Here is a 70,792-nt window from a genome sequence, read left to right on the forward strand (position 1 = left end):
CCCTGAGCCAACATGGCTGACTCACGAGTTCTGCACATCGTCTTGACGAGATGATCAACTGACCAAAGTTGCATGAAAATCCTTCAAGGGGTTTAGGAGATACAGAGCAGACACAAAATGGAAAGCTCAATCATTTGACACAGAGTTGTGACCTTCACCTTAAGCTGACACGGCTGACTCGTGAGTTCTGCACATCATCTTGATGAGGTGATCATTTGACAAAAGTTTCTTGAAATTCCTTCAAGGGGTTTAGGAGATACAGAGCGGACACAAAATGGAAAGCTCAAACATTTGAACCAGAGTTGTGACCTTCACCTTAAGCTGACACGGCTGACTCGTGAGTTCTGCACATCATCTTGATGAGGTGATCATTTGACCAAAGTTTCTTGAAATTCCTTCAAGGGCTTTAGGAGATACAGAGCAGACACAAAATGGAAGGCTCAAACATTTGAACCAGAGTTGTGACCTTGATCTTAAGCTGACACGGCTGACTCGTGAGTTCTGCACATCATCTTGATGAGGTGATCATTTGACCAGTTTCTTGAAATTCCTTCATGGGGTTTAGGAGATACAGAGCGGACACAAAATGGAAGGCTCAATCATTTGACACAGGGATGTGACCTTGACCTTGAGCATGTGGCTGATTGATGGGTTCTGCATATCGTCTTGACGAGGTGATCATTTGACCCAAGTTTCATGATTATCCTTCAAGGGTTTTAGGAGATACAGAGCAGACACAAAATGGAAGGCTCAATCCTTTGACCGTGAGACGACATGGCTGACTCATGAATTATGCACATTGTCTTGATGTGGTGATCATTTGACCCAAGTTTCATGATTATCCTTCAAGGATTTTAGGAGATACAGAGCAGACACGAAATGGAAGGCTCAAACCTTAGACCTGGAGTTGTGACCTTGACCTTGGGCCAACATGGCTGACTCATGGGTTCTGCACATCGTCTTCATGAGGTATTTATTTGACCAAAGTTTCATGATCATCAGTCAAGGAGTTTAGGAGATACAGAGCAGACACAAAATGGAAGGCTCAAACATTTCACCGCGAGTTGTGACCTTGACCTTGAGCTGACATGGCTAACTCATGGGTTCTGCACATTGTCTTGATGAGGTAATCATTTGACCAGTTTCATGAAAATCCTTCAAGAGGTTTAGACGATACAGAGCGGACATGAAATGTTACATAAGGACGGACGGAGACCATTCCAATAACCCCGCCCCCATCACTCATGGTGGGGGATTAAAAACTGTTTGACTTAGACAGCAGACAGGCTTTGGACGCCGCCCGGAGTTTTTCGAGTAATTCAAGGGCCATAATTCACGAGTGCCTGGTTATCGCACTTGTCCGAGATATTAGGCCCACAAACAATGTCAGCAAATTTGGTTAAGTTAGGATGAAAACTGTTCTACTTAGAGAGCAGACATGCTTTGGACGCTGACCACCACGGGTGTTCACATAATACGCCCCGCTCTTTCAGAGACGGACATATAAAAATGGTTTATCTACTCACCAAATACAGTCATCTTATGAAGTCTGACCAGTGTAGGCAAATTCTCTTTCTTATAGATTAGGAACCACATTCACTACTGAAGGACAACATACTGACCAATCAACATGGACAAAATAGAATACTTATTTCTTTAACCGGGCAGGTGGTATGTGGAGCATAAATATCAACAAACATGCATTTTATGATTTTTTATTGCAGAGATCACCAAATAACATGATTCAACTATCATTTGCTGTCTATAAAATCCACAAGTGTAACTGAAAAGACAACTTTAAAAATCTTTTTACAGTATGCACTATGCACTAAATATAACATTATCCTAAAGTAACTTTTTAAGTTTACTTTGAAATCCTGTCACTGTATTCTATTCAAAAACAAAAGCAGGCCTAAGTCGCTCATGAGTCTTACTTTCTAATCTGTAGATTTGTTGACAGTCAGACCTGTGTGCATTTGAGCATGACCTTTGGGCTTTCCAGAGAATGGTAAACTGACCAAGTTCGATGAATATTCATAAAGTAGTTGTTGAAGAGTCACCATTAGAAAAATAAAGAAAATGTCACAGCAACCACCTCTAGTTCAACCAGAGACTTCGGCTCTGGTAAGCTTAAATTTGAAAACTGCATATGTACAATAAATGTGTATTCCAAGCTGTGCATGAATAATTCTGGCATATACATCTGTATGTTTATACACTTACCATGATCAATTTGGAACATACTCAGCTGATCAATCCAAATAGTAAATCAACAAAATATGCATACAGCAAGTTCATAACCTAAATAAGTTGGATATTGCAACCCTGTATTAGACACAGCACTAGTAGCAGAATTTATCTGTGCCGACTTTCAGTATGTACATGTTACGGAGAAAACAATGCCAACAGATGTACTAGAAATTTCGCCATTTACAATAAATAATGCCCAGATATTTATAAGAACCTTTAACACTGCATCTCAAAGATTCAGTAAAAGAAAAAGCTAGTGGTCACAAAACCTGCAAGCAGTCAACTAGCATAGTGAACTGAAGCCATGAAAACTGTCCCCACTAATGAATGTAAAATAAATAGGTTTAAATTAAACAATGATATTGCTAAAACAAACAGATTCTGTGCTTATCCACATGCAGCATTCCCTTATAAAGCAAATGTTTAAGGTCATTTTGACCAATAGACACACAACGTTTTATGTATACTCTTAAAGGTAGATGTATCTATAAATAAATACCAAGGCCCAGAATCATTTCCAAGACTCCCTTTCATATTTGTAATAATAATACTCACATTTCAAATGTCTCACATTTTAAATGTTCTCTATTGTGCTATATATTTACATTTACCAGCACAGTCTGAATCAGACAAGCACTTTCAATTAGTGACAGTTTTCTATCATTTCACAAAACTGATACATTCAATTTAATTAAAAAACAAACTTTACACACTTGACAATTGAGTAATTTACAGTCACCTTTACACAAATATCTTAGAATATATACATGATTTTCTAGTTTCTGCATAAATTATATTTCTAAGCATATCAAATCTTTACACATAAAAAAAAAGATGGAAAAAATTTATAATGATAACATATTGATCAGGCACTGTCTTCCCACCCAAACTATTTACATGAATGCATGGAAATTTTAGCTTAAACTGAAACTTAACAACAACATTATTATCCTTTCATACTTGGTGCTAAGAAAAATTTCCCTCAGCCTGAATAAAATCACTAGGGCTTTTATTTCAGGTAAAGAGGCTCCTAAAACGGACATCTCAGAAAAGTCCTTGTGACAACAAAATATAATGTACTACATAATGTCTTGCTGCTTTTCTGCACAGTGTCTCTATATAAAAACTGTTCCATCACAAACTTACATAGAACTAGAAAATGCTTTTGTAAAAAAGCGCATGTCTCCCCCAATGCAAAGTCCTATAGGCACGAAGTTAATAGGGGTCAAAAAAGTCAAAGAGACACTGATGGTTGGCTGCAATAGGGATCATCTACTTGGCATGTCCAGTCATCCCGCTAAATTTCAACACTAGTGGCCTAGTGGTTCTCAAGTCACTGTCCAGGCTCCTGTGACCTTGACCTTTGATCAAGTGACCTCAAAATAAATAGGGGTCATCTACTCTGCATGTCCAATCATCCTATTAAGTTTCAACATTGTAGGTCAAGTGGTTCTCAAGTTATTTCCAAAAAATGATTTTACATGAACAGGCCACTGTGACCTTGACCTTTATTAAACTGACTCCAAAATCAATAGGGGTCATCTACTCTGCATGTTCAATCATCCTATGAAGTTTCAACATTCTGGGTCAAGTGGTTCTCAAGTTATTGATCGGAACTGGTTATCAATGTTCAGGCCCCTGTGACCTTGACCTTTAACGGAGTCACCCCAAAAACAATAAGGGTCATTTACTCTGCATGAACAATTATACTATGAAGTTTCAACATTCTGGGTCGAGAGGTTCTCAAGTTATTGATTGGAAATGGTTTTCCATGTTCAGGCCCCTGTGGCCTTGACCTTTAACAGAGTGACCCTAAAATTGTTAGGGTTCATCTACTCTGCATGACCAATAATCCTACGAAGTTTCATCATTCTGGGTCAAGTGGTTCTCAAGTTACTGACCGGAAATGGTTTTCAATGTTTGGGCCCCTGTGACCTTGACCTTTCACAGAGTGACCCCAAAATCGTTAGGGTTCATCTACTCTTTATGATCAATCATCCTATTAAGTTTCAACATTCTGGGTCAAGTGGTTCTCAAGTTACTGACCGGAAAATGTTTTCAATGTTCAGGCCCCTGTGACCTTGACCTTTAATGGAGTGACCCCAAAATCGATAGGGGTCATCTACTTTGCATGTACAATCATCCTATGAAGTTTCAACATTCTGGGTCAAGTGGTTCTCTAGTTATTGATCGGAAATGGTTTTCAATGTTCAGGCCCCTGTGACCTTGACCTTTGACGGAGTGACCCCAAAATCAATAGGGGTCATCTACTTTTCATGACCAATCATCCTATGAAGTTTCAACATTCTGGGTCAAGTGGTTCTCTAGTTGTTATTGATCGGAAATGGTTTTCAATGTTCAGGCCCCTGTGACCTTGACCTTTGATGGAGTGACCCCAAAAACAATAGGGGTCGTCTACTCCAGCAGCCCTACAACCCTATGAAGTTTGAAGGTTCTAAGTCAAATGGTTCTCCAGTTATTGCTCGGAAATGAAGTGTGACGTACGGACGGACGGACAGGGCAAAAACAATATGTCTCCTGGGGGAGACATAAGTAACACCACAGACCCCACATAATTCACTGTCTTCATTTATAAAACACTTCCGCTAGATCTATTTACATAATATTTTCCATCTTTAACTTCTGTCAAAACCATAATTAATTATGCAATACCTTAATATTATGACTTTTCAACAAACACTGAATTAATTCCTCATTTCCCAACAGAAGATTTCATTTTCTTTTCCTTCTCTCCTTTATGTTTTTTCTTTTTCTTTTCTTTTTTCTTCTTTTGTTTCTTATCCTTTTTGTGCTTGTTCTTCTTATGTTTGTGTTTCTTATGCACAACTTCCTCATCAGAGGAACTGTCAGTACTACTGTCTTCGGAATTCTCATCTTCTGAATAACTTTCATCATCATAATCAGGAACAAACCTAGAATCGTCTATCACAGAATCTTTACGCGATATAGACCTCCCTGCGGCTCTACCTCTATCTAAATCACCTTTAGCACCCCTACTATCTTGCCTATCATAGTCTCTACTGCTTCTTCTGTCTTTAAAACCATGGCTATCTTTCCGTCTCACTCTCTCAGGACTTCTATCACGATCCCTTTCTCTAGATCTATCATAGTCTCTAGAATGTTCACTTTCACGCCTCTTTTCCCTGAGTTTATTTCTAAGATCATTTTCTGTGGCAACTTTCCTTTTTTCATCACTAGTGACAGTTATTTTAACATTATGCTGTTGCTTAGATCCTATTCTCCTTTCATCTTTTTTCTTCTCTGGTTCCATAAAGACTCGGCGTTTTGGTTCAACTACTGGAGATTTCTCCCTTTTAACATGTACAGGTTCAACTTCCTTAGTTTCTGACTTCATTTCTTTCTTAGCTGGCTGTATGACTGAAACTGCTGAACTGACAGTTGTAGGCTTCATCACCTTCTGGGCGAGAGCATGTTCTGCTTTCTCTATCACTGACCTAAAATAAATTTCTTGTCAATAAATTTACTGTTATCTATCTATCTATTTGGTTGTATGTTGCAGCAATAATTTAGGTCTTTAAGCAACTTTCGAGGTTTTATGAGAGTAGGAGTCCAAGGGCACATATTCAACAAACGTTTAAGTCTGAAACTTTTAAACTTTTAAAGTGCTTACTTTTTCATTGAGCTCTTGCACTGTCTAATATGCACACATAGCAAGACTAATGTTTGTGCAGTATGAATTTGCTACAGACAAAGTTACAGCAAATTGAATAGTTGCTCTTCTAAAGTCTAAGTAAAAGTTTGAAATTTAAATGGTCATGAAGACGAGCCCAAATGTCCCGATGTATGGCAAGCAAGCACTTCCACACAAAGAGTTTGAAAAGCAAAGCATGGTTCAGGCACACAGCTGTACAAGGCATATGATTTGAAGTCAGTGACCTTAACCACTTACACAAAAAAATCTGTTTAGTTGCAAAAGACAATCCCTATGTTAACTTGTATGATAGAAATTTCCTTCACAAAGCAATCTTCACACTTTCCTGGTACTTTCCAATGACATTATGCCATATGGAACTGTTCATACAAATATAATTTGTCATTGTTGTTCTGAAACAATGACTTTGTAGTTTGCCGGTAGTAAAAAAATCTGGTGTTTTTTTTTGCCATTTTTGAACACTGAAATACTCCTAAATTTTATGTGAAAATAACATATATGCAGTGAGAAACAAAAATAAATTTCTTATGAGTTTTGTTATAAATGTTAATTTTCGTTCACTTTATGTGTATTTCTGGAATACTAAACAAGTAAATAAAATGTGTATGTTTTATCAATTTGAAGCTGACATAAACAAAATTAATCATTCATTACAGCTAATCATTCAACAATCAAACTGTGTGCATCAGAATTTTGGCAATACAGCATTTTCCTAGCTCAAATTTCTTGTAGTAGTTGCAGTTTCACTGATTTTGGGAATATGCTCGGTTTTTTTGTGTGTTTCTTGTAAAGTTAGAATTTTAAAACATTTTCTTATTACCGGTATGTGCACCTTGCGTTGAAAGACGAGAATTACAAAAGCAACTCCAAAGAAATCCTCTACTCAAAACCTGCTTAAAGCACATTCTCATAATTATCATATTTTTTTTTTTTACTTTTACCACCAAAGAATAAACTGTTGTACATGAAAGTAAAAATAGAAACAGATGATACACCTTCTATACATAGTCTTAGTAGGTTCAGTCACTTTATTTATCCATAGAACAAGAACAATAAATTTCAAACCTTGGTAAAAATGTCTGTTTTCCAGGCTTCCATTTCTCTCTTGCTTTGCTGGGTTCTGGGCTTAGATCATATGGATCATCATCCTTTTCCCATTTCTCCCACTTGGATAGCTCTGGTGGATCTAACATCAACTCATCTTCCGGATGGGGTATATCATCGAAACCTATCAAAGTGAACCATTAATTGCTAAAATAATATTAAACACGAATTCAGTATCTTTATGTGTAAGTGCATCAAGTACATAAATATTGTTTTTGCTTTTGTAGGGTTTAATGTCACACCGACACATTTACAGGTCATATGGCGACTTTCCAGCTTTTGATGGCATCTGGGCATTATTTCATCACATGTGGACACCTGGGTAGAACCACCTACCTTCCATAAGCCAGCTGGATGGCTTCCTCACATGAAGAATTCTACACCCCAAGCGAGGTTTGAACCCACATCAGCGAGGGGCAATCATCAACATTTTTTTGTTTTGTTCATCAGTAGATTTTTGGCTGAAGTCTTGTGCAACTGAAAGTTTCTTGGGTACAAGTAAATACTTGAGACTGAGTAGATGATCACCAACATTAAATAAAACTTCTTTGGGTGTCACAGAACATTAATTTGCCTTGCAGATGTAAAACTTCACATGCTGAATAACAATCCTGTGAGGTTTAATGACTCTAGGTCTTTTTGAGATTTGGATTTTGGAGGGACAAAAAATCAACTTTTACCTATGTAAATTAATAATGAACACCTCAGTTGGGGATACACCACCAGAAGTGTCCATCTTTTCTTCCCTATAAAAAGCAACTTTTACCCATGTAAATTAATAATGAATACCTTCAGAACCAGCTGGGGATACACCACCAGAAGTGTCCATCTTTTCTTCCCTACTTTCTTCTTTAACATCCTCTTCCAGTTTTGCTTTTTTAGCATCAGTAGCTTCTTCTGCATCTGCATCAGGCTTTCCTCTTTTAATAGACCGTCTCTTCTCCTGCTTTTCAGGTACATCTTTTTCAACTTCTGATTCCTCAGGTTCTTGTTTTAAGTTCTTAGCGGAATGTTTCTTTTCATCAATTTCAGAGTCTGTCCCTTCCGATTTCTGAACACTTCCTGGTTTATTAACCTCACTTTCGTCATCTTTTACTTCTTTTTTCACAGTTCTTTCACTGTTTTTCACCTCATCTTTCTCATGATCAGAAGAATCCGATTGTGCTGTTGAATTGTGTCTGGAACTCTCCGTCTTCGCTTTAATTTCAATTTCACTTGCGGCTGAATTTTGCCTTGAAGTCTTTGTTTTTGCTTTGTTCTCAGTGTCAGTATCACTTTTTTCACTATCTGATTCATTTTGAGACTGTGTCCTTCTTGATTTTTTATTCACCTGTTCTTCATTGTCTGAATTTTCAGCCAATTTCAATTTCTTTGCTTTCTTTTCAGCTTTGTCTTTCTTAGTTTTAGTCTTATCCTTGTCTTTCTTCTTTTTCTTCTTCTTCTCCCCTCCTTCTGCTTTTTCTTTCTTTCTTCTTGCCTTCCTTTCTTTTTTAGTTTCCCTTTCATCATTGTCTTTTGATTTTTTCTCTGGACTAGTTTCATCTCTGCCACTTTCATCAGTTGTATGTTTCTTTTCAGGTGTAAAATCGCGTTTGCGATCTGGACTGCGGTCTTCTCGATCACTACGATCTTCTCGGCGTCTCTCTGGACTTCTCTTATCCCTGTAATCTCTCTCTCTATCTCTTCTGTCTTTTCCTTCCCTCCTTGTTGGGCTCCTGTATTTATAAAGGATTGGAAAGGATTAACTCGATTTGTAAACAAGTGTTAACTATCGTAGCGTGAAATGCCTGTTTGAATTTAACTTAGACACACAATTATCTTAAAATTACTTTCTGTGAAGTCAGCTGTCTCTATTTAGAGGGAGAAAAAGCTTACCTATCAAGTAAGGGTTCTAATTCTCAACCTTTAGGTTGAATCATCAAAAAGAAAAACAACAAGCAAATTCGATGAATTGGTATCCCCCGCCGAAAGGGTTTGTGGTGAGGAATGGCAAAAAAATATGTCCGGCAAAAAGTTAAGGATGTTAATAAGAAGCAAATAATTTCATTAGTCAAAATCAATTTAACAGAAAACAAATGTTTAATTAAAGGGTACATAATAAATGTATGATACTTTGATCCTGACTAAAGAATTTATTTGAATGGGATATGCTTACTGTAATAAGCTTAGCTTTTAAAATTAAATGCAGTTATTGAAATGTGCGCTTGAAGTTTAACAGGAACGAAATTTTGTCTTTGAGTGGTTTGGCACCAGATGTTGCTGTTTAACATGTACATTTGAACTTAAAAGAAAAAAAAAAAGGAATGGATATATATATGTATATATTTATTTTTTAAGGGGGTGGGGGTGCAGGGGAACGGGTGAGGAAACAAAATTTCACATGCTGATTATAAATATTGATGGAAAATTAAAAATGAAAATATTTTTTTTTTAAAAATGGGTGAAGTGGGTGGGGGGGCAGAGGATGCATCATCAGTGGTGGGTGGATGTGGGGGAATGGTACAACTTGCATCATGTTGATAAATATTCATGGAAGGTTTGAAAAAAATCTAAAATAAGGAATGAAAAAAAATAATAAAAATTTGGGGGCGGGGAGAGGGGGTGTGACCAAGGCAAGTGGGTTATCAGGTTTGGGTGCGCAACTTCACATGTTTATAATTAATGTTCATAGAAAAAAATGAAGGAAATTTAATGAAATTCTGCCAAATGGTAAGTTTGTTATGTACAAATATGTGGATTTTTAGACAATTAAAGGGCAATAACTCTGAAGTTACAAAAGAAATCCCTAAGAAACTGTGTGTGCACAACCACATTATAGTGCTCAAAATTCTGTTTAAGTTTCATAGTTCAAGGTCAAATATATCAAAAGTTATGTTGCAGAAATTGCCATATCTATAGATCTATAGTACCCTATATAGTTAACACTAGAAACTTCTAAGGGCCATAACTCTGGTGTTACTAGGGCAATCTGACTGAAACTTGATGGGCCCCATAACCTCATAGTGGTGAACATGTAAATGAAGTTTGTTTTGAAAAAAATCTAAAATAAGGAATGATTTGTGGGGGTTGGGAGGAGGAGGGGTGTGATCAAGGTAAGGGGGTGACCAGGTGTGGGTACACAACTTCACATGTTTACAATAAATGTTCATGGAAAAGAATGAAAGAAATTTTATGAAATTCTACCAAATGGTAAGTTTGTTATGTACAAATATGTGGATTTTTATAAAATTAAAGGGCAATAACTCTTAATTTACAAATAAATGCGAACGAAATTTTGTGTACACAACCACATTATGGTGATCTAAATTCTGTTTAAGTTTCATAGTTCTAGGTCAAATATATCAAAAGTTATGATGCAGAAATTGCCATATTTATAGTACCCTATATAGTTAACAGTAGAAACTTCTAAGGGCCATAACTCTGGTGTTACTAGGGCAATCTGACTGAAACTTGACAGGCCGCAAGAACTCATAGTGGTGAACATGTATATGAAGTTTTATATAAATATTCCCAACCATTTCCTAGATATGGCTTCGGACGGACGGACAACGCCAAAACTATATCCCTCCGACTCGTCGGGCAATAATAACACTGAAGCAGAAGGTTCTTTACTCAGTTGGACAGACTCAATTTCTCTTCTGAATCGATTTATTTAGTTGACATTAGTTCAGCACAATTTTTTCACAGTATTCAAACAGTTATCCAGATAAAATTCTAGACAAACACCAACTTGGTCTCCACAAGAGACTGACAACTTCCAAACATATAGCAGACGGCAGATGTACAACTTCAGACGCATGTCTTTTGTCAAATTGTCCAAGATGCATTCTGTGACCTATAAATTGGTAATTCTGTGCTCTCCTTTTTGTGTTTAAGGTATTATAACAGAAGCACTTTGCACTATAAACAAACTGCTAACAATCCTACACAGAGCAACAAGCATATCAATATACAAACCTGTGTCTCCTGGGAGAAACAGACCTCCTCCTGCCTGGTGAGCCTGCTCGTTCAGGTGGTGTGGGTATGGGAGTGGTGCCTGGTGGTGCTGGCGGGGGACCCTGTGGTGGAGTCTGCCCAGTGGGTACAGTACTTGTGATGGGGGCTGGTGGAAACCCGTATGTTCTACTGTTACTATAGAAATCATACATCTGCTTATACTGCTCAAACTTCAAAATATCCTCATCTCTAACCAACCTGTTAATACAAATTCATAGCATTGTATTGCAGCAGTTTCCAATATATTTTTCATATGTTTGCCCAGGAAACATCCATTTTTTCTTTATTATGCCCCACCCCACACCCTTCAAAGGAGGAATGGGTATATTGTTTTGCAGATGTTGGTCGGTCTGCCGTTCGGTATGTAGACCAAGCAGCGTCCGGATTATAACTCAAAAACCCTTGGGCCTAGAATCATGGAAGTTTATAGGGAGGTTGGTCACGACCAGCAGATGACTCCTATTGATTTTGAGATCAGTAAGTCAAAGGTCAAGGTCACAGTGGACATTAACTTGAGAATGCTTGGGCCCAGGATCAAGAAACTTAATAGAGAGGTTGATCATGACCAACAGATTATACCTATTGATTCTGAGGTCAGTAGGTCAAAGGTTGATGTCATATTGACCCAGAATAGTAGAACTTCTTTGCTAAATAACTAGAGAATGCTTTGGTCTAAGATCACATTTGATAAGGAGGTCACTTATGACTGGTAAATGACCCATAATTACCGATTTGAGGTCAGTATGTCAAACGTCCAGTGCACAGTGACCAAATAATTTGTTCCTTGTGCAGTTACTGAATGCATCAAGGGGGGCATTTCGTGTTCTACGAGCTCCTGTTATAACTGGCCTGTCAATGGTAACTAGGAAAGTAATCTAGAGTCTGAAGTATGTGATGAGGCTTGCCCTATACCTTAAGGTAGTTGAAATCATCTACTCATTACATGGTATCATTTTTTCACTGCTGCACACTATCAAAGATATATGTATAGCACAATTTTTCAACAGTATTTCAGTTAGATCACTGCAGGCAGTTAACCTAACCACTGCTCCTGGGTTCTGTTAATGTACTAACGTGTTCTCCACAAGTAAGTACCAACTTCTCTGTGTGAATCAGAGGGGATGATGAAACAAATTCAACCAAATTGCCATGCAAAATATACACCATGCCCTGGGATGAACCTGTGATTTGCATTCTATTTTGGACAAAGTGGGAGGCTATGCTGACCTTTGACATAATAGCCCAGAAAATAATAGAGGTCATCTACTAACCATAGGTAGTCATTAGTAAATACCCAATAACTGACCACAAACTCTGCAGTATTGAGATCATGATAATATTGACCTTAGATATACTTACACTCAATGAATAACTTCAGACAGGCATCCAAAATTTCAAGCTAGAGGCTAAACGTTTCTCCAGTGAAATTATTTTCAGTAAAACAATTTAAAATGTTTTTAGAATGGTCTATGCAAGGAAGCAACATATCAAGCTTTGATTGGCCTTTTTTTGCTCTAGCAGGTACCAATAAGAACAACATGAACATCCAAGGATGCTACATAACATGTTTGGTACAAGAGGTTTATGACATTCTTCTATTTTTAGCTGTAAACAGCCTCCCTTCTGCTAACAGTGAAGATCTATCCAGCAGTCAACATGAAGAAGCCCATACATATTTACTTTTTACATATTTTACTTTTGGCAGTCTCCGAATGGGATCAAGCAGAACCATTAGAACCAACTTGAGAGAAAGCCATCTGAATAAATATGATCATCTAAGAATGCCATATACAAAGCTTGGTTAAGATCTATCAATTACTATGAGAAGAAACTGCCATCTTTTTTTCAATGGCCAAGTAGAGTAAGGGACATTTCCACAAAATGCCAGTAAGGATTATGGAGCCTATCTCATACATTTGGTAATATCATGGTGAAAGTATGTGTGAAGTTTCTCTCTATTCTGATGGGTACTTACCGAGACACTTACTCCTTTACTATCATAAACATAACTTTTCCCTATTTATAACTAGAGCTATCACTAAAGGTGATGAATGTACCCCCCGCATGCACTGACACAGTACATTGCAATTTGACACACACAAGACTGCATAATTATGTGGACTGTATGTATATAGACTGTATGTATACAGTATAGTAACAAAAAACAAAGTCCCATAACTATGCAGAATATTTATCTAAAAGAATGTCACATGCCCCATGCACAACTAGGGTTGGTACTGATCACTTGTGTGAAGTTTCATTAAATTGTGTGCAAGGGTTTGGTAGATTAGGCACGCACAAGATTGCATATGAAGACTGTATGTACATAGTATGTTAACAAGAAACAAAGTCCCATAACTCTGCAATTTTTGTCGCTGAAAGAACCTAACATGCCCCATGCACAACTACAGTTGTTACTGATCAGTTGTGTGAAGTTTCATTAAATTGTGTCAAGGGGATGAGGAGAGATGGTGCGCACAAGATTGTGTCTATGTTTATAGTATAGTAACAAAAAAACGAAGTCCCATAACTCTGAAATTTTTTTTTCTGAAAGAACCTAACATGCCCCATGCACAACTACTGTTGTTACTGATCACTTGTGTGAAGTTTCATTAAATTGTGTCAAGGGATGAGGAGAGATGGTGCGCACAAGATTGTGTCTATGTATATATTATAGTAACAAAAAAACAAAGTCCCATAACTCTGCAAATTTTTTTTCTAAAAGAACCTAACATGCCCCATGCACAACTACTGTTGGTACTGATCACTTGTGTGAAGTTTCATTAAATTGTGTCCAGGGAATGAGGAGAGATGGTGCGCACAAGATTGTGTCTATGTATATAGTATAGTAACAAAAAAAAAAACAAAGTCCCATAACTCTGCAAATTTTTTTTCTAAAAGAACCTAACATGCCCCATGCACAACTACTGTTGGTACTGATCACTTGTGTGAAGTTTCATTAAATTGTGTCCAGGGAATGAGGAGAGATGGTGCGCACAAGATTGTGTCTATGTATATAGTATAGTAACAAAAAAAAAAAACAAAGTCCCATAACTCTGCAAATTTTTTTTCTAAAAGAACCTAACATGCCCCATGCACAACTACTGCTGGTACTGATCACTTGTGTGAAGTTTCATTAAATTCTGTCAAGGGGATAAGGAGAGATGGCGCGCACAAGATTGCGTCTACGGACAGACGACCAGACAGACAACCTGAAACCAGTATACCCCCCTTACAACTTTGTTGTCGGGGGAGGGGGGGGGGGGGTACAACAAGAGGGTCATGATGACCCTGAATCGCTCACCTGAGTAATATGAGCCACATGTTTAAAATGGCAAACTGATGCTAAAATATTACAAAGTAGGTCAGTAGGTCACATTCATGGTCACTGAAAGCCAGTTTTAAGATCAGTGTGCAAAACTGTACATGTCATCCAAATTTCAAGGCTGTATCTTAAAAAACAAGAAAGTAGGTCAGTAGGTCAAGGTCACAGTCAAGTGACCCCTAATCGCTTGGGGTCATCAGGTAATTATAATCAAGTAGTCTAGGAAATATGATCTGTTAATTTTTTAACTACTTATTCCTATATAACTCATAAAATATAACAAGAGGACCAAGATGACCCTAGGTCGCTCACCTGAGAAACACACCATAACAGTGTAAGCTTGTTTGACCAAGTGATTTCATGGAAACAAATATTCTGGCCAATTTTCATTAAGATTGGACCAAAAATGTGGTCTCTTGAATATAAGTATGTATTTTCCTACATATATCCTGGTGACCTAGTTTTTGATCCAAGATGACCCATATTCAAATTTTACCTAGATTTTATCAAGGCAATCATTCTGACCAAATTTCATAAAGATCAATTGAAAACTAGAAAATGCTTTTGTAAAAAAGCGCATGTCTCCCCCAATGCAAAGTCCTATAGGCATGAAGTCAATAGGGGTCAGGAGCGAAAGTCAAAGAGACACTGATGGTTGGCTGCAATAGGGAACATCTACTTGGCATGTCCAGTCATCCCGCTAAATTTCAACACTAGTGGCCTAGTGGTTCTCAAGTCACTGTTCAGGCTCCTGTGACCTTGAGCTTTGATCAAGTGACCTCAAAATAAATAGGAGTCATTTACTCTGCATGTACAATCATCCTATTAAGTTTTAACATTGTAGGTCAAGTGGTTCTCAAGTTATTTCCAAAAAATGATTTTACATGAACAGGCCACTGTGACCTTGACCTTTATCAGACTGACCCCAAAATCAATAGGGGTCATCTACTCTGCATGTTCAATCATCCCATGAAGTTTCAACATTCTGGGTCAAGTGGTTCTCAAGTTATTGATCGAAACTGGTTATCAATGTTCAGGCCCCTGTGACCTTGACCTTTAACGGAGTGACCCAAAAAACAATAAGGGTCATTTACTCTGCATGAACAATCATCCTATGAAGTTTCAACATTCTGGGTCGAGAGGTTCTCAAGTTATTGATTGGAAATGGTTTTCCATGTTCAGGCCCCTGTGGCCTTGACCTTTAACAGAGTGACCCTAAAATCGTTAGGGTTCATCTACTCTGCATGGCCAATCATCCTACGAAGTTTCATCATTCTTGGTCAAGTGGTTCTCAAGTTACTGACCGGAAATGGTTTTCAATGTTCGGGTCCCTGTGACCTTGACCTTTCACAGAGTGACCCCAAAATCGTTAGGGGTCATCTACTCTTTATGACCAATCATCCTATTAAATTTCAACATTCTTGGTCAAGTGGTTCTCAAGTAACTGACCGGAAATGGTTTTCAATGTTCAGGCCCCTGTGACCTTGACCTTTAATGGAGTGACCCCAAAATCGATAGGGGTCATCTACTTTGCATGTACAATCATCCTATGAAGTTTCAACATTCTGGGTCAAGTGGTTCTCTAGTTATTGATCAGAAATGGTTTTCAATGTTCAGGCCCCTGTGACCTTGACCTTTGAAGGAGTGACCCCAAAAACAATAGGGGTCGTCTACTCTTTATGACCAATCATCCTATCAAGTTTCAACATTCGGCGTCAGGTGGTTCTCTAGTTATTGATTGGAAATTGTTTTCAATGTTCAGGCCACTGTGACCTTGACCTTTGACGGAGTGACCCCAAAATCAATAGGGGTCATCTACTGTTCATGACCAATCATCCTATGAAGTTTCAACATTCTGGGTCAAGTGGTTCTCTAGTTATTGATCGGAAATGGTTTTCAATGTTCAGGCCCCTGTGACCTTGATCTTTGACGGAGTGACCCCAAAATCGATAGGAGTCATCTACTGTTCATGATCAATCATCCTATGAAGTTTCAACATTCTGGGTCAAGTGGTTCTCTAGTTATTGATCGGAAATGGTTTTCAATGTTCAGGCCCCTGTGACCTTGACCTTTGATGGAGTGACACCAAAAACAATAGGGGTCATCTACTCCAGCAGCCCTACAACCCTATGAAGTTTGAAGGTTCTAGGTCAAATGGTTCTCCAGTTATTGCTCAGAAATGAAGTGTGACGTACGGACGGACAGGGCAAAAACAATATGCATGGTTCATACAGGACTTGGCAAAAAAAATTCAAGGACTTTTCAAGGACTTTTTATGGATTTTCAAGGACTATTTTAATCGCTTTAAATCTTAAATTACAAAACCATTTAGGCTCTTCATAAGGCATTATGACAGAAGAAAAGTTACAGAACAGTTTTATTTTCCATAAGCTACAACAGCATATCTTAACCTTTATGAGATCTTCAATGGGATTACCTTTTATGAGCTATATTCGCCTGTATACATACTTAGTACATGTTTCTTATAAGTCTTTCAAGCTCTCAAGACTAGTTTTCAATTTGTCCTCAAGGGACTTCACTTCTTGTTTTCGCGTGTGATTTCAACACACTTTCTCCCATAGTTCCGACATCAATGATTTTATCACATACACTTATGCTTGTCTGACTTAAACTCCTTTAACCACAATGAATAATCATCCTGTGTAAGCCATTTATTGGCGAAACTACATTTATTTTTTGGGCCACTCATTGTTGTTGTTGATAAGTCACGCTACAATGACCTTGTGCATAATATTTTAACGTTGTGAAAATCGCTATTCCGTATCTAACTTCAGTACCGAAACGGTGTTCAACTAGCGTTCCCTCCGTGGGTGTGCATGTATTTTTATTTTACACCGTTTTTTCGCTCGTTTTGACTTATTTATTATCTATTTTTTGTATTTTCCCCCTACAATACGATTGCACCCCCGTTTTTAGCAAAAATTAAGGACTTTTCTACCTTTTTTCTCAAAATTCAAGTACTTTTCAGGGGATTTTTGGAAGAAAAAAAATCAAGGACTTTTCAAGGACTTTCAAGGACCTGTGCGAACCATATGTCTCCTGGGGGAGACATAAATAGTCTCTATCTTCTTCTTCTTGTCGTTCGCAGTCTCTATCTCATACACAAGGTTTTTATTTGATTTGACCTAGTGACCTATTTTTTGACCCCAGATGACCCATATTCAAACTCAACCCAGATTTCATCAAGGCAATCTTTCTGATAAAAATACAGTCTCTATCGCATACACAAGATTTTTCTACAATTTGACCTAGTGACCTAGTTTTTGACCTCAGATGACCCATATTCAATCTCGACCTAGATTTCATAAAGGCAATCATTTTGAGCAAATTTCATGAAAATCAACTGAAAAATACAGCCTCTATCGCATACACAAGATTTTTCTACAATTTGACCTAGTGACCTAGTATTTGACCTCAGATGACCCATTATCAAAACTGACCTAGATTTCATCAAAGCAATCATTCTGACAAAATTTCATGAAGATCAGTTGAAAAATACAGCCTCTATCGCATACATAAGGTTTTTCTACAATTTGACCTAGTGATCTAGTTTTTGACCTCAGATGACCCATTATCAAACTCGATCTAGATTTCATCAAGGCAATCATTCTGACAAAATTTCATGAAGATCAGTTGAAAAATACAGCCTCTATGGTATACACAAGGTTTTTCTGCAATTTGACCTAGTGACCTAGTTTTTGACCCCAGATGACCCATTTTCGATCTTGGGCAAGACTTTATCAAGGTTATCATTCTGACAAAAATTCATGAAAATCAATTGAAAAATTCAGCCTCTATTGCATACAAAAGGTTTTTCTTTGATTTGACCTAGTGACCTAGTTTTTGACCCCAGATGACCCATTTTCGAATTTGGCATAGATTTCATCAAGGTTATCATTCTGACCAAAATTCATGAAAATCCATTGAAAAATACAGCCTCTATTGTATACACAAGCTCAGGTGAGCTAAAATGTGACCCCCTGGGCGGGGCCTCTTTTCACCACATGAGCATAATTTGAACAATTTTGGTAGAGGACCACTAGGCAATGCTATATACCGAATATCAAAGGCCTAGGCCTTGTGGTTTCAGACAAGAAGATTTTTATGGTTTTTTCATATGTCTATGTAAAACTTGGGACCCCCAAGGCAGGGCCTCTTATCAACCAAGGGATATAATTTGAATAATTATGGTAGAGGACCACTAGGTAATGCAACATACCAAATATCAAAAGCCTAGGCCTTGCAATTTCAGGCAAGAAGATTTTTAAACTTTTTTCCTATATGTCTTATGTAAAACTTATGACCCCCGAGGCAGAGCCTGTTTCCACCCCAGGGTTATAATTTGAACAATTTTGGTAGAGGACCACAAGGCAATGCTACATACCAAATATCAAAGGCCTAGGTCTTGTGGGTTTAGACAAGATTTTTTCTATGTCTATGTAAAACTTGTGCCCCCTGGGGCGGGCCTCTTTTCATCCTAGGGGCATAATTTGAAGAATTTTCATAGAGGACCATTAGATGATGTCACATGCCAAATATCAAGGCTCTACACCTTGCAGTTTTGGACAAGAAGATTTTTTAAGTTTTTCCTTTCGGTTGCCATGGCAACCAGAGTTCTGCATGGAATTCAATTCTTTGAAATTTTTTGAAAGGGGACCACCCAAGGATCATTCCTGTGAAGTTTGATGCAATTCTGTCCAGTGGTTTTCAAGATTTTTTTAGAAAATGTTGATGGATGCACGACGGACACTGAGCGGTCACAAAAGCTCACCATGAGTCTTTGGCTCAGGTGAGCTAACAAGAGGGCCTTGATGGCCCTATATCGCTCACCAGAGTTGATCCGGCCCTACTGACCTAGTTTTTGACCCCACATGACCCAGTTTTAAAGTAGACCTAGAGATCATCAAGACAGACATTCTGACCAAGTCTCATAAAGACTGGGTCACAACTATGGCCTCTAGAGTGTTATTTAGCTTTTCCTTTAATTTGACCAGGTGACCTGGTTTTTGACCCACGTGACCCAGATTCGAACTTTACCTAGAGGTCATCAAGACAAACAGTCTGAACAATTCTCATGAGTTTCAAACATAAACTGTGGACTCAAAAGTGTTAACAAGATTTTCCTTTGATCTGGCCTACTGACCTAGTTTTTGACCCCACATGACCCAGTTTCAGTCTTGACCTAGAGATCATCAAGACAAACATTCTGACCAAGTCTCATAAAGATTGGGTCACAACTGTGGCCTCTAGAGTGTTAATAAGCATTTCCTTTGATTTTACCGGGTGATCTAGTTTTTAACCCCCACATGACGCAGATTTGAACTTGACCTAGAGGTCATCAAGACAAACATTCTGACCAATTCTCGTGAGTTTCAAACATAAACTGTGGACTCTATATTGAGTGTTAACATCTAAACATACATTCTGACTAAGTTTCATAAAGACTGGGTTACAACTGTGGCCTCTAAGTGTTAACAAGATTTTCCTTTGATCTGGCCTACTGACCTTGTTTTCGACCCAACATAACCCAGTTTCAAACTTGACCTAGAGATATCATCTGTACATACATTCTGACTAAGTTTCATAAAGATTGGGTCACAATGTGATCTTAGACCTTGACCTACTGACCTGAAAATCGATAAGATAAAATCTACTGGTCATGATTAACCTCCCTAATAACATTCATGATCCTAGGCCCTAGTATTCTTAAGTAATCGGGTCATGACCAACCTCCCTATTAAGTTTCCTGATCCTAGGCCCAAGCTATCTCAAGTTATCGTCCCCATATGATTTAACTGTTCCGGGTCACTGTGACCTTGACCTTTGACATACTGACTTCAAAATCAATAGGGGTCATCTGCTGGTCATGACCAACCTCCCTATTAAGTTTCATGAACCTAGGCCCAAGCATTCTCAAGTTATGGTCCGGATTTGGTTTAACTGTTCTGAGTCACTGTGACCTTGACCTTTGACTTCAAAATCAATGGATCACCTGCTGTCTGGTCATGATCAACCTCCCTATGAAGTTTCGTGATTCTAGGCCCAAGCATTCTCAAGTAATTGTCCGGAAACGGTTTAACTATTCCAAGCCACTGACACCTTGACCTTTGATCTCTAAATCAATAGGGTCATCTGATGGTCATGATTAACTTTCCCATTAAGTTTCGTGATCCTAGGCCCAAGCATTCTCAAGTTATCATCCGGAAACAGTGTCAACAATCCTACTAGCTCATTAGGTACACTTCATGCTCAGGTTAGCTGAATTTTGAGCTGTCACAGGAGAGACAAATTATACCCCCACAATATGGCCTTGTCACAGAAGTAAACCAATGTCAAAGTCAAACCTCAAAATCAGTAGGGGTCATCTGCTGGTCATGATCAACTTCCCTATTAAGTTTAGTGATCCTTGGCCCAAGTGTTCTCAAGTTATTGCCCGAAAACTGTTCTAGGTCACTGTGACCTTGACCTACTGATCCAAAAAATCAATAGGTGTCATCTGCTGGTGACCAACCTTCCTATCAACTTCCATGATCCTAGGCCCAAGCGTTCTCAAGTAATCTTCCGGAAACCGTTTAACTGTTCCGGGTCAATGTGACCTTGACCCTTGACCTACTGGTCTGACTTGACCTGTATTTTAAGATGTTACATCTGGGTACCAAAATTTATGATCCTTAGCCCAAGCATTCTCGTTATCATCCGGAAACTGTTTGACTGTTCCGGGTCATTGTGACCTTGACATAGACCTACTGACCTCAAAGTCGAACCTGACCTGTATTTTATGATGTTACACCTGTGTACCAAAATTTATTTAAATCTGTCAAGCCTTTCACGAGTTATTGTCCTGAAACCATGATAAGAGGGTCATGATGACCCTGGATCTCTCACCAGAGTAATATGAGCTACATGTTTCAAATGTCAAACTGATGATAAAATATTAAGAAAGTCAGTAGGTCATATTCATGGTCAATGAAATCCAGTTTTACGATTTGTGTGCCAAACTGTGTATGTCATCAAAATTTCAAGGCTGTATCTTAAACAAGAGGACCATGATGGTCCTGAATCGCTCACCTATCCCCACATGACCCAGTGTTGAACTGAGTACGACGTCGTTATTTCTATTATTTGACATAGTGACCTAGTTTTTGAGCACATGTGACCTAGATATCATCAAGATAAAAAATTCTGACCAATTTTCATGAAGATCCATTGAAAAATATGACCTCTAGAGAGGTCACAAGGTTTTTCTATTATTTGACCTAATGACCTAGTTTTTGAAGGCGCGTGACCCACTTCTGAATCTGACCTAGATATCATCAAGGTGAACATTCTCACCAATTTTCATGAAGATCTCATGAAAAATATGGCCTCTAGAGAGGTCACAAGGTTTTTCTATTTTTCGACCTACTGACCTAGTTTTTGACCGCACGTGACCCAGTTTCAAACTTGGCCTAGATATCAAGAGGAACATTCTGATCAATTTTCATGAAGATCCATTGCGAAATATGGCCTCTAGAGACGTCACAAGGTTTTTCTATTTTTCGACCTACTGACCTAGTTTTTGACCGCACGTAACCCAGTTTCAAACCTAACCTAGATATAATCAAGGTGAACATTCTCACCAATTTTCATGACGATCCATTGAGAAATATGGCCTCTAGAGAGGTCACAAGGTTTTTCTATTTTTAGACCTACTGACCTAGTTTTTGACCGCACGTGACCCAGTTTCGAACTTGACCGAGATATCATCAAGGTGAACATTCTCACCAATTTTCATGAAGATCCATTGAGAAATATGGCCTCTAAAGAGATCACAAGGTTTTTCTATTTTTCTACCTACTGACCTAGTTTTTGACCCCACATGACTCAGTTTCAAACTTGACCTAGATATCATCAAGGTGAACATTCTGACCAATTTTCATGAAGATCCATTGAGAAATATGGCCTCTAGAGAGGTCACAAGGTTTTTCTATTTTTAGACCTACTGACCTAGTTTTTGACCGCACGTGACCCAGTTTCGAACTTGACCTAGATATCATCAAGGTGAACATTCTGACTAATTTTCATGAAGATCCATTGAGAAATATGGCCTCTAGAGAGGTCACAAGGTTTTTCTATTTTTAGACCTACTGACCTAGTTTTTGACCGCACGTGACCCAGTTCCGAACTTGACCTAGATATCATCAAGATGAACGTTCTGACCAACTTTCATAAAGATCCCATGAAAAATGTGACCTCTAGAGTGGTCACAAGCAAAAGTTTACGCACGCACGCACAGACGGACGGACGACGGACGCCACGCGATCACAAAAGCTCACCTTGTCACTTTGTGACAGGTGAGCTAAAAACAAGCAGGTCAGTAGGTCAAGGTCACAGTCAATATACATCATATTACTTGGGGTCATCAGGTAATTATAATTTAACAGTCTTGGAAATAGAATCTGATGATTTTTTTCAAGTATTTTTCCTATATAACTCACATAATAACTAAATGAACCCAGTGCGGGGCCTCTTTTAACCCTAGGGGCATAATTTGAACAATTTTGGTAGAGGACTACTAGACAATGCATCATACCAAATATCAAAGGTCTAAGTGTTGTGGTTTCAGACAAGAAGATTTTTAAAGTTTTTTTCCTATACAAGTCTATGTAAAACTTGGGACCCCAGGGGCAGGGCCACATTTGACCCTAGGGGGATAATTTGAAAAATCTTGGTGGAGGACCACTAGATGATGCTACATACCAAATATCAAAGCCCTTGGCCATGTGGTTTTGTACAAGAAGATTTTCAAAGTGTTCCCTATATAAGTCTATATAAACCATGTGACCCCTGGGATGGGGCCATATTTGACCCTAGGTGGATAATTTCAACAACTTTGGTTGAGGACCATAAGACAATGCTACAAACCAAATATCAAAGGTCTAAGTGTTGTGTTTTCAGACAAGAAGATTTTTAAACTTTTTTTCCTATATATGTCTATGTAAAACTTAAGACCCCTGGGGCGAGGCCACATTTGACCCTAGGGGGATAATTTGAACAATCTTGGCAGAGGACCACTAGATAATGCTACATATCAAATATCAAAGCCCTAGACCATGTGGTTTTGTACAAGAAGATTTTCAAAGTTTTCCCTATACAAGTCTAAATAAACCATGTGACCCCCGATACGGGGCCATATTTGACCCTTGGGGGATAATTTGAACAATTTTGGTAGAGGACCACTAGATGAAGCTACACACCAGATATCAAAGCACTTGGCCATGTGGTTTTGTACAAGAAAATTTTCAAAGTTTTCCCTATATATGTCTATATAAACCATGTGACCCCCAGGGCGGGGACATATTTGACCCTAGGGGGATAATTTGAACAATCTTGGTAGAGGACCACTAGATGATGCTACATATCAAATATCAAAGCCTTTGGCCATGTGGTTTTGTACAAGAAAATTTTCAAAGTTTTCCCTATATAAGTCTATATAAACCATGTGACCCCCCAGGGCGGGGCCATATTTGACCCTAGGGGGATAATTTGAACAATCTTGGTAGAGGACCACTAAATGATGCTACATATCAAATATCAAAGCCCTAGACCATGTGGTTTTGTACAAGATTTTCAAAGTTTTCCCTATGTAAGTGTAAATAAACCATGTGACCCCCGGGATGGGGCCATATTTGACCCTAGGGGGATAATTTGAACAATTTTGAGGACCACTAGATGAAGCTACACACCAGATATCAAAGCCCTAGGCCCTGTGGTTTTGGACAAGAAGATTTTTAAAGTTTTTCCTTTTGGTTGCCATGGCAACCAGAGTTCTGCATGGAATTCAATTCTTTGAATAATTTTGAAAGGGGGCCACCCAAGGATCATTCCTGTGAAATTTAGTGTAATTCTGCCCATTGGTTTTGAAGAAGATTTTTTTTAGAAATTGTTGACGGACGATGCACTACACACGACGGACATCAAGCGGTCACAATAGCTCACCTGTGTCACTTCGTGACAGGTGAGCTAAAAACCAACTGACAGACAGGCGAGCTCACTCCTATATATCCCCTCCAACTTTGTGGGAGTATAAAAAACATTCTGGCAAGGTTTCATGAAGATCAGGTAGAAAATGTGGCATCTCGAGTATTGAAAAGTTTTTCCAAGACTTAACTTACTGATCTAGTTTTAGACCTATAGATATCCAGTTACAAATTTATGCCTGACTTAATACATACAAACTGTCTAAGGGTCTTTTCGAGTGTTAACACGCTTTTTCTATGATTTAACCTTGTTATCTAGCTTTTGACCTCGGATAATTCAGTTTTAAGAGACCTCAATTTCACAGAAAACAAGAGCTGTCCGTAAGACAGCCAAGCTTGACTATTCGAAATAGTGTCCCAGAAGCAGGAAAATATTACCCAAAAAGGTTAAATATCAAAAGAGTTTTAAGTTCAAAAGGGGACATAATTTGACCAAAATGCATATCAGCTATGGGACTTGCTGCTATCAACTAGTTTTATAACCCCGAAGACACATGTGAAGTTTCAATTCAATATCTGCATTAGTTTTGGAAATAGAAACTTGCATGTAAAACTTTAACCAGAATTTTCTAAGTCCAAAAAGGGGAATAATTTGCTCAAAATACGTCAGAGTTATGGGACTTGACCCAGAGAGGTTGGTAATTGACCTAGAAAAAGAAAAAATAAGTTTCAAATTTATATGCCTTTAAGTAATAGCTGTATGTACTTGCACGCAAAACTTTAACCAGAATTTTCTAAGTCCAAAAGGGGGCATAATTTGGCCAAAATGAAGGTCAGAGTTATGGGACTTGCTGCTATCAACTAGTTTTATAACTCCGAAGACACACGTGAAGTTTCAATTCAATATCTGCATTAGTTTTGGAGATAGTAACTTGCATGTAAAACTTTAACCAGAATTTTCTAAGTCCAAAAGGGGGCATAATTTGCTCAAAATACATGTCAGAGTTATGGGACTTGACCCAGAGAGGTTGGTAATTGACCTAGAAAAAGAAAAAATAAGTTTCAAACCTATATGCCTTTTAGAAATAGCTGTATGTACTTGCACGCAAAACTTTAACCAGAATTTTCTAAGTCCAAAAGGGGGCATAATTTGGCCAAAATAAAGGTCAGAGTTATGGGACTTGCTGCTATCAACTAGTTTTATAACCCTGAAGACACATGTGAAGTTTCAATTCAATATCTGCATTAGTTTTGGAGATAGTAACTTGCACGTAAAACTTTAACCAAAATTTTCTAAGTTCAAAAGGGGGCATAATTTGCTCAAAATACATGTCAGAGTTATGGGACTTGACCCAGAGAGGTTGGTAATTGACCTAGAAAAAGAAAAAATAAGTTTCAAAGCTATATGCCTTTAATTGATGGCTGTATGTACTTGCATGCAAAAACTTAACCAAAGTGTGACGCCGACGCCGACGCCAGGGTGAGTAGAATAGCTAGACTATTCTTCGAATAGTCGAGCTAAAAATCTGACAAAAACTCATGAAGATAGAGTAGAAAATGTGACCTCTAACAGTTTTAACACGGTTTTTTTATGATTCAACCCTGGCTTTTTACCTCGGATAAACAAATATTCAAATTTGATATATAAACCATTAACCTTCTGAAAACAATTTATGATGATCAGATAGAAATTTGGCCTCTAGATTGTTTACAGTTTTTCATCTGACCAAACTTGTGACCTCTGTAGAGTGTTAACAAGTAAAACTGTTGATGACAGACAACATATGATGGACACTGGCTATCATAACAGCTCTTGACCATTTTGTGCTCAGGTGTGCTGAAATCATTCATCATATAGGTCCATATGTACAGTAAGTCCTACAACCTACAAACAATTTTTTTATATACTGAACAAATAGCAAGGTAATAGACCTTGTATTCAACTAACCCTTGCCAGTTAGGATCCTCTCTGGGATCTCTTGGTGGTGGATATGGGAAGTTAGGTCCATAATTTGCAGGAAATCCTGGAGAACCTCTCTGTGGGTAATTCCTGTTGTATGGACCTGCCATTGCTGCAGGATCTGGTAATGGTGGAAAAGAAGCAAAATCTCCTGGTTGTTGTGGTGGTGGTGGCCTGTAATCTTGGTTCCTGAAGTCTGGAGGCTGCTGCACTCCATAGTCTCCAATACCACCCCTGAAATCTGAACCCCTACCTCTACCCCTGAAATCACGACCTCTGTATCCAGCGTTCTGTCTGCCCCTAAAATATGGATCAGCATCTCTGCTTCTATCCCATTCCCTCCCATAACCTCCCCGGCCAACCTCAAATCTTTCTCTACCCCCTTCAATTCTATCCATTCTACCTCTACCCCCTTCAAATCTATCTCTGTTACCACCTTCAAACCTATCTCTGTAAGGCATTCTTAGGGGACTTTTAACCCTTTCTGGGGACAGTGACACAGATTTCTCTTTTCTTTTAGGACTCCTTTTCTTTCTTGGTTTACTCTGTTTTGCGGAAGGCCCAGCCTTTTCTTTACTTTTAGATCTCGACCTAGATTTAAGTTTGGCCTCATTTTCAGATTTATTGACTTGTTTATTTTCATTCTCCCCCAGATTTTTATTCGCTTTTGATTCAATAGCAGATTTATCAGTTTTATCATTACTTTTATTTGACACAGCATTTTCATTTTGATTGCTATCAGTTTTAATACTTTTTCCTTCAACTTCACTATTCTCATCAGTCGTGGTACTGTCAACAATGTTTATAACAATGTTATTTGATCTTGTGTTAACAGGTTTTATTGCTTTAGCAGGAATGTTTTCTTTGTTTGGCTCTGCCGATTTCACTTGTTTATTGTTCATATTGGCATTAAGAACTGGTTCAGTGTCATTACTGTCCTTATCCTTTTGTTTAGGTGCTGGTTTTTTCTTGGCATCCCTTTGTTGTTTTGGTGATTTAGCCCTTGGTAACGGTTTTTCTTTTGGTCTTCTCAAAGGAGATCTCTTTAGTGGAGACTTTGATCTCCTCAATGGAGATCTCTTTAATGGTGACTTTGATCTTCTCAAAGGAGATCTCTTTAGGGGTGATTTTGATCTTCTCAATGGAGATCTCTTTAGAGGTGATTTTGATCTTCTGATAGGAGACCTCTTAAGAGAAGACCTCTTCCTTTTAGGTGAATATCTCATAGGTGATCTACGGTACTGGTCTATAGGGCTGCGACCTCTAGACCTTGACCTTCTAAGCGGTGACCTTCTGTATGGTGATAATGACCTTCTTGGTGGAGTGTATCTTCCCCTTGAGTATGATCTTCTAAATGGTGAGCGCCTACCAAGAGGACTTCTAGAAAGCGAGCGTCTAAATGGGGACCTTCTATCTCTCGACCTTGACCGTGTGAAAGACCGTCTCCTAACGGGTGACCTCGAATATGACCTATATCTAGGTCTTGGAGATAAGGATCTTCTTGGTGATCGTCTAGGAGAGTAGTATCTTCTTGGAGAGTATCTGGGTGACCTTGACCTTCTTGGGGAATATCTCCTCGGTGAATAGGATCTTCTGGGAGATAGTGATGATCTTCTAGGTGTGAATGACCTACGAGGTGACCTTGAAAAGCTCCTTCCTCTTGATCGAGAACGGTACCTAGGCCTTGACAATGACCTGCAAATAAAGAAGAAATCTTTTAACTCTTTTGCAACACTTTTTTTTTCAGTATGGGTCAATACAGGATTTATACAAGAGGACCCTGGATCTCTCACCAAAGTAATATGAGCTACATGTTTCAAATGTCAAACTGATGATAAAATATTAAGAAAGTCAGTAGGTCATATTCATGGTCAATGAAATTCAGTTTTACGATTTGTGTGCAAAACTGTGTATGTCATCAAAATTTCCAGGCTGTATCTTAAAAAAACAAGAAAGTTGGTCAGTAGGTCAAGGTCACAGTCAAGTGACATCATATTACTTGGGGTCATCAGGTAATTATATTTAAACAGTCTTGGAAATAGGATCAGATGATTTTTTAACTATTTTTCCTATATAACTCACATAATAACTAAGTGACCCAAGGGTGGGGCCTCTTTTAACCCCAGGGGCATAATTTGAACAATTTTGGTAAAGGACTACTAGACAATGCATCATACCAAATATCAAAATCCTAGGTCGTATGGTTTCAGACAAGATTTTTAAAGCTTTTTCCTATAGATATGTCAATAAAAAACTTGGGACCTCTCTTCACCCAAGGGGTACAATTTGAACAATTTTGGTAGAGGACTATAAGACAATGCTACAAACCAAATATCAAAGGTCTTAGTGTTGTGGTTTCAGACAAGAAGATTTTTAAACTTTTTTTCCTATATAAGTCTATGTAAAACTGTGTGGCCATATTTGACCCTAGGGGGATAATTTGAACAATCTTGGTAGAGGACCACTAGATGATGCTACATACCAAATACCAAAGCCCTAGGCCATGTGGTTTTGTACAAGAAGATTTTCAAAGTTTTCCCTATATAAGTCTATATAAACCATGTGACCCCCAGGGCGGGGCCATATTTGACCCTAGGGGGATAATTTGAATAATCTTGGTAGAGGACCACTAGATGATGCTACATACCAAATATCAAAGCCCTAGGCCATGTGGTTTTGTACAAGAAAATTTTCAAAGTTTTCCCTATATAAGTCTATATAAACCATGTGATCCCCATGGCGGGGCTATATTTGACCCTGAGGGAAAAATTTGAACAATCTTGGTAGAGGACCACTAGATGATGCTACACACCAGATATCAAAGCCCTTGGCCCTGTGGTTTTGGACAAGAAGACTTTTTAACGTTTTTCCTTTCTGTTGCCATGGCAACCAGAGTTCTGCATGGAATTCAATTCTTTGAATAATTTTGAAATAGGGTCACCCAAGGACCATTCCTGTGAAGTTTGGTGTAATTCTGCCCAGTGGTTTTCAAGAAGATTTTTTTAGAAATTGTTGACGCACGACAGACATCAAGCGGTTACAATAGCTCACCTTGTCACTTTGTGACATGTGAGCTAAGAAGTAATGTGTCCAAGAAATTATCACTCTTGACATACAGTAATCGTCTTAATTACTCAGGGCTCATATAATTACACAATGCATGCAGTTTATGTGGAAAGTGAGCTCAATTTCATCCTGTAAGTACATTTTGGCATGTCTACACAGCTTAAGTTTACAAGCAAACTGAACTTTCTTTAGAAACAAAAGCTGTTTGGGAAAAGGAACATTTGACTATTCAAAAGCCTTGTCACTAAAACAAGACCTGTCCATAAGACAGCCAAGCTCGACTATTCGAAATATTGTCACAGAAGCAGGAAATTATTACCCAAAATGTTAAATATCAAAAGAGTTTTAAGTTCGAAAGGGGACATAATTTGACCAAAATACATATCAGAGATATGGGACTTAATGCTATCAACTAGTTTTATAACCCCGAAGAAACATGTTAAGTTTCAATTCAATATCTGCATTAGTTTTGGGGATAGTAACTTGCATGTAAAACTTTAACCAGAATTTTCTAAGTCCAAAAGGGGGCATAATTTGCTCAAAATACATGTTAAAAGTAATGGAACTTGACCCAGTGAGGTTGGTAATTGACCTAGAAAAAGAATAAATAAGTTTCAAAGCTATATGCCTTTTGGTAATAGATGTATGTACTTGCACGCAAAACTTTAACCAGGATTTTCTAAGTCCAAAAGGGGGCATAATTTGCCCAAAATACATGTCAGAGTTATAGGACTTGGTGCTATCAACTAGTTTTATAACCTGGAAGACACATGTGAAGTTTCAATTCAATACCTGTAGTAGTTTTGGAGATAGTTACTTGTATGTAAAACTTTAACCAGGATTTTCTAAGTCCAAAAGGGGGCATAATTTGGCCAAAATACATGTCAGAGTTATGGGACTTGACCCAGTGAGGTAGGTAATTGACCTAGAAAAAGAAAAAATAAGTTTCAAATCTATAGCCTTTTATAATAGCTGTATGTATTTGGCACGCAAAACTTTAACCAGGATTTTCTAAGCCCAAAAGGGGGCAAATTTGGCCAAAATACATGTCAGAGTTATGGACTTGACCCAGTGAGGTAGGTAATTGATCTAGAAAAAGAAAAATAAGTTTCAAATTTTATGCCTTTTAGTATTAGCTGAAATGTACTTGCACGCAAAACTTTAACCAGAATTTTCTAAGTCCAAAAGGGGCATAATTTGGCCAAAATACGGGTCAGAGTTAGGGGACTTGACCAGTGAGGTAGGTAATTGATCTAGAAAAGAAAAAATAAGTTTCAAATCTATATGCCTTTTAGAAATAGCTGTACTTACTTGCACGCAAAACTTTAACCAGAATTTTCTAAGTCCAAAAGGGGGCATAATCTGGCCAAAATGAAGGTCAGAGTTATGGGACTTGGTGCTATCAACTAGTTTTATAACCCCGAAGACACATGTGAAGTTTCAATTCAATATCTGCATTAGTTTTGGAGATAGTAACTTGCATGTAAAATTTTTACCAGAATTTTTCTAAGCCCAAAAGGGGGCATAATTTGCTCAAAATAATGTTAGAGTTATGGAACTTGACCCGTGAGGGGGTAATTGACCTAGAAAAAGAATAAATAAGTTTCAAAGCTATATTGCCCTTTAAAATGTTTGCTGTATGTACTTGCATGCAAAAACTTAACCAAGGTGTGACGCCGACGCCGACGCCAGGGTGAGTAGAATAGCTAGACTATTCTTCGAATAGTCGAGCTAAAAATTAAACAAACTTGAATAATAGAACGCAAGTGATGCTTAATGAGACTAAACATTACACCACAAAATGGTTAAGTTGAAAAAGGGGGCACTAAAATTGCAGCAATCAGTCCTGCTTTTGTCATATGAAGTAGGAGGGGATAGGGAACAAATTTTAAGTCTGAAGTAAATCCATCACGTAGTAACATGAGCTAAAGTGGAAGATAAGAAAAACTTTGATCCTGGATTTACACAGACTTACAAAACAAAACTTTTAGGACTCTGTAGGACACTCAGCCATCATATTTAAGCATTTTCTAAGACTGTGTAAACCCTGTAACCAAAGCTTTAGATGTGGACACAGACCGAAGTGGCATAGCTCTTCATATACTTTGTACAGTCCAGCTAAAATGTTATTATCAGTAACTTCATGCTCTCTAATGCTCAAAACCAGAATATTTTGCAAGAGAGAACTTAGTTAACCCTTCGACTATACATGTACACTGCAACTATCAGTTGAAATTCTATTTCTAAAGGAATTTACCTAGATCTATGTCTTGGAGATCTGGATCTGGAGCGTGATTTGAAGGTTCGTTCTTTGCGCTGCTCCAATTTCTTGGCAAATTCTAGTAGGGGGTCTTTATCCTTCCTCCTTAAATATATAGCAATGAAACATTTACCTCTAGGACTTAAGCTGGTAGTATTATAATACTGAACTTTATTAAGTCAAGATATTTGTTAACGTTTTAACTGATATAGATATTAAACTTAAACTCTTATGCATACAAACTCATTTGTTACTGCTACAATAACAGATTCATCAGGTCACTACAGTACTAAGCTTATACTGCATAATTCATAATTTTTATAATTGAAATAATATGGCAATATTTCAATATGATATTTGCTTACCAGATCCATTATTTTTGGAATCCTTAAAATTACATAAAGAGATACAAATGACCACACCAAAGTTCAAGATACAGCAACAAGTATTTATGAGAATGACTTACTCTAGTTCCTCCCTTAAAATACGGTTCTTTTCCTCTAGGAATTCTGTTTTAGACAGAGGTTTTGGCATGTTGAGTGGGGGTGCTGGGACTGCTGGGCCTGGAGGCAGAGCAGCAGGGTATACTGGTGGTACCACAGGGGGCACAATGGGTGGTCTCACTGTAGGTATCAAAAGTAATGTTATTATTAACAGGTACTCAAAATATTCACTTTTGTACAAACAACTTTCCACAGTGCTCAACAAGTGAGCTTGTACAAAGTTCTGATGTCTTGAATAACCTTATTTTATGCCATTTATGCATCTGCATTGTGAAAGGTAATCAGCTTAACAAAATCTGTGTGGTATTATATCTTAAGAAGAGTCTCACATAATAGCAAAGTAACTGCTCATCAGCTATACTATCATTCCCTTATTTTATGAATCCTATGCATTAGGTCATACTACTCCCTTATGATTAACTATGAAAGTCGCATAAGACTTACCTAATGGCAAGACAGGTGGCGCCACATATGGTGGAGGTATGCCAGGGGGCGGGAACGCTGTAGGGGGTGGATATGGAGGCACTGTAGGCGGAGGTACAGACGTACTTGTGATAGATGGCTTGTAATATGGGTCAAAGTTCCCTGTAGTTGCTGGTCTCCTGTAATAAGTTAAGAATTCATAATTCATAAAACTGAACAGAACTGAAGACATCAATCTAGAGTGAAAACAGAAAATCGAAAGAATAAACAGCTTCATTTATAATCTACACAGCATGTACCTTCCCTTTTTCAGTTCTTTTTTTTTCTAACATTACTCATATGGTGCATGCTTGCACAAACCAATCTATTCAAAAAAAAATATGTAAAATGACCTGATGTTACTGCATCATGACCCTTGATATAAGTTTCAATCCCAAAATGAAGAGGTTTACGAAATACTGAAGGACATTGCATTTTAGGGATATTTTCCACGTGCAAAAAAAAAAGGACATTATTTTATCAAAACTGTGAACTCGACGTATAATCCTTACAACCCATTTTTTAAGTTCCAATGCAAAATATTTACTGATTTCAAATATGCTCAAAGAAAGCATCAATTTAGAAATATTTGCTATTAAAGTAAAAACAGGGAATTAATTTTGTCAAATTAGAAGTCAGAGTTATAGAACTTAATATGTAAACATACACTATGACCTCAAATGTTTAAATGAAATTTCAATTAAATGCATGAATCGATTTCAGAAATACCGAAAAAAAAAATGTAATTTTTTTTTTTAAAGTTTTCTAAGTGGAAAAGGGATATTTCTGTAATTCTGTCATAACAAAAGTCAAGTGCAATGGAACCTTGTATGTGAACTTCTCTAATATTCATAAAACCTTGGAAGTTTCATTATATATTGGTTAGAGGTGAAATAGGCCAGGACATAGTAATTCAGCCTTCCACCACGCAAGGTTTATCATATGCATATATCATAACATCATAATTCTTAAAATTGTTTTGTGGCGTATATTCTTCATTAGGATGATAGGTTTTCCTCTGTAACTTCAGATTAAAGTCATTAAATCTTACCTCTGATTTCTATTTACAGGCTGTAATGTTTGACCCACCAATGTCTGTAGTGGTTCCCCCTATTGGAAAAGAAATAGCACTTTTATAAATAAAGCTATCAGAGAATATTAGGTTATTTAACATTGTTCTGTACAAAATGGCATTTTATTTGGACAAGTTCCTACCCAAAAAAACATGGAATGATTCAACAGGTGAGTCAAAAACGTTCTTGGACTGGTACGAGTCCAGATACATGAGGTATTGTACAAGACAATGTAAAACTATAGCTGCTTTTGAGAAAAGCGCATGTCTCCCACAACTGCCTGATCATCACAATAGACTGGCATTTCTTCTCCATCATGTATCTGAGACAACCATGCACCAATACATGTATCACTGGCATCAGTGTACAAAGCGATTTTAGGTAATTCAAAGGCCATAATTCCAAAGTGCCTGGGCCAATTTAGCTAGTTATTGAACCTGGCTGAGGACTTACTGGTAAATACATTTTGTTCAAGTTTGGTGAAGATCGGATGAGAACTGTTGGACTTAAGAGCAAGGACATCAGTGTACAGAGCGATTTTCGGTAATTCAAGGGCCATAATTCCAAAGTGCCTGGGCCGATTTTGCTAGTTATCAAACTTGGCCAAGAACTTACTGTCAAACACATTTTTTCAAGTTTGGTGAAGATCGGATGAGAACTGTTCGACTTAAGAGTGCGGACAAGATTTGTGACACACACAGACAGGAGTAAATCAATTATGTCTCCCACACCAGTGTGGTGGGAGACATAATAATCTTTCTTTTCTCTTTAAGAACTGAATAAACCACCAGAAGACACAGTTCCATCTTTTAAACATGAACAGAAACATCACGTCAAGCGTTTACTATTCTTATATTCATTCAGATACTTCTATTATCTTGTGATAACTGGAAGAAATGCATTTCCATTTTCCACCAACACAATGTTTTTAAAATTTCCACTTTTAACATGTTTTTTCTGGATCTTTTATGTTATCAAGTATGACTTACCACAGATATGCTTTGATTTGCTGAACTGTTCACATGCGGCTGAGTATAGCTACTAGATCGCATGGGTTCATCCTGCGTAGGAGTCGGCGGCTCCTGAGCAACCGATGGTGGTATATACGTCTTTTGAGGGGTAATATTCATTTTCAACTGATCCTGTGAGGAAGATGAGACATTTGGTGGGGGCAGCGATTTGGCAGATGATGCCACTGGCTGAGGTGCTGGTGGCGTTGCCGGCTTAGCTGGTGGTTTATAATCCAATACAGACGGACCACGAGGGATAACTGCTCCAGCCTGCATCTTTAGCACTTGTGATGCAGCAGCTGCAGCTTTCGCTGCTTCTGCCGCCTTCGCCTGTGCTTGTTTGATGTCAATAACTCTCTTGACATATCCTGTCTCATTCTGGAAATTAGTTACAGCCCTTCGCAGCATCTGATTGGCTATCAGTCCATCAGGTGCTACATCCATACTGTCACAAGAAGGGCAGACATGATCCTCTGTTTCTAACAGCTTATTACGAATACCTGAAATTTACCGGAAACAAATTTTATAATATAAATCAGAAATGATTATACTTTTATGGCAAGGCTTTATTGCTTTTAAAGGCCAGGATTTTTTTTTGTTTTAAATTAATCTTTTCTGAAATATTTGAAGAATACTAACTTCTCTATTAAAGCATTCTCCTAGTAAGAACTCTTTCATTTTATTTCATGTTCTTCAATGTGAAACTTAAAACATTTAAGACTGTGAAAATGCAACACCATCTCTCAAACCATATATCTTGCAAAATCACTTCAATATACTTGTTACCTGTTACCCATTCCATCAGATGACAGCTGTCTGTTTCTATTTTAGCAAAACTCAACTAAAGACAACTTCTTAGGATGGTGGTAACTTACATTCATCACAGTAGCTGATCCCACAGCAGGGAATGACCACAGCGTCTTTGGCCAGATCCCCACACAGAGGACATTTCAGTTCCTTTGGTATAGGCTTCTTCAGTACCACATGCTTCTTCTCCACTTCTGGTAGGAATGGGGGCCGCTCCTTCTTCCCTTCCGCATATGCTGCACTGCAAGTTCATGAAAATTTGTATTAATTCAGATTGAAAATATTTGCAATATGCTTACCACCTAAATTTTGACTAGAAGCAACATGTATTTGGAAAGCTACAGGCAACTTTCATGACACAATGGAGACATCTCAAGTCCGTGTTACATTTCATAACCTTTAACCAATATAAAGTTGAATCTGAAGCAACTGTAATATAAACTATCGTTCACGCTTTGATCTGTAGAATAACTGATTTAGCAGAAAAGTAGGTCTTTTTTGCTTTAAATCATGCTTCCACAATTTAGATCATATGGAGACTTTCTAGCAGTTAATGCCAGAGGAGTACCCAAGATGCCCCTCATTGGGCAAGAAAGCATTTGGGTAAAACCACCAACCACCTGCATACCAGCTTGATGGTTTCCTTAAATGACCACACCCAGCACAGCTGGAATTCACGTAAGTGAGGAGTGGGTGACGCCATTCAAAATCAGCAATCTTTACCCTCAAAGGTAGTTAATAGTTGCAACAGAAAATACTACCCTCAATGTTGTCGCATATCACTGGTAATAATTTTTAAGGAAATACAAACTGTAAGCTTACACATCAATTTTTGGCACTGCATATTTTCCAGAATGAGTTACGTATGTTCCTGGTAACGGCTCATCTACAAACACCATACTGTCTACTGGAATCCCTGTAGGCCTCTTCATTCGGGGAACATCAGATGGGCTGTCCGATCCCTCCAGCTGTATAGACAATAAAGTTCATTTGTTAAGCTTAATGCTACATGTAGCACAACAATTAAACTTGCCTCACTAAGTGCAAAGTACCAACAAGAAATTACTAACTGGGGCTCACTAATTTCAACAAACTGCCAGATTTCAAAATTTTAACTTTTGAGTTGTTTCCCTACCTGAATTTTTATTTTTGAAAATTATTGCAAATGTAGACTTTCACATCCTGCGTTATAGACAACAACTAAAATACAGTAATTTATTGCAACTTACTGGCTCATTGGTACAATTCTGTATATAGTGTCCACCTTTACCACATTTACGACAAATATATGAAGGGTTTGGGACACCAGTTGGGAACTTGTATGTATAGCTGAAATAAAAGAATACATAATTCTGTGTAAAAAGAGCATGATATGAAAGAAATATAGATACGGTACAAGTTCTATCAGCAAAAGGCCCCATACACTGGTCAACCAATAGGTAACCTTTTAAGTGTACAGTTGTATAAACCTACCCTGCAAAATGAAATTAAAAATCAGACATTCAAGAGATTTTGGATCAGCAAAATATCTGGTCTCATCAACGAAATGCCTTGTCAAAAAAGGAACTTACTTAGAGGGATCAAAATCTTTTGTCGATTGTTTCATCATCTCAGCAATTTTCTCGATCTCTGAGGACTGGGCATTAACAAGATCTGAAGACTAGAATAAAACCAGCATTTACTCAACAACTGACACAAGTACATGACAAAATATACAGTATAATCTCTATAAGCAACACTTAACAGACTTAACATTTTTCTTCAATATACTTTTAGTAGTTTCTTCATATCTCTCCACAGACAAACTCCTATACAACAAATCTTTTTACATGAAACAGAATTTCCTCTTCATATCTATGTTGCTCTACATATGGTGTAATGTATCTCCTATTTCTTTCAGACAAGCTTTCATTATTACTTTCTTTTCCCCCAACATATAAATACTTTGACTGATAACCTCGAACAGTACCATTCTAGTTAAACCAGTAAAACAACATTTTTCTTGCATCAAAAGACACAGTAGAACCTTAGTCTCTCCAAAACTCTGCTTGATAATGGCTTCCATATAAAGAACTATCATAGAAAAGTTTCATTAACTTGAAAGGATAATGCTCAATTTCACCAACTGATTTCCACGAATTATCATGAAAGCAACCAAATAAGACCAAAAATCCAGCAAACAAAACAATCATAAGCTAATAGAATCAGAATTGGTGTCTAACTATAAATTGCCACAGAAATTTCCTTGCCTTGAAATAAAGGAAGTACCAGCACAAAATAAGATGAAGCAAAAAATAACTCTGTCAGTGACTTTTTGCATCAATTTACATAGAACTAAAAAGAATCAAGCATATAAATTGAATTTCAACAAGAGCACCGCCTTGCGGGTGCTGACGCTCATCTGATTTTTTTTGTATAATAGAAATATTGTCCTACCCATGATTTTCTAAGTCTAAAAAGGGCCATCATTCTTGCAAAAAGCAGGACAGAGTTATGTTTCTTGATGTACAGTGTCCACTTATGATGGTGAAAAACTGTTGCAAGTTTTAAAGCAATAGCTTTGATAGTTTATGAGAAAAGTTGACTTAAACATAATATTCAACAAGAAAATGATTTTTTCTAAGTCCAAAGGGGCAATAATTATTGCAAAAGCAGAATGGAGTTATGTTGCTTGCTGTACAGGGTCAGCTTATGATGGTGAACAAGAGTTGCAAGTTTTAAAGCAATAGCTTTGATAGTTTAAGGAAAAAGTTGACCTAAACATAAAACTTAACCAAGAATCTGATATTTTCTAAGTCCAAAAGGGGCCATAAATCTTGCAAAAAGCAGGAAAATGGAGTTATGTTTCTTGCTGTACAGGGTCAGCTTATGATGGTGAACAAGTGTTGCAAGTTTTAAAGGAATACTTTGATAGTTTAGGATAAAAGCCCGACCTAAACATAAAAGAGGACCATGATGGTCCTGAATCGCTCACCTCTCCCACATGACCCAGTTTTGAGTTTTGACGTCGTTTTTTCTATTATTTGACATAGTGACCCAGTTTTTCAGCTCATGTGACCCAGTTTTGAACTTGACCTAGATATTATCAAGATAAAAATTCTGACCAATTTTCATGAAGATCCATTGAAAAATATGGTCTCTAGAGAGGTCACAAGGTTTTTCTATTTGACCTATTGAAACCCAGTTTTCGAAGGTACGTGACCCTGTTTTGACCTTTATCTAGATATCATCAAGGTGAAAATTCTCACTATTTTTCATGAAGATCTCATGAAAAACATGGCCCTAGAGAGGTCACAATGTTTTTCTATCTTTTTTACCTACTGGCCTGTTTTTGACCGCACATGACCCAGTTTCGAAACTGACCTAGATATCATCAAGGTGAACATTCAGATCAGTTTTCATGAAGATCCATTGAAAAATATGGCCCTTAGAGAGGTCAAAAGATTTTAATAATTTTAGACCTACTGACCTAGTTTTTGACCGCAGTTGACCCAGTTTCAAACTTGACCTAGATATCATCAAGATGAACATTCAGACCAACTTTCATACAGATCCCATGAAAAGTATGGCCTCTAGAGAGGTCACAAGGTTTTTTTTTTTTTATTTGACCTACTGACCTAGTTTTTTTAAGGCACGTGACCCAGTTTCAAACTTGATCTAGATATCATCAAGGTGAACATTCTGACCAATTTTTATGGAGATCCATTCACAAGATGGCCTCTAGAGGGGGCACAAGGTTTTTCTATTTTTAGACCTACTGACCTAGTTTTTGACCGCACATGACCCTGTTTCGAACTTGACCTAGATATCATCAAGATGAACATTCAGACCAATTTTCATACAGATCCCATGAAAAATATGGCCTTTAGAGAGGTCACAAAGTTTTTCCATTATCTGACCTACTGACCTAGTTTTTGATGGCACGAGACCCACTTTGGAACTTGACCTAGATATCATCAAGACAAACATTCAGACCAACTTTCATACAGATCCCATGAAAAATATGGCCTCTAGAGAGGTCACAAGGTTTTTCTATTATTTGACCTACTGACCTAGTTTTTGAAGGCACGTGACCCACTTTCGAACTTGACCTAGATATCATCAAGGTGAACATTCTGACCAATTTTCATGAAGATCTCATGAAATATATGGCCTCTAGAGAGGTCACAAATTTTTTCTATTTTTAGACCTACTGACCTAGTTTTTGACCGGACGTGACCCAGTTTCAAACTTGACCTAGATATCATCAAGATGAACATTCAGACCAACTTTCATACAGATCCCATGAAAAATATGGCCTTTAGAAAGGTCACAAGGTTTTTCTATTATTTGACCTACTGACCTAGTTTTTGACGGCACGTGACCCAGTTTCGAACTTGATCTAGATATCATCATGGTGAATGTTCTGATCAATTTTCATGAAGATCCCATGAAAAATATGGCCTCTAGAGAGGTCACAAGGTTTTTCTATTTTTAGACCTACTGACCTAGTTTTTGATGGCACGTGATCCAGTTTCGAACTTGACCTAGATATCATCAAGGTGAATGTTCTGACCAATTTTCATGAAGATCTTGTGAAATATATGGCCTCTAGAGAGGTCACAAGGTTTTTCTATTTTTAGACCTACTGACCTAGTTTTTTACGGCACGTGACCAAGTTTCAAACTTGACCTAGATATCATCAAGGTGAACATTCTGACCAAGTTTCATGAAGATCTTGTGAAATATATGGCCTCTAGAGAGGTCACAAGGTTTTTCTATTTTTAGACCTACTGACCTAGTTTTTGATGGCACGTGACCCAGTTTCGAACTTGACCTAGATATCATCAAGATGAACATTCTGACCAATTTTCATAAAGATCCCATGAAAAATGTGACCTCTAGAGTGGTCACAAGCAAAAGTTTACGGACGGACGGACGGACGACGGACACCGCGCGATCACAAAAGCTCACCTTGTCACTTTGTGACAGGTGAGCTAAAAATTAACCAAGAAAACTGATTTTCTAAGTCCAAAAGGGGCAATAATTCTTGCAAAAAGCAAGATGGAGTTATGTTTCTTGATGTACAGGGTCTGCTTATGATGGTGAACAAGTATTCCAAGTTTCAAAGCAAAAGGTTTGATAGTTTAGGAGAAAAGTTGACCTAAACATAAAACTTAACCAAGAAATCTGATATTTTCTAAGTACAAAAGGGGCCATAAATCTTGCAAAAAGCAAGATGGAGTTATGTTTCTTGCTATACAGGGTCAGCTTATGATGGTGAATAAGTATTCCAAGTTTCAAAGCAATAGCTTTGATAGTTTAGGAGAAAAGCTGACCTAAACATAAAACTTAACCAGGCAACGCCGACGCCGACAACCGCTCAAGTGATGACAATAACTCATCATTTTTTTTCAAAAAATCAGATGAGCTAATAAAATGGTGCTTGCCCAAATTTTCTGAATATTTTTTGGTACTCAAGTTATATATCCCCACTAACCTGTGATGTGTTTAAAGGTATTTGCTTATAAATTAAAAAATGTACAAACACTGATCTTTACTGAACTGTTCAATGTATACTGGAAATGAAAACTGATTTGTAAGTCTTTTTGAATCTCATGTAAACCGTTTAAAATGTATTTAAACAAATTTTATTTCATCCAGCAAAAGACATTCAGTTACCCATATTTACTTATGTATGGTTCTGCTTCAAGCGTTTATTACTGCAACTTTTTTCAAACAATTTAAACAAGAGGGCCATGAAGGCCCTGTATCGCTCACCTGACATATTGACCTAAATATCATCAAGATTAACATTCTAACCAGGTTTCATTAAGATATGGTCATAAATGTGGTCTCTAAAGTGTTAACTAGCTTTTCCTTTGATTTGACCTGGTGACCTAAGTTCTGACCCACATGACCCAGATTCGAACTAGACCTAAAGATCATCAAGATTAACATTCTAAGTTTCATGAAGATACAGTCATAAATGTGACCTCTTAAGAGTGTTAACAAGCTTTCCCTTTGATTCGACCTGGTGACCTAGTTTTTGACCCCACCTGACCCAGATCTGAACTTGACCTAAAGAGCATCAAAATCAAAATTCTGACAAAGTTTCATTAAGATATGGTCATAAATGTGGCCTCTACAGTGTTTACTAGCTTTTCCTTTGATTCGACCTGGTGACCTAGTTTTTGATCCTACATTTCCCAGATTCAAACTGGACCTTGAGACCATCAAGATTAACATTCTGACCCAAATTCATGAAGATAGTCATAAATGTGGCCTCTACAGTGTTAACAAGCTTTTCCTTTGATTTGACCTGGTGATCTAGTTTTTGACCCAGGATGACTTCCTATCAAACCCGTCCAAGATTTTATTGAGAGTAACATTCTGACCAAGTTTCATTAAGATTGGGCCAAAATTGTGACCTCTAGAGTGTTAACAAGCTTTTCCTTTGATCTGACCTGGTGATCTAGTTTTTGACCTCAGATGCCCAATATTGAACTCGTTCAAGATTTTATTAAGGGTAACATTCTGACCAAGTTTCATTAAGATTGGGCTAAAATGTTGACCTCTAGAGTGTTAACAGTCAAATTGTTGACGACGGACAGACGGACGACGAAGAACACAGGGCGATCACAAAAGCTCACCTTTGAGCACTTCGTGCTCAGGTGAGCTTAAAAAAAACAACAACAGTTTTGTTAAATGCTGCATTGTTTTCATACAAAATGTTGCTACGCAACAAGAGAAAGAAGTTGCCATGAAACCAGAACCATACAGAAGTATAACACCAAAGTTTAAAAATACCTGTTTAAGTTTTTCCGTATTAAATCCTCCAGTTTCTGCAGCACTTATCTGTAAGCCAAATCAAAATTACAACAAATAAAACAATGTCAGAACACCTTGTTAGTCCATGAGCTCTTTTCCCTTCTTACAAATCCCTCTACCCCAAAGACTGAATCATGGGATCAAGCCCTCGAAGGTCTCTCATTCACTTATCAAACGTACAAGTAGTAAACAGGGCTTTTACTGAATGAATGATATCTGTAATTTTAAAAGGAAGGTTTGGGGCTCATGGACTAAGTTCAGCGAAAATGCAATTATTTTTTTGTGGTCACATCACAAATAACACAACAAATTACTGGAACATCGAGAGCGATTGTTGAAATCTTCATCCGTATAACCACCATGAAAATCCAATCTTCAGTTCTTCTTCTGCTGCTGATCTAAAATAAATCGGCTTATCAGCATATAATCAGCATTGCTCTTGCAATTTCTATACTATATCAGTTTTCAGGAGTTTCGCATTCACAAAGTTTTAAATGTACTGTTGCTTTTAAATCTTGTATCATGGCTTTTATTGGAACATTAAACTTCCATCTTACTACAAACTGTCATCTCATCAAGTTTGATAGCATTAGACACGCAATAGATCAGGAATTGTTTTCTGTCTAAAGGTCACTGACTGACCTTGACCTTTGACCTACTGACCAACAAAACAATTAAGTTAAGTCATGTTAAGTCTGCTGGCCAACTACTTCAATATAAAGGTCAGTTTGACATTTACCTTAGACCTACTGACACCAAATACAATAGGGGTCATCTATCAATGAAAGCCCGACAGTCCTAGGCCACAAGAAAATGTAACACTAAAAGAAGTGTGAATAAGAGTGAATTTTGAAAACAAGCATATAATATGACTCCTATTTTGGCCTGTCAGAGTAAAAAGGGCAGGTGATTTTTATTCTCAAATTGATGGGTACCTTGGTCTATGACCTTAAGATACACCCCCCCCCCCTCCCCCCACCCCCACAAAAAACTGTGACCTTGACAATTTTCTGACAAAAAACAAGGAGCATCTAATGATCACAGGCATTCATCCTAACAAGTTTTTTGTGACAAAGCAAATTTGTTTTCCTGTTATCAACCGAGATTATTATGACCTTGACCTACTATCCTAATTTGTAAGAGTTTTGTACAGACCAAAGGCAATCACTACATGAAGACTGACAGCTGTATATACAAGTCTTTTCCAGTCATTGATAAAAAACAGATTCCAGGTCAGCATGCTCTTTGACCTGCTTGCCTAACAAGAGTCATCTCGGAGACTCCTTATCTAGGCAATCACCCTATGAAGTTTTACAGCCCTAGATCAAAGTGCCCTGTAGTTACTGACAGCATTTTCAGTATCAAGGTCACCAACATCTTGACCTTTAACCCTATATTCATGAGCAGTCATCTACTGACAATGTGCTACTGTCCTGTCGCTGGACGTAGGCCAAAGCATTTTCCAACTGATCTCATGTTTTTAGTCCCAAGACCAATAGAACTTGACCTTTGGAGTTACAAAACCTTAAACAATAAGGTTCATATAACAACAGGCAATTATTTATGAAGTCTGACAGTCCTATGCCAAAACATTCTCCAGTCATTGAATTGAAACAGTTTTCTGCCTTCAAATGACTGTGACCTTGACCTTCACCCTCCACATCCTCCTCTCAAGATTGACCACAGCAGGCCAAAGGGTTCTCTAATCATAGACTGCAAACCAAGTAACAACTGACATGAGCTGAACAGTAAAAACCTTCAAATCAAAATTGCTTCAAAATCTTGATCGGCATTCGCTACTGACATTATCTTGTATTTCTTATCCATTTCAGTTAAATTGCCAAAGCCACTATCTATTACAATTCTTGAGCAACAAGCTTAAACAAGTATGCATAAAAGGTACAATTCAATTACTATACCACATGTATTCAATGAAAACAGGCATATTGACCTACATATAACCAAAACATCCTTTGGACACCTGCAAAGTATTTAAGCGTAATTTTGATTTTGCGGGAAACAAAAGACCATAGTGCGCAGTCATCGCGTGCTGTCATTGTGTGAACAGGGCATGAGGAAGTCCTTGTTTGTACCTCAACTATACCCTTCCAATTAATAAAGATTTAGCATATTTGGGAAAAATTGAAATGGCTTTGAATGCAAAGTCTGAATTTAAAATGAAGCATCTTCAACCATTTTGCCACTTGCAAAATTGTGAAAAAAGTTATGTAGTTTTATCATTGCTAACTATTGTTTGTTTTGACTGGTATAAAGTAACCATTCCTTTCTTGTTAAGGCAGGGGTGTGGATATCCTATGTCCGACTTGTCTGACTCGGGACTTTTTGCCGGTGGACAAGTGCATTTTTTCATTCCATTTGTCTGCGTACAAGCATACATTTCAGGTATAAATTATGCAAAAAAGCAAGAACAATTAAGTAACAGTTACTCTGTTGCTTGAAGTTTATGGAGGTGAAAAAATAATCCTTTATATGAAATCCATGTTTTACCCACCGAGGGCCTCTCAGTTGCTGCAATTTTGGAAAAAACATACTTTCATCTAAATTTAGCATATTTTTCCGCATTCTGATTGGCCCTTGGTCTCACGTGATTTTGCACATGTTAACTCTACGAATAGAAAAATAGAAACATAAACAGTTTGGATAAATTTGTTTGCTGACAAAAACGGGAGTCAATAGTCGGGTAAAAAACAAAAGACAAAAGCACAGAGAGATCGCTAGCCTGGGAAGCCGTTGATAATATCTGTGCTTTGTCAGATGAAATCATACCTAATATCTATGCATTAAAGATCCCACTTGCGCTAATTAGTGTTAATTGGCATTCATGGAGTTTCGGATATTATCAACCCCTGGGGAAATCTGAAGGAGTTTCCATGTCACTGCTGATTATCGATTTTCTATAATTAGACTAATTAACATGTGATCATATTTGCCCTTGTATGAAACGAAAATGAGGCAATGCTGCCGAATATTCAGTAATTTTCATAGATCACTAGGTCTGCATTAATATAACATCTTGATAGCTATGAAGCAAATTTAAGTTTATGTTGACATATTTAAAAGTTGTTACAACTGCTGGAAAAGCTATAGGATGTACAAACTGGTATTTGTCTATGGCCCGGAAATGTTCGGAAACCTTCGGAAGTACAGATTCCGATCTGTCTTTTCCGTGAGAATTCCGTTTCTATTTTTAGCCATGGATCATTGCTTTCAGAAGTTATCGTTCTTTATCAAACACCAGCATATTTCGGGTGTAATATAGGTGGCGCTGCGGTCGGAAAACAGGTTTCCCCAGGCTGTCAATTTGCAGGTAGAAAAGTTAGAAATTGTCAGACTAGATTCCCAGGCTAAGAGATCGCGGGTACGATGCTAAACGAGTTAGATCATTTCAAGAGTCTATGGGCAAAGTTTCGGTACGGCATTTTTGTTGTATTGAATCTGTTGATGGATGCGACTTCAGCCTTGTATACAGGCAAAATATTGATGGCTTTTGTTTTGTCACAGTTAAGTATTGTACAACTTATTTGACCTGTCAAAACATGGACCCGGCTTTCATTATATTCTGTTGGAGCCTATGTAAGATTAACATGAAAGCCGGGAACATGTTTTGACAGGTCAATTAAATAGTACAATAATACACTGTATTATGTTTGCTTTTGTTTCTACCTGAATCATAAAAACACCTGCCCGAAATAAAGAATAATTGGCTGTTTAATGCAGGCTTTATTGAAAATCCGGACGAGTGCAATTTGACTGCGGGCAAGTGGATTTTTATGTCTCACACGTCCGTGGACAAGTGAAAACTATTGGGATTTCCACACCCCTGGAAGGTCATATTTTCTTTAACTGACCATTCTTGCCGTGTGACATCTCTAACCACAGGTTAGAAAACTGCCTTCTTTAATTGCAATCCTCTAGGTTTGCATGAATATTATTCTCTCATACTCTCTATTCTATCAACTTTTTACAAACTTTTTAAAAGGCCAAAGGCCATCTTTAAGCTATTGCGCATTACATTTTTTTAAGAGAAGCATATTATAAAGCAGAAGGATAATCATTCAAAACAAGACTCATTTACAGAACAAATGCGTGATCAACAACAAACTGCTTGTGAACAGTTCTCTCTCAACTCATAACTTAAAAATCAACTGTGGGCATGATATTACATGATTTTTGCCAAATGGTTACAACTTGGGAATTTTAATGCTCGGATTTAATTTTTTGAAGATGGGATTTAATTTTCTGAATAATTGCAACAACAAACAAGAGCTGTCTGTTGACGGCAAGCTCAACTATTCGAAAAATTGATGGAAGTATGGGGTCAAAGAGAATTTCGGACAAAAGAAGAACAAGAGCTTGTTGAACACGAAATACCTCCCTTGATGCATCCAGTAATTGCACAAGGAACAGAAATTATTTAGTCACTGTACACAAAAGTTCTACTGTTTTGGGTCAATGTGACCTTGACCTTTGATTAATTGACCTCAAAATCAATAGGGGTCATCTGTTGGTCATGATCAACCTCCCTATTAATTTTAGTGGTCCTACAACCAAGTGATCTCAAGTTATCATCCGGGGTCATCTACTGGATATGATCAACTTCCCTATCAACTTTCATGATCCTAGGCTGAAGCATTCTTGAGTTATCATCCGGAAACCATTGTTCCGGGTCACTGTGACCGTGACCTTTGACCTCAACATCAATAGGGGTCATCTGCTGATCATGATCAACCTCCCTATCAAGTTTCGTGATCCTAGGCCCAAGCACTCTCAAATGATCGTCCAGAAACCGTTTAAACTGTTCCTGGTCCTTGACCTTTGACCTACTGATCTCAAAATCATTTGGGGTCATCTGCTGGTCATGACCAACCTCGCTATCAACTTTCATAATCCTAGGCCAAAGTGTTCTTGAGTTACCAACCAAAATTCATTTAACAGTTCCGAGTCACCGTGACCTTGACCTTTGACCTACTGATCTCAAAATCAATAGGGCTCATCCGCTGGTCATGACCAACCTCCCTGTCAACTTTCATGATCCTAGACCCAAGCATCATCCGCAAACTGTTAAACTGTTCTGGGTCACTGTGACCTTGACCTTTGACCTACTGATCTCAAAAACAATAGGGGTCATCTGCTGGTTATGACCAACCTCCCTATCTATTTTCATTATCCTAGGCCCAAGCGTTCTTGAGTTTTCATCCGGAAATGGATTGGTCTACATATGACAGACCGACAGGCATCTGCAAAACAATATACCCCTCCTCCTTCGAAGGGTGACATAAAAACAGATAAGACAATGTACCTGTAAGTACTGATTTAGATAAGTCTTGCACTGTATGGCAATGTGTGACCATGATGGTAAGAAGTGTTCAAAGTTTCAAAGCCATATATCAAACAGTTTAGACAAAATATGGAATGGTATGCGGAACTCAACTAATTTCTATGTCAAAAACAAAGGGCCATAACTGAGCTTAAGTCCTTGTCCTAGTTATGTAGTCTTGCCTACATTTGAAGACTATGATGGTAAACAAGTGGTCAAAGTTTTAAAGCCATTATGACAGACAGGTTAGGCAAAATATGGACTGGTATGAAAAATTTAACTGATTTCCAAGTCCACAAAGGGCCATAATTCAGCCAAAATAGTTGACAGAGTTATGTACTTTCGCCTACAGATGGCGATCATGATGATAAACAGGTGTTCAAAGTTTCAAAGCCACATTTTAAATAGTTCTGACAAAATGTCGACTTGTACGAAAACTGAACCAATTTCCATGTCCAAAATAGGCCATAATTCAGCCAAAATAGCTGACAGAGTTATGTACTCTTGCCTACAGATGGAAATCATGATGATAAACAAGTATTCAAACAGGTCAAATAGCTTTTACAAAACATGGACTTGTACAAAAACTGAACCAATTTCGAAGTCCAAAAAGGGCCATAATTCAGCCAAAATACTTGAAAGTTACGTTCTCTTGCCTATATGTAAAGACTGTTATAATAAACAAGTGTTCAAAGCCACATGTCAAATAGTTTCTACAAAACATGAACTTTTACGAAATCTGAACCAATTTCCAAGTCCAAAAAGGGCCATAATTCAGCGAAAATATTTGACAGAGTTATGTACTATTGCCTAAAGATAGAGACTGTTATAATAAACATGTGTTTGAAGTTTGAAGCTAGTATCTTTGATGGTATACAAGATATTACCATTTCATAAAAACTTTAACCAATGCCGATGTCGGGGTGAGTAGTACAGCTGTCCATATTCTTCGAATAGACGACCTAAAAATAGTCCCTTACAAAATAATATTAATGATTTCACAGCTTTTGGCATTGAAAATGGTAGACAAATTAACAAGTGCCTTGTTCCCCTGGTGAACTCATACAGTTTGTGGCAAGTGGAAGGATTCAGACATTGAAAAGTAGAGAAGATTAAAAGGAAAAGAAATTGTGTTCAAACTTGCATTGTATGTGACGCATTGTATGTGACAGAGATCCTGTCAAACGATTCCGAAGTGCATAAGAATGTTAAACACATTTACATGTTTACATGATTTTTCAAACACGAAACAATACAGTTTAAATGGCAATCAATTATTGTCTTCAGTCATGACTCTGGGGAATCCAGAATTGTTAATGCATTATGTACTCAAATTAAACTAGAAAAAGTATCAAACCTGTATTCAAAGAAATTTTTTGGTAACATACAAGTTCAGGCTGCTTTAACGTTTCCACGATACGTTTGGCACTATTTGATGCAATTTAATCGTGAAATGGAACAATTAGTATCAATTGAATTAAGCACTGTAAACCACCTACTTATACAGTATAGTTCCATCTCCTATCACTGAACGAACAAGACTAGTGAGCAAAAATTGCGGCTTACTGTTTAACGAAAAATGGACAATCTAATACCGTTAATAGACAGGAAATACTCGTTTTGTTCTGTTTTAGGAGTAGAGTAAATCTTTGATGGTTGAAAGTGTGATCATTTGATTTAACTGCAGAAATGTTGTTAATGTTTACCAGTCAAAGACACTGACTTGTCTAAACATGGGAGTCTTACTTAAAGTATGGCAGCCATTTTGTTTAAATGGCAAAATGCCTCCACAACCTGTTATTTTCTTGAACTTTAAGCTGTTGTTTCTTTAATTATAATCTGATTCAAAAGACTCTTTCAGTATGGTTCTTCCATCAAACAGATATGCTGCATCATGCAACAATTTGAGCCTCTAGCTTCTCCCTCTTGTTTGCACAATCTCACTGTTTCACTATTATCTTTTTTTTTGCATCTTAATACATGTATTTCAGTCACAATTAACTTCCCTTAATTAATCTCAATATGCCACTACCAGTGAAATAGCATGCTAAGGCCTGTAATCGACGTTCTCAAAGACTTTCTATTTTCAACTTGACACCCTTTCCAATATAAACACAATGATGGCAGGGAAAAAGAAACAAGATGTCAGAATGGGAGATACTATACTAAGTAATTTTTTTAGACTTTGGTATAAAACCAAAGATAGAAATGCACATGTTTTTTTCATGCACCAAGATAGCATACAAGTCTAATGTACATTTGCACTTTTAAGTAGCCTCATGTGTATGAAATTTTTTCCCTTATGGCTGATATATGAACTGGAAGGAAACAAGACATTTAACCAAAATGTGTACTTCACCTTCTATCTACTAACCTAGACCTTTCTCTATTGCTGTTAAACTAGGTATTTTTATTTAGGGGCCCAGGCTGTCAAAAATAAATGTTTAACATTAGGTATATGGGCATTTTCTCAAACAATTAAGGGGCCCAGCCCAAACTGTGTGACAAGTATTTTATATCAATATTTAAAATGCTATTATTCTAACAACACATGTTTTTACACATTTACTCGATATAAATTGTGACCTAGACTAAGCCTGGTACTTACATTATGTAGTTAATAGCTATTAGACGATGGATGAGTGACAGGAATAGAATGTTGAACCGTTAATCTTCGATGACTAATAAGTGTGTGACCTTGAGCTCATATCTTGGCCAGGATGGTGCAGGCAAAACAATGTTTGACAGATTATGAGATATAAAGCAAAAGCAATTATTTATTTTGACAAGTACCATAATTTTGAGCTCTCCACAAGTAAGCAGTGATTTTTTTTGGAAAAAATAAAGGTGCCTGTGCCCGCTGAATTGGGAAAATAAGCGCGATAATTCCCACAATTGGGAAAAATAGAAATATGTTTATTTTCCATACTAAGTGTTATCAATCTGTATATTTCCTAACTAGATGTTGTTTGAAGAGTTAATATTTATTTTAAAACCACTTTTGGATTTAAAATCGTGAAATTTTCGGGTGATAAAATAAATTAAGACACCAATACATCTTGTAAGAATTGTATTTATCAATTTTCACTTCATGCCCTTGAAATTTGATAACATCCGAAATTTTGTTTGTCCGAAAATCGGTACAATCGCGGCGATTTTGATCTCCAATTTTTCAAAAATTAGGAGAGATACTGTCATTTTTCATTACCATAAATGATTAACTGACATAATGGAACATATTTAAACCGACTGAAATCCATATTTCTCTAGAAAATCGGCAATGTTTTGTTTGTCACGTGTTTTCGCGACCGTAACACTGATGCGATTTTGATCTTAAAAAGGACTTTTTTGATGTCATTTCTGCCAATTTCATGTTAGATATCGCGGAAATCATGCCCGAATATAAACTGTTACATTTTGGAAATAAAATCTTATAATTTTACGGGGAAAAACATCTCTTTTTAGGGGAAAAATTGACGATTTTTTGGGAAAAAATGGCCTATTTTGGCGAGGGGAAAGTGCCGATATTCGACAGTAAAAATACGCCAAAAAAATCACTGGTAAGCCTGACAAAGAATGAATACCACTATCCTGTCCACTATTATTTCTAAAGGAACTTTGGCTAGAGGGCTATTTTAAATGCAGTTTCTCTTAACATGTTCGTATAGATGTTATCCTCTCACTATGGTACAAGATGTACCTTAAATGAATTTCAGAATGTTTGTTTCTATCCAAAATACTGCTTCATACTTTATGTCAACTATGACTCGATCTTTACATTCTCTCACACTCTCTCAACACTCTTCTTCAGGTTACATATACATGCTTGCCTTCTCTCTATTAAGGTCTGTTGTGTCTAGTCTGAAAACATTTCTGGCATATAGAAATAAGCCTCCATGCTTCAGTACTTTTTATTTCCCATCTCTGATGGCATAACAACACAAAAATATGAAACATTTCACATAAAATTCTGAAAAGAAGTAACAAGTGTAAAAAAAACATGATATCAAACTATTGCACATGTAAAAACATCTGAAAGACATGGGTGAAACAAATAAAATTCTATTTCAACAGACAGAAGTGCAAACAATGATATAACATTATTACTCCATCAAAGCACAATCTAATATACATGTTTAGAAACCTAGTGTAAAATGAACACTAATTTTAATTCACAGTGACACCATTATTGCTTTTTGTTTCAGAGAAACTTCAGATTTAAGTAACATTAAGACTTTCTTCTCAAAAAAAAAAAAAAAGGACTTAATAAGCAGAAAATTTCAATTTCAACTTTTCACAAAGGAGGAAGAGTCCAGGTGCCTCTCCAGGCATTTTTTGAGGCATGGGCAAGTAATTGGGTAGAACCACCAATATTTCACCTACCAGCTGATCGGTTAATTCTACAGCTCAAGTGAGGTTTTGAGCCAAACTGGCAATAGGCAAGTGATTCGAAATGAGAATAAAGAACTTATACTTAATTAAAAATAAACAGATATTTAATTTTCATGAAAGCCTAGTTGACAGATTTATGTAAGTTTTCAGAGTGGCAACCTATGTTTATTTAAACTTTGACAACATCACATTTTTACTGTATGGTATTGAATACCACTCACTGTTTGATCTACTTAATCCTTAATGGTGTTTCTCTAAAATTGCATTGTTATTTTGCAAGATTATAAACTCATCATTCAATTGGTATTCAAGGGTGGTAATTGGATCTTTTATAATTCATTTACTTTTTTGAGGGTTTAATGTCACATTCACACAATTATAGGTGACTTTCCAGCTTTTTATGGTGGAGGAAGACCCCAGGTGCCCCTCTGTGCATTATTTCATCATGAGCGGGCACCTGGGTAGAACTGCCGACCTTCTGCAATCCAACTGGATGACTTCCTCACATTCAGAATTGAATGCCCCAAATGAGGCTCAAACCCACATCGGTGAGAGGCAAGTGATTTGAAGTCCTTAACCACTCGGCCACGGAGGCCTCTTCTTTTATAATTTAAGAATGTCAAAATAACTTCATAAAGTATATCTATCTGCATAGATCAGAACTTTCAAATATAAGTATTGCTTTTATCTCTTAGCTAAAATATTCTGAACGGTTTACTATAATCCATCAGTAAATTAAGACAAAATATAAATTTTCTTGCACCAAAATGACAGAATTTTCAATAAAAAATATTCCCATCAAACTGTTTTAATGTTAAATTCAAAATTTATTTACAATTCTTTGAAAATTAAAAAAATCCCAATACCACCCTGAGTTATACAGAATGATGTGCAATTTCAATGATATTGCCATACATAGGAATCAAAGAGAACCCTTCTTAAGGAAAAGGTGGCTCAAACAGTCGTTGATTTTGTTGTTGTTGGAGTTAACGTCGCACCGACACATGATAGGTCATATGGCAACTTTCCAGCTTTTAATGGTGGAGGAAGACCCCAGGTGCCCCTCCGTGCATTATTTCATCACGAGCGGGCACCTGGGTAGACCACCGACCTTCCGTAAGCCAGCTGGATGGCTTCCTCACAAACAGTGGTTGAATATTCTCAAAGAAGTAATAAAGATACTTCAAACACAGCCAGAAATTATCAACATACCTTGCCTGTGTCATAACTCCAGTAAGAAATAACCTTATTACAAAAGTTTTTCAAAAACAAACAATAGAGTACTACAACAAATTAAATCTCCGCAGTAAAAATAACAAAATGCATTCATTCATTAACATTATACACTTAAGTTAACAGAACTTTAATTTCAAAAAAAATTCCTTAAAGAACTGTTTACAAATATATAATACTGGATGTGCATAAATAACAAATCTCTAAAATCTGATTGTTTACATGACATTTAATGTAGTGAGTGAGACATAACTTCATATATCAGAGATTTTTTTCTCAAATTGTGAATGGGTCTGGTACCAGATTGTGAAAATTAGCATCATTTTTCTCAAAATTGTGAATTTTCCCCCCTTAATTGTGAATTTTTTTAATACTTTGTGAATCAAAATGTTTAATGATTGAATATGAATATATGGGTGTAAAAAGATAGGTATCTAAAACTTACATTCATATATTTATTCCAAAACAAATGAGGACACCATTTAAATGATTTGTATCTGATTTCTACCTAAACGCACTATGAATTAACGTTTCGTACCCAAACGCACTATGAATTAACGTTTCGTACCCAAACGCACTATGAATTAACATTCAAGGGTTGATAATGTAGGGTGAAGAATGTAACAAATCTTGATTTCCTCATAAAAGTTAATAACAAAACTTATCCAACTCTTACCGTGCTATAGACGGATAGGTCCGCCTTCCAGATTTTAGCCATATCTTGTGAGCAGCAGAAAATTTCGCCCTCTTGGATACCCCATTACATCATACTCTTATCATAATCTTAGTAACATTGTTTCCCAATGCACATGCGCGGTACGATTACTATCAGTAGGCACTGCAAACATGGGAGCCTCCTTAATGCATTTTTCTACTATTTTTAGGGGTTTTCACATCAATTGTGGATGGGTCCGATGGACCCACTTTGAAAATTGTGAAAGACCGTTTGCAATTGTGAACGGGTCCGATATTCGGTACCACTTATATAGGGAACAAAATCGCTGTATGTAGTAATACAATTTTCTGTTTATAGTTAAAAGTTGTTTATCCTGCATAGGGTATCTGTTATGAAGTTTAATTACATGGCATCTGACTTGTATACCTCCTGACAGTATGTTGTCCAAATAATACACAGAAAAAATTATTTAACCTCAAAGCAAATGTTCATCACATGACTGAACTGAGTTTGTTCATGGAAATTGCCTCTCATTTCCCCGCATTGTAAAAACAACAATCATGATTACGAAATTTACAAATCGCAGTTTATTCATTAAATCATAACTTCAATGAAGCAATCCATTGCCCTATAATAACATTATGTTTTTTCAGTTTTTTGTACTTTCATTCCTACTGACAAGAAACTTCTTAATTCAATAAGAGTTATCACTAAAGGCGATGAATACCCTTTGATGCCACTCTGATAAGCGGAAAGTAAAATGTTGTGATCATGACCTTTGACATTCAACTGAGCTTGAACCTTTTGACCTTTATTGTGCACTTTGCAAATTTGTCTTGACAAGATAAACAACTAGCATCTATGTAACCCAGTGGTTAAGAAAATTTGGAGCTGACAGACTGCTTCCTTAATCTACATACATGTACATGTAAAAGTAGAAAAAACTACTGTAAAACAGCATCCTTGAAAATTTTAACTTCAAATCATATGGGATTTTCCAAACTTGAGAAAAAAACTCTCATTTTTGCTCTGGGAATGCCTTTTTTTTCAAGTGGTAGCTTTGCTTGGGAAAAGGCCAGAGTATGCACAAGACCCAAGGTAAATCAATGACATGGTAGAAAGTGATCTTGAATTCTTTTCTCAATGTTCCTACACATGCTAACTAAAACCAGAACAATAGTTACAAAATGAAGGTTCATCATCCATAATATGAAGTATTTCAAATAGACTTAACAAGTATACAACCAAACAAATTCAGATAATCAAGTTTTAAGTATTTCTTGGTAAACATTAATTCTATACTTTTTATCACAAGTTCTGCATGTATACTAATGTGTTTGCTGTACAATTATAAACAAAAATAAAATATTTTAAACTTTGTATTTAGTCAGACTTTGTGCTTGAATTTATTAGCAAGGAGCATGTTTTTTACTCAGTGAAACAACAACTTGCATTTTAGTTACATGTTAACAAGCTTAAATTCAAAATTTGTACCTTAGTTTATTATGAAGATTTTGTTGAAAACAAACTTTAAACTTTAAATAGTTAACAGGCGTCATTTTCATCTGCTAAATATCTTGAATAATGAAATTAATTAATAATTCATTGCAGATGATGGTATACAATGATGTCAAAACAACATAACTGGCATATTACAGAAACACATTTTTCTCACTTGTATAAGAAAATTCATCATGATATGTCTTAGAACAGACACAATGAACAATGATGTTACCAAGCATTCTGACAGAACAGGTGTTAAAAGAAAAAGGTCTATATGTTATATCTGCACAAAGTATTTTCATCATTAATGGATTCTCTTGTCTTAAAAAATCTTGAATCTGTATTTCAAAAGTTATGTAACAGACCTATAATGTACTTAGGTCAGCAATTTCTGTGTAATAATGCATTCTCATTTTACCATCCATGGGCTGTTAAAAAAGCTCACATGGGAATATGTATTTTACCAGCCAGGCAAGCTCAAACTGCAACCAGAGAATGCATAACCAAACAGATATTGCACATTGTCTTCACAAACATTGTTACATCGCATTTTTACCATGTAACAAACAAAGACGAGCTTTCAGTAATACTGCACACCATATAAACATTAACAAGTACTTTCTCATTCACCTAGTTCTCACTTTGTATCTATTTTTATGAGCAAAATAAGGTGCTCTCTAACCTTTTATAAATAGTAGATACATCAGCTAGTTTGCCCCCTTTTAAATGATTGAGGACAATCATATTTCTAATTATATCAAAGTTCACCTCTGACCACATCGGTTTATGTACTTGTCACTTTCACATTTTCGCTTCTAAGTTTATTCCTTTTATAACACGCAACTTCCATTTAAAATTGTATGTTTTCTCCGTTTTTATTTCCTTTATTTTCACAAAGTTTTAGTTTCACTTACAGTGTTCAAATAAAATATCATTATTAAAGTCTTTTAACTGGTAATTCCATCCTGTGTAAGTTGTTCTGCTCCATCCTTCCAATGCTGTAAAGAAACTTCCCTACCATTTGCAAAGCATAAACATTATCATACTAAAACATATTTGCTGTATACAGTATAACTGTTAATACTCTTATCACATATACATGTATACACAAAACATAGAATCAACAATTAAGCCACAGTAAATTAGTATAAACTAAAATCAACTGGTAAAAAAGTATCTTTAACAAAAGTGCATATGTATATTTCTAAACAGAATGTATCAATAATATGAAACTTATTGCAAATACAAACATTACATGTAATTAACATATATATCATATAACACGAGATCAATTTATGGTTTAACAATACACTGTTATTATGTGAAAGTAAAGTTCAGATCATGCAATATAAACATGTTTACAAGTATCAGTATCAAGTGGATAAAACCTTTCCACTTTCAAAAATTTTCTTACTTATATAGTTTAACTTACAAAATACATGTTTATCATTATCAGAACTTTGAAAATAATAAAATTTGCAGGTATAAATCAATTAAATAAAACAGTGAAAATTGAAAAATAAATTAATTATTACTGCTTTTTAATATAATTTTTTTAAAAGTAAACATATAAAGTACATACAGCTGCCTGGGTCTTCTCCCTGAACGCTGCCCTGAAATATAAATCTTACATGAACAAACTCTGCTGACAGAACAAATCAAGGTTATCTCTGGAACCAATGGATGATTCCTAACACCTTGCATTGTATGGAAAAACAGGTTTTAGAAATGTACACAATGGGAATAATAATTCTGCAACTTTGTTTGCAAATTGTTAAAGACATTTTAGATACTGTAGAAGTTCAACAACTTACTTAAGTCTTGGAAGTTTCAAACATGTAGTGAGCAACTCTTTAAATTTATCAGACAATATTAGGATTTTAGGATACTTAGTATGCACAGAGATTTATTACATGATGTATGTTTTAACAAATTGAAATCATAACCTCCATCAATAACTGTTTAACAAAGTTACTTAAAGGTACATGTAAGTAAAGCTTTGAACAACCACATTTTAAGTATTGATTATCCCTCTTCAACACAACATTACACAGTTTTTGTTTGTTTTACTGTATTATTATATGAATGATTACTGTTAGTACTACACATGACAGTGTTTAATTTGCCATGCCAATGAATGGAAATATTCTCTTCATACATTTCAGAGATAAAGTAAAACCTAACATCAAGTGATGTATATGAAATTCATGAAAAATAGTTCAATACATAACAAGTAAATTACCATTTCATTGCTTTATTTTGTGCTGTATCATCTTTTGTTTTCTTTCCACCTCCAACAGGGATTCGTGCTATGATAAGTGATGTGTTCTTTGGAATCATAAGGCTGGGTGAGCTGTACACTGTAATAATAAATATTGTTTCTGGTAAACTAATATAAAGTAAAATACAAGCTATCGCTTTTAGGTTTTGCTCTATCAATTACTTGATTTACTTCATCAATATGGAAGTAAAATACTATTATAAACGTACAACATTTTCATATTATGCTGCAGTAACAAAGGCTCAAAAATGTTTTTGAAAGCTCTCAGTCCAGTAATTCGACTTTTACTGACAGTGTTAAGTTTTAAGCCTGTTAAAACAGTATGTACCAGAATCTTTTTCTGGACTATTGAGTATCTAACTAATGTGATCATAATACAGTACTGTAATGGCGGCAGAAAGGTTTTCGAGATGTGAACAACAATTCAACTTCCATAATAGCTATCCGGCTTCCATACAACTCCAGTTGAGGTAAACAAATAATTTGCCACACTACATTAAATAAGAATAGGCATCTCCATAAGAAAATGTGGAAGTCTTTTCCGATAATGTCAAACCCCTCACAAGGATGTAGAAACTTGTTTCTACTTAAGGAACTTAATTTAGAAACATGAATATCTTTCATTGACAAATTAGTCTGAACTAGCTATATCAGCTACTTTTTCCTCTATAAAGACAGGTCCCGTAAAAGGACCTGTTTCCAATTGCCAAGTATGGCATTTAATCCCAATTTCAGCATTGAAAATTCCCAATTTTGAGCAAACTTATAAATTTTTATGTCAATTCTTGAGTCACTATTATAAAATACTTTTCCAATTCATGAGAGAAAATCACCTTTGCAGGCTACAGAAATCATCAAGAATATTGCCAATAAAATGAAAGCCAACAAAATGTCTATTTAAATTAAAAAGGTTAAACTTATGTAATTTTTTTTCCCAATCTGGAGAATTCATGACTCATCCCAAATTTCCAGAATTTCGCAACTAATTTTTCCCCATTTGAAGAGGGCCGTACCAATTCCCGAAACAGTGAAAAAATCGCTGTACATGTCCCAATAACTAGACAGGCCAGCCTGATAATTACAACTGAAGTATAAAATAACCTTCTCCTGTTTGTGCGTTGACCACCTGGAGATCATTGTCCTCTGTCCTCATTTTTTTCTTCTTCATTATTCCCTGCTTCAAATCCCGGAGGGATATTGACAAACCATCAAACGTGAGCGAGTCATACTCCACACTGTTCTTGAATTTGTAATGCACAACTGCCATTGTCACAATGGATTCTTTCCACACGACGAAAGTTTTTACACGTTTTGCTTAGCAAGCAAGGACGTCAAAATGGCCGCTGGTCCATATTTTTTCTGCTATCTTCGATACAAAGGCGATTACGAGTTAGAATACTTTATTACAACCTGTAAAAGCTTTATCGGGTTCCATAACATCAATCTAACATCATGAGTTAGCCATACGAGTTCATAACCTGGTGAAAATAACTGATATTTACTTCTCTAACGAACTTACAACACCGCAGATCGCTAGGGCGGAAATAACTCTGACGCGTGCGCGGTCATGTGATGTTTAAACAAAGACGAACGAGGTTATGATATCGTTGTAAGCAATTATAGGTTGAAAGATACTAAATATTTTCAATAAAGATAAAATATGCCGCATATTATTAATTTTTGTTGGGTTTTACGTCGCACTGACACAATTATAGGTCTTATGGCGACTTAATTAAAACACAAAAAGTACCTTTTATGAACGGAGAGTTGCGACGGGCTATTTATAAGAAAAGACAATTAAGGAATAAATAAATTTTTCCAAGTTAGAAATAAAATAAACTGGGAAAATTACAGAAAGCAGAGAAATCTTGTCACTCATATAAAAAGGGAATCAATGGAAATTTACTTTACTGAGAGGTGTGGTGGGGGTCCAAAATCAAAACATTTCTGGCCTAGCATAAAACCCTATCTCTCAAGTAAATCTGAACAGTCAATTAGTGTACAACTGAAATAGTGGAAAGTGGAAACTTCACAGGTCGCTCAACATGACAAAAACGAAAATGTTGCAGGCTCGGTTACCCATTTTGAATACCCATTTTGAAAATGTATTTCATAAATTTTTATCAGCCTTTGGAGCTAAATATGGATGTCAAACAACCCTTTTAAGTCTGATTGAGGACTGGAAGAGTGCCCTGGACAGGCATGAGTATGTAGCTACTATACTCATGGACCTGTCCAAGGCACTCGACATTATATTATATATATTATATATGCTTGTTTTATTCTAATTCTGAGATGATCATGCTAATCTGTTCTGTTCAAACCTGGGTTGAAAGGATATGCGTTCTTAACACTTTCTTAGTCTACACATTTGTGTCCGTTTTTCTCTTTCAGTTTCTTAATTTTAGGCCTCTGGTCATGATTAACATAATCCACTCAGTTTTTACTTTTGCTTTGCTCGTATGATTTGCTTTTCTTTTGTGTGCTATAGCTATATATGCTTTATGTTTGTGTGCTTTCTTTGTAGCTCTTTTATTTGTTCATTTAATATATGTTATAGCGGTCGGTTATAAAAGCTCTTCCCGAGCTTATGTCTCTTTTTATGATGTCTTGCCGACTTTAAATAAAATTAATTGTATTGTATTGTATCGAGGGGCAAGTGATTCGAAGTCAGCGACATTAACCACCCGGGCACGGAGGATTTCATGCATATAATATACACAGCTATATATACTTTTATTCGACCTAGACAATTTACACACCAAGTCACTAATAAGGCGTTAATATATAGGAGGAATATAGAATTTATTCAACGAATAAAGTGTACAAGTAAAGGAAAAACTAAGTAGATCATTAAAAGTATTTAGTCTGGCAGCTGTAGTAAGTCAAGAGATGGTCAGCAGACCCATCACTCACAACAAAGTTCAAAGATTTGAAGCGACTAGTACAGAGAGACTTACGTAGTGCATACTGGTCATACATAGAGAATATTGTTTAACCATATAGTAAGGATGGTCAGTTTAGTGGCATGAAACGATTCTGGACTTACATTAAGCATAAGAGATCAGATGCTAATGGTGTTTCACCGTTAAAGGCTGATGGTGTATTATTTACAGTACTATAAGGCTACGATTCTGAATAATCAGTTCCAGCTAGTTTTTCTGAAAAAGTCTCGATGACCCGATCTGAATTTAAATCATCTTGTGATTTCATGAGTGAAAGTTTTCCAAAAATTAGTGACCTGGCTATAACAACTCTTGGAACTGAGAAATTATTGAAAGGTTTGAAACCTCATAAAGCTGCAGGACCGGATTGTTTAAATCCGCGCGAGTTAAGAGAGCTTGCCGGTAGTATTGCTCCGATTTTTACATTGATCCACAGAGAATCTCTTGAATTGGTCTTATTCTATCTGATTGGAGGAAAGTGCACGTGTCACCTATATTCGAAAAGGGTCAGCGGTACAAAGCAGAGATTTACAGACCAGTATCTCTTACTTGTATTTGTTGTAAATTAATAGAGCACATGGTCATTAGTCATATTATGAATCACACGGACAAACATGCCATTCTGTACCCGCTACAATATGGTTTTCGTCGAGGCAGATCTTGTAAGTCTCAATTGATTGAATTTATCGATGACCTAACGTCAAACATGAATGCTGGTAAGCAGACTGATGTATCGGTGATGAACTTTAGTAAAGCTTTTGATAAAATCATCCATACGTTACTTGTGCACAAACTTCACCACTATGGAATTAGAGGGAAAGTCAACAAGTGGATTGAAAACTTTCTGATTGATAGGTCACAGTCTGTCGTGGTCGACGGTGATTTTCAGAATTCATAAGTGTGAATTCCGGAGTGCTGCAAGGATCGGCGTTAGGACCTAGCTTGTTTTTGTACTACATTAATGATATGCCAGAATGTCTTCACTCTCGTTTACGTCTTATTGCTGACGATACAACTGCTTATATGACAGTGGCAACACCAGCCGATTCTAATGCTCTACAGTCAGATTTAGACAAGTTAGCTATCTGGGAATCCAAATGGAAAATGTTTTTTTTTTTCATCCAGAGAATTCTAATGTTATCTCTGTTAAGCGTAAATGTAAACCGATTATTCACCAGTATGTTCTACATGGTCATATATTGGAATCTGTATCCAGTGTGAACTACCTTGGATGTCATATTTCGTCGGATTTACGTTTGGGAGAACAATAAATGAAATATGCAACAAATTTAATGGAACTTTGGGTTTTTTTAAAGCGAAATTTAAATATCGCCTCTACTTCAATGAAGTAGAATGCTTATAAAAGATAATAGGTAAGGGTAGATTTCTCGGAAGCACAGAGCACCAAAAATACAGCCCCAGAGCCACGCATTTACATAGTAGGCACACAACAAAAAGAGGCTGTAATGGAAAAAATATTTCAGAGGGGTTGCTTCAAACATCCAACAAGCACATATCAATTTATGCTAAATATTGATGGAGGGGAAGGAAGTGGTAAGGGGTGAAATGGGGGGTGGGGTGGAGCGGGGGGAGAGGAATCCGAAGGGGAAAGTTGAACAAGGACGAATATACAAGGGAATGCCATGTTCTTTAAAGACAGTCGCATTACAACGTAAACCACAATAGCGCAGACACTTGTGTACCAAAGTTAAACACACAACTACGATCAACTGAATAACATAGATAAACGAACAAGCAACACATAAGAAAACAGTAGGGCACCGTAAGCATACAAACGCACACACACAAGTAGGAAAAAAAAACAATCAAGTACCGTCTTGAAATTCGGATGCCAAAACAAAGGGGACCCACGAAAACTTACTAAAAGTAAAGGGGGAGGGATGTAAAATGTAGCGTAAATGCAAGGGAAAGGAGAGGGCAATAGGGGGAGTGTGGCGGAGAGAAAACGCTTACAACAAACAAGAAAACATACGAAACAGACAGTACAAGACATACAACCAGTTGAAAATAGGGGCACTGCCTTGGAATGGTCAGTAACCTAAATAAAGGAAACTGGGGGTTTAAACGCGTTTAGGGCATGCCAACCTCGCACTTACCCTATTTTCAACAAGTTAAACAACACAATGTAAATAAAATCCCCGCTGAGAAAGGCTCTAACATTAGCGCAAAAGTAATAGATAAATAAAGCAAAACATAAAATTAAGGTTAATACACCTATGTACTCAACAACTTGTCTGAAGTCAGAGCAACAAGAGCCTAACTTTTAAGGGCCGACTAAGAAAACTGTAAGACAAAAATCAACTCCCTCCGTCCGTTGTCTGTAGGATTTAGGAGAAAAGCATCATGGAGTCTACACTTTATTAGTCATCGCACCATCAAATAGGAAAGCGTAGCAATTAACTGTAGAGGGGCCAGTCACTAAACATGCACTGTGCTTCACGATTTTTGCATCATATCCTCTTTTGATAAACTTTTTAACCAATTTTACAAAAAATTGATTAAAATAAGGGGTATATATATGTTTAATTTTCCGAATTTTATAAACTATATCTCCATAGTATTCCGGGTGTGTAAGTCCAAGTTTTAAAAGTGTTTTATGGGTCGTATTGTATTTTCTAACAGTTCAGACGATCTGTAGTAAAATTTACTAAAAGCTTTCCGTAGCTTATGATAACGGTAACCCTGTTGTAACAATTTCTTGGTGATATGAAGATTTCTGTCATTTAAATCATCTATCTTTGAGCAAGCTCTTGCAAAACGAATATGAGTATCAATCATTAGTGAGACCATCTGTTGAATACACAAACACAGTATGAGATCCATATTTGGTCAAAGATATTAACAGAATTGAAATGGTCCAAAGGCGTGGTGCCAGATACGTGACAAATAGGCATGGTAACAGATCTAGTGGCGGTGACATGTTAGAGCATCGACAGTGGCGAGTAGTTCACTGCAGGATCGCAGACGTGACGCGAGACTAACACTCCTATATAAAAATAGATAGAATAGAAAAAGTGGAAACTCCACAGGTCGCTCAACACAACAAAAACGAAAACATTGCAGGCTCGGTTTGATTGAGCCTGTTCATGGACGGTAGTGGAAATGCATGCTACCGAGACTTAGTCTTCATTAGCAATAAAGATTCACGCCTCGTGAAAACCCAATTATCAACACGCTATGGGCATGAGATGTCATTCCGCATTCCATCATTCAGAAACGACTACAGAAAGGAGTCATTCTTCCCACGCACTATCCGACAGTGGAATCAGCTACCACACGATACTGTGTCGGCAGGGTCGCTTGATGCGTTTAAAGCCCAAGTGACCAAAACCTTTTTCTAAAAAGTAAGTCTTGTTTTTAACTGTAAATACTCCACTTTTACTTTGATCTTTTAACTCTTCAACTTGTTGATGGTGGCCATTATGTGTTAGAAGTAGAATGCTTGAATCATCCCTTCATCGAAAAAGTTAAATTCTTTCTATTTCATTCTACAGCTGACAAGGAGGTGCGTCTTTACTGAATTCTTTCTTAGTTAGCTTGAATACCTTGTGTACGCATGGAAAACAGGAAAGAACAGCATATATTTTCTAGTATTGTCATTTATTTTTAGTTAGAGACATTATTTTTTCTTATCACTCATGCTTACAGCCAAAGACAGAACTCGCTTGACAGTGAGTGATTATCTTTAATATAGCACATTGCGAATACGTGTCTTTTCAACATTAAAGCAAGGCTCCGACCAGTGCAGTTCAATATCCCACAAACAGTAAACCTTAGTTGACATTAAGCCAAGGGCCGGACCATTAATATATGTTGATTCAACGTTAAAAGAAGATTAAATCAAGATAAAAACGGCGTGTAAAGACTGAATCAAGCACAACTCAATAGTGAGCTAATGACCCATCCATTTATTAATGTTGTTTTCAACGTTTAGCTAATCCCAATTAAACTGTAAACGTATCATTGATCATCTATCATCAACAGTTCACCATGATTCTTGATAGAAACCACTTACAACACGGGAAACAAACGTGTTATTAACAATAATTCAATTTATATTAAACGTTTACTAAATGTTGAATCAACGTCGAATCAACGTTGAAAAAAATGTTGAATGAACGTGTTAGCATTGTTTCAACTTTCAAAATCAAATGTAAACCAACGCTGAAAACTGTTGTTGTGCCTGCTGGAATGGGGATGGTGACTAAACAGGAGTTTAACACACACCATGAAAGTCCATCAGTGATTGTCTATGTCATAATGGAAGTGTGTTTGAAATCATACTTGATACAGCGAGCAGTTTTTTTGGACATATTCTAAACTGAGTATTGGGAACTGGTTTTCGGATGCATATTTCAATGGCATGGCAAGCCGGTCTTCAGAGAGTTCACTTTCACATTTATTCAAAGAAATGCAAGAGTTTTGCTTGCCTTCTTGGCTGACACTATGAACATCACCATTATCTTCGGTGACCGCCTCATTGCGATTTGAATAAAATTATGTACATACGCAACTGAAAGCAATGACAATCTATATTGTAACGGCCGGCGGGTGTCAGGGAAAACAAACAGTTAATAACAAAGTTTAAAGTAAAGTTCCAAAATTTAATGACGCACGAAATACGCGCTAAAGTTAACTAGACTCTATGTCTATTAATTTCAAGTAAGCACAATAAACAAATAAACAGTTCAATTTCACATTGAAATACGTATAACTTAATTAATATAATGTGGACACAGCTCAGGATATACAGTATATCGGAAAGACGGACGGATGGTTTCAAAAGACTTACTGCCTAACTTGCAGTTTGAATTTGGCGCTCTTACGCAAGAACTACGTATACGAACAAAGTGCTAACGCCATTGTCCGCCAGCCAATATACAGCCTCCAGGGATATGACCACGTGATGTAACTGACCAATGGCTGAAGGCCCGGCGAAGGAGGTGTGTCCGGGTGGTGACGGGTCAAAACGGCCCAAATCCATGACGGTCCGTCACCAAAACGGGTAAACCAATCAAATACAGCTTCGCTCTCGCCTGATATGGATTTCCTCGACATTATGTGAAAGAATGGATACATCGAGGCGCATCGAGGCTTTTCTCTGACTTAAAACACGGTCCTCACGAAAAAAATCAAGATTGTCGTGATATTATATAATGTCTCTAATATTGTCCTCTTTGAGGCAAAGACAATTCATTGATTTGTGTCTCTGTACTAAATAAAAATACCAAGCCAAATGGAGTTTAAATTAGATTGCATACAAATATTTATTGCAATTAAAAGTGTTTTTTTTAATATTACTGATATTCAGTGCTGATTCTTAAAAAAGTTTCGAACATATCTGGATTTGTCATATTTATGAATAATTTGAAGTATCTTTACAAAAAGTAAAATTTAACTTGGCCGTAAGACGTCTGTATCAATAGTTGTCCATGCTTTGTTCATGCTGAGTTTGCAGTTTATATAAATCAAGTAATTTAATAACGGACGGGTCCAGGTGAAGACATTTTAAAATGTATGTATGTATTTTATATCGTTATCACAAAACAATCGTTCTTATCTCGTAATTACGAGATATTCTATCAATTTTATTAGAAGAAAAATACCCGTATCACATGAGAATTTTACTAGTTATTTGTGTTTGTTTGTGTTGGGTTTAACGCCGTTTTTCAACAGTATTTCAGTCATGTAACGGCGGGCAGTTAACCTAACCAGTGTTCCTGGATTCTGTACCAGTACAAACCTGTTCTCCGCAAGTAACTGCCAACTTCCCCACATGAATTATCAGAGGTGGAGGACTAATGATTGCAGACACAATGTCGTTTATCAAATAGTCACGGAGAACATACGGCCCGCCCGAGGATCGAACTCACGACCCCTCGATCCGTAGACCGACGCTCTACCTACTGAGCTAAGCGGGCGGTTTACTAGTTATGATTCATATCTCGTTTTCATTCGAGAAAATATTTCGTTATTACAATAAATAACATCTTTCTTGCAAGAAAATTGTATTGTTAAATTAAGTTCATTACGGCCAAATTTTCTGATAATACCGAAACGTGCAGTAAAACTTTCGGGAACTTGACATTGATTTTTTTTCTTTCCTTTTTGTGTGTTGTTGTTTTTTTTTGTGTTTTTTTTTGTCTTTGTAGCAGAAAGGTGAAATTGCATATTTTTGCGAAGGACTGCAACAAATGTCAGTAATGGCAAAAATTTAACCAATTTTACACGAACACTGCATGAGAAAGATAGGTCTGCAGCATTTGAAAAAGAAAGAGAAATTATGTTTTTTAGCTCGACTATTCAAAGAATAGGTGGAGCTTTGTACTCCAGTTTGTTAATTTTTCGGCGACGCCGTCTAAATTCGTTTTCGTTACCTATGCCACGTGACTTCAGTTTGCAAATCAAACTACTTGATAACGCATTATAGATAATTTATCTAAATGGAAGATTTATGCAACACTCTGCCTGATTGGACGAGAGTGTCAATTTCTTTCACTCTGTTGATTGTGCTACGCTGAGTGAAATGTAGACAAAGCGTTTATCCTAAACGACGCTGTTCACAGTTTTAAAGCTAACTTTGGCTCAGTATATTTAGCAAGAATATTGATATATCTCAAAATGATAAGTAAGTTTAATAAATATGATAAAAACCTGTTCAAATACCAACATATATCAAATTAAAGAAAGAGCTGAATACGGTCTGCGTATCACATGAATAAGGGTGTGATAAGAGTCTTTTATGTAGAGAAGTGCTTTTTAAAAAATGTTCCTTGTTACAATTGTCGTCTGTATATGAAAAGTTTTCTTGCTTTTGTGACTTATTCAGATTGCATATTAAAATGAGTACTTGTTTGCTTTGAATATTTGTTATAAATTATTTAACTGATTTATTATGTATGGATATTTTTCTTTAGTATGGTATGCAAATATTGAACTCAGTTGAAATCTGTTTTATTATATATATGCTATATAATGACTGAATCTCATTACACCGAAATGAAGGTACGCTGTATATACAGTTTATCTATGTGATATGACTACGGTCAAACTTTGCTTTATGAAACAGAAATATTGAAATAATTACAATTGTATGTTTTGCTTGACCTTCACATTTTTATAGGTGTGACGTCATTGTCCAAAGATTCATGAGTAGCGAATATGCACTTGTTAAAGCTGGATCAGTTGGCCTATTTTAGAAATAAATAAATATAGTAAATAAAAAAATCCTTTAACTGATTTTTTTCTCATGTATTCTAATCAAACTTGATTTGTAGCATCTTTATTAGGCCCGCAACCAACTTTGTTCAGCTGGGACATTTAACCCCTTTTAGGGGCTGCTAGAGCTAAAACTAGAAATGCCTTTATACAGCGTCTCATGAACAGTTTGGTGGATCTTTGTCATACTTGATCTGGAGCATCAGTATAAGGTCCTCTTCCAAATTTATTTATATAGGAACTTGGGCCCTGTTAGGGACCACTATAGCTAAAAGTAGATATGCCTTTCTTCGCATTAACCACTAAAATGTAATGGATTTTGTGTAAAAATATCGTAAGGTCTCCTGCTATTTTGTTACAAATGGGGATAGGGACCAATTTAGCTAAAATATAAACACGTTTAATGACCGCTTCTCATGAACCGCTTCATGAATCTTCATCAAACTACTGCTGTAATTATTTGTCTAAGGATAAACGAAACAAAATTGCAACCCTACGAAACCTTTGCGAAAAATTAAAAGAGAACTATTTAAATTGTTAAAGTGCGGTGTTTAGTTTTGCAATTTGAAAAATGTTAGATGAAAGATGAATGTTAGATGAAAAATTCTTAAACTTCTTTCCTTATTACAGTTCGCCGACCATCATTTTTAAAGATATTTCTTGTTCCCACTGTTTTCTCGTTTAGGGCACCGTGAGCCATTATTTTATCTGGGGACCATACGCCGCTTTTCATAGAATTGTACCCTGTGCATCATTGAAGGCTCTATGCCCAGCTGGCAAAATATATGGGACCCATAAGGGGCCCTTATTCTTTACAATATGGGGTTTACAAGGGATTTGCAAACGGGATTGACATGGGACCAACATGGGCTTCAAAATGAAGAAATGAGAAATTTTTGATTAAGGTTTTATATGTAAGCTGGTATTTCAGTACCTACTAATAGAAATGGATTTAAATGTCGCACACTTGTTAACTGTGATGATCTAATATGTAATACTAAGGTTTCATATACTTTGCATTTTTACAAAATTTTGTCGTTTTTTCGACTCAGCAGTTGTTGGTTAAATGTTTGTATGTAAGCTGGTATCTCGGTACCCATTAATGGGAATAGATTGCACAACTGTCAATTGTCATGAGCTGATATGCACTGTACAGGTTCTATAATCCTTTTTGCAATTTTACACATTCATTCATTTGACAGGGCTGTTGAATAGAAGAGCGTTGCTGTCCTTGACAGCTCTTGTTTTTATATTACGTTGCCTATTTTCATCTTTTTTTCGACTGAAAAATGCCACACCAGGTGTATATCTGTGATTTTTTCTATTGCGATTTCTACTTTCTAATGGTTGAATATTTAAACTAACATTGGCACATTGTTTGATTTTCAATTGATAATTTGTAGGGCGATTTGGGTTAGTCGTACGTTCCCCTATTTATTTTTAATGCAGCTACAAGTTCTGTAAAACGTTGCAGTTTATATTTCGAAACTTTTTAATTTCATAGGTTTGTACTCACACCTCTCAACGTACAGGGTTGTTACTATACCTGTCCATTATTAACCTGTACCTGTCCATTCTTAAAGTATCCATTATTTTCAGAATGGACAGTTACAGATTAATAATGGACTGGTATAGTAAAATAATCGTGTGTATACAGCGGTATCGGTACAATAACCTATATAATGGACAAAACTAACAAAGGATTACATCACAACCGTGTTTTAATAAACATTAGAAAATATCTTAAAGTATAAGAATAAAGGCAATAATATTGAAAACGAAATACAAAGTATATTTAATTTAGTAATATCAGAATATGCATAATTTAATACCCGGGATTTAGTAAAGCAGTGTAGAAATGTACAAAATACATGACATTGTTGCAAGAGCATTATATACCTCTTATGGTATACAAGATCTGTTTTGTAAATAGGGCAAGGGGCAGTATCAAAATTGAGTCATTACTATTGATTTGGCTGTATGAGGAAAACACAAATTCTCCATATGATGTCATATGTAACCTGCAATCCTTTCACTATTCGTGGCTACAATTGTTCTGAGAAAATAAAACCGAAACAGTTGAATAATATCAGCTTAACGTGCTCTTCTCTTTTGTACATGGAAGTATCATTCAGTATTTTTCCGCGCAGCTTACACTAAATTTTGATTGTACTTATCTATTCGTTTATTGAATCACGCTGAAGAAATTTTGACTGTCTATGTTCATTTGTAAAAAGCCATCGGGCAGATATTCGCTCCATTGAATGGTAATGCAATAAGCATTGAACGGACTGATTATTTCACTGTCATTAAGTTCAGCAGTGGCCAGGGCCGCCGGCGTTCACAGATCAAATAAGTACAGTAGGCCTAATGATCGGGCGTTAATATCTCTGTAGTAGGATGGAGAAACGTCTCCAGTTGCCGTAACTAAGCGTTCAGAACAACACTATCCATGATGCCCTAAAAATTCAACGTGACTCGAACATATGCCCATGATGCGTACTTTTCAAATATAACTTTTGTGCAAACAGAAACAGCCAAAGAATGCGCCACTTGCACGATTCTGCACTTCTGTATATATGTATCTACTCAGTTGTTAGAAAGTCACTTTGAAACTGTTGTTTCAAACGAAACTAATATTAAACGCTAAGGTTAACAAGTTTTGCTCTCTCAGAATAATCACAGACGAATTCTATCACGTTAATGTTTCGGATATCAATTCTAAAAGTAATGTACATATGATATCAACGTCTTGAGTTATCAGTCCAAATAGAACATCATCTGTATATTTCACTTTCATATCAACGATTTTCAAATTCTTCCACAAATACGGTAACATATTCTCATTGACACCGTCCATCAGAAATAACAATATTGGCTTTTTC

General features: G+C 36.7%; 1 protein-coding gene across 1 annotated transcript; it reads right to left on the reverse strand.

The window, feature by feature from the left end:
- Nucleotides 1–1,701: 1,701 nt before the first annotated feature.
- LOC123563211 (E3 ubiquitin-protein ligase RBBP6-like) lies at nt 1,702–59,266 on the reverse strand. Its single transcript, XM_045355886.2, has 18 exons — nt 58,825–59,266; nt 57,685–57,802; nt 57,025–57,055; nt 42,280–42,327; nt 37,062–37,150; nt 36,720–36,819; nt 36,313–36,458; nt 35,559–35,731; nt 34,663–35,183; nt 33,652–33,710; nt 32,583–32,740; nt 32,102–32,258; nt 31,633–31,740; nt 26,298–28,004; nt 11,006–11,242; nt 7,838–8,763; nt 7,010–7,172; nt 1,702–5,726 (listed from the first exon to the last, which is right to left on the reverse strand). Exons 1-18 carry the CDS (start codon nt 58,988–58,990, stop codon nt 4,964–4,966), a joined length of 5,670 nt encoding a protein of 1,889 aa, XP_045211821.2. The 5' UTR covers nt 58,991–59,266; the 3' UTR covers nt 1,702–4,963.
- Nucleotides 59,267–70,792: the final 11,526 nt, after the last annotated feature.

The sequence above is a fragment of the Mercenaria mercenaria genome, chromosome 2 (assembly GCF_021730395.1).
Source record: "Mercenaria mercenaria strain notata chromosome 2, MADL_Memer_1, whole genome shotgun sequence".
Taxonomy (NCBI): Eukaryota; Metazoa; Mollusca; class Bivalvia; order Venerida; family Veneridae; genus Mercenaria; species Mercenaria mercenaria.

Bases quoted from the DNA above. Each gene is read 5' to 3' on its own strand.
- LOC123563211 (XM_045355886.2), bottom strand. From the start codon at position 58,990: ATGGCAGTTGTGCATTACAAATTCAAGAACAGTGTGGAGTATGACTCG. The intron at 36,820-37,061 runs GTAAGTTCCTTT...CTTTTATTTCAG, and splicing joins AAAGATTTTGATCCCTCTAA to CTATACATACAAGTTCCCAA. The intron at 32,741-33,651 runs GTAAGATTTAAT...AACTTATTACAG, and splicing joins CCTGTAAATAGAAATCAGAG to GAGACCAGCAACTACAGGGA.